The following is a 72,089-nucleotide window of genomic DNA, read 5'->3' on the forward strand; positions in this document are numbered from 1 at the left end:
AGTATTACTAGAGGTCAGGGTAATGCCATCCAGAGTAAGGATCTGGTTAGACACCATGTTTCTAAGATTTGTGGGGCCAAGTACAATAACTTCAGTTTTATCTGAGTTTAAAAGCAGGAAATTAGAGGTCATCCATGTCTTTATGTCTGTAAGACAATCCTGCAGTTTAGCTAATTGGTGTGTGTCCTCTGGCTTCATGGATAGATAAAGCTGGGTATCATCTGCGTAACAATGAAAATTTAAGCAATACTGTCTAATAATACTGCCTAAGGGAAGCATGTATAAAGTGAATAAAATTGGTCCTAGCACAGAACCTTGTGGAACTCCATAATTAACTTTAGTCTGTGAAGAAGATTCCCCATTTACATGAACAAATTGTAATCTATTAGACAAATATGATTCAAACCACTGCAGCGCAGTGCCTTTAATACCTATGGCATGCTCTAATCTCTGTAATAAAATTTTATGGTCAACAGTATCAAAAGCAGCACTGAGGTCTAACAGAACAAGCACAGAGATGAGTCCACTGTCCGAGGCCATAAGAAGATCATTTGTAACCTTCACTAATGCTGTTTCTGTACTATGATGAATTCTAAAACCTGACTGAAACTCTTCAAATAGACCATTCCTCTGCAGATGATCAGTTAGCTGTTTTACAACTAACCTTTCAAGAATTTGAAAGGTTAGTTTCTTCTTAAAACTGATTTCAGAATGATTTAAGAGGTTTTTACATTGTCATCTGATGGTTAAAAATCACATTATTCCCTTTGGGTGAAGAGAGTCAGACTCAGATGAGCTGCTGTGGTCCCAAATGACCCATGTGCAGTGAAGGCAGGCAGACTGATTTTTTGGGAGGGGCTGTTTGGTCTGCGACACCGGTACGTTGGAGGGGTTTTTAATGAAAATACATTGCAATCGGACAGGACGTTTTGATCAATGTGACCGAAAATCCGTGATACAAAATCTAGTATCTATTACATGGAAAACCATGCAAAAGCATTGGGACTTTTGTTTTTGTCTAGTGAGTGCGAATATCCAGTTTATACGATGATAGTTTAGGCGAGTTTTACTGTATATACAATTTTCATATTGTAGCAACCATTTTCCCTCATAAATTAATGGCCCTTAAGTACAAATCAGGGCGACTCACAGCGGAACAGCTTGTATGAGCAAACCACGCAAACATCGAGCCATCGGGCAGGCGTGAACGATCCCGGTGCGACATTGTTGTGCATGCGGGAACACAGTGTGAGCAGCTGCGCGATGTGGTTACACATCGCACAGCTGCTGTGGAAAAAAAAAAATAATACATGCCACCCACTTTCCAAAAGCTCTGGTTGCCAGCCAGAAACTTTACCACTGAGCTACCATTGCTGTCCTGTAAAAGGTGCGGGAAAATGCCTGATATCAAGAAGGACATTGATGTATTTAAAAAAAATAAATAAATAAAACCACAACACCATATTAAAAAAAATGCTTTTATTGAATCCCTCTTATTAAGCGGACAATACAAGTACAATCCCTCTGTTCCTCTGTAGATGACCCATGGTCACAGACTTAGAGTCATGAAATGACATGAATGAGAAGCAGGGTACTCTTATGTCCACATCTGCTGGCGGCGTGTCCAGCTGGCCTCTCGCGTGAGTCTTGTGGATGGCGCACAGCAGGACTGACACCACGTCATGTGGAACAGAGCTCACATGGGTGATGTGACATTCACATCGCCGCAACGTGTTATGATCTGATGGTCCGTTTCACCTGGGGTACCCTGTCAATGTGCGCGGTGTGCGCACGCTCGCTGCAGCCCATTGCAACAGCGATATATGTTTTTATGTATGTAAACATGAAGACAGCAAGCAGACACATGCGCGCATCAGTGGACAGTTGTTAGTCCATGTCTGTCCAAACACAGTACGTGTTCCCCAGCCATGACATCCAGAACCACAGATCTCCACAGCCATTCCTGTCGATGGACACACCCCAACGTGTCACTGTGTCTGTTTGCAAAGCCACACTCATGGGGGCACTTAGACAAATTTCACATCCAGCTTGACAGTGATCGTCTGACTGTTGTTGTGTTAACAGCACGAATGGCCACACATTTTTTAAGTGCCAAACGAGCAATGTTAGATGTCAGCTGGAATTTGGCCAACACCTGCCGCGAGAGGGTTCGATGGGCTCTCACAGCACACACTCTGTCTCTTCAGCTGCTGGTGTGCGCAAATATTTATAGCAACAGGTGTATGAGGCGTTGGAAGCAGCTACGATTTTACACGTATTGCATACGATTCCTGCTTCATGTGCAATTCGACCAAATTCGCACTATGTGTGAAGGGGCCCTAAAGTTTTAAACACACAAACCATTAGACAAGCATGTTTATATGGACAACAATAATCACATTATAGACCTTATTCTAAATAAGTTGTTTCAAGACTCTTCCATTCATATTCCTGTTTATGTTAGAGTATTGTCTGATTGACCCAAATTTCATCCCTCATGTCTCAAGTGTTGTTTTTAATGTCATTAATTTATGTCTAAAGTGCATCTCAATCAGAAGAAGAATAGAATAATCAACAACGTTTAATTTGATGATTGCCTACTCTGATTATGACCTTCTTCTGGTTAAAGTATTCAGAAAGTGCTGGTTACCTGTCAGTGTCTTAAATCAGAATAAAGCCTTAATCAGGTTCAGACCTTATTGTTAATGTAAACACAGCTGGTGATGATAATGACAAATAGAACTGCAAACAACAACGCTGATGTCAACAAAGACAGCTGGAAAATAATTTTGGGATTACTGGGAGTGCCCATGCATGGCTGACGTCATACTTGACCAGTCGTTCTCACTGAGTTTTGTACAGTAACACTACCTCTAACCTTAGTGACATTAAATTTGGGGTTCCACAGGGGTCTGTCTTAGGCCCCCTGCTTTTCTCCCTTTATATAGCACCCCTTGGGCACATATTGCGGTGTTTTGGGATTACCTTTCACTGCTATGCAGATGATACTCAGTTATACATGCCGATAACTGCTGGTAATCTCGTTCGCAAAAATCCTCAGAAGATTGCCTTGCAGCAGTGAGAAGTTGGATGTCTAGAAACTTCCTACTTTTAAACACTGATAAGACTAAAATGATGGTTCTTGGTCCAGTGAGACATTGGCATCAATTTGACCAGTTAACGCTCAGCCTTGGCTTTTGTGTCATACATCACACTGACAAAGTGAGGAACCTTGGGGTAATTTTTGATCCTTCGTTGTCCTTTGGCCTCCACATTAGAAATATTACTAGGACTGCTTTCTTCCACCTGCAAAATATAGCAAAGATTCGTCCCATCTTGTCTATGGCTGATGCTGAGACACTGATCCATGCATTTATCTCTTCTAGATTGGACTACTGCAATGTTCTATTTTCTGGTTTACCGCAGTCTAGCAATACGGGTCTCCAATTGGTTCAAAATGCTGCAGCCAGACTTTTGACACGAAGCAGAAAGTACAACCACATTACACCCATTTTGGCATCCCTTCACTGGCTTCCTGTCCCAGTGAGATCAGATTTTAAGGTTCTGCTACTAACCTATAAAATTATTCATGGACTGGCACCTCCCTACTTAGCTGACCTAATTAAACCTTACGTACCGGCCCGGGCTTTACGTTCTCAGGGTGCAGGACTACTTTGTGTCTCTAAGGTGAATAAGAAGTCTGTGGGTCACAGAGCTTTCTCTTATCGTGCCCCTGTTCTGTGGAATGATCTCCCTGCATCAATAAAACAGTCAGATTCTGTGGAGACTTTCAAGTCCAGACTTAAGACGCACTTATTTTCCCTTTCATATGGCTAGCATACTGGTACAGTTTTGTTTTACGCTTTTTACTTTTTAATTCATTTATTAGTAATTGGAGCATACCTGCAGCCTCAACTTTACCTAAATTCTGGGTCTTTTAGTGAAGTTTAGGGCTAGTGGCTGGCAATCACCTTAGTATTTCTCTGTTTTTCTTGTTTAATGCTGGCAAATTATACAGTATTTTTTGTCTTTTTGATGCCTGATTCTGTTTTTCTTGTTATGTGTCGACGCGGGTTGAGGAGCGGACCTGCGTCTGACTGAACCCAGTGCTAAATAACTAGAAAGCGGTTCCAAAAACAAAACATTTATTCCCCTTTCGTGCAATAATTGTGTACAACATAAAAGTGCGTTTATCTGATGGAGTGAAGGACGGCACGCTCTCCAGCGCCTAAAGGGATCGAAGCCCGGCCCTTCTGGACTCACGTTCACCGCCAAACACCCCCCAGGTGGACACGACAAACCGACTCTGCGAAGGATAGAAAAGGTGAGGTAAGTCAGCAGCTACAACCAATATCCTTCAAAGGCACACACTATCAGCAACACATTCAGGTCTGAATTTAAGCTTTATGTAAATGAGCAGCTTCTCACAACAGGTGGAGGATCATCAGTCCGCACGCCACGGCCGTGAGAAGAAGAACTCTTATCAATATTCACATATACTGCGTAACAAAATACCAAATTACTGTTAACACTTATTCAGACAATTAATCACCTCTGATGTGTGCTGACAGCATGTGTCCCTCACCCGTCCTCCTTCACAGGCACGATGTGTCAAACCCAGGCGCGGTCCTCAGCGTCTCACAAACGAACGTCACAAGGTCGAGTTCCCGGCAATTCTGCTTGAATCACACATGGCTGAAATGCAGAATGCCATCTCATTATCTGCTTCAGCTGGAAGTCTTTAAGGTTGCACGTGAGCACCATCCACAGGTGCTGCACATTACGTTGATGAGGGTGAAGGACTCTTCTGCGAGCACCTCCTCCACAGACAATAAATCAGTTTGCATACCACCTGGAGAGCAAAGAAAAGAAAAGAACACCCAAATGTCCAGCCAAACCCCCCAACACACAACATTTCTCTCTGTTTAAGGTGCAGCGCCATCCAGAGATGAGAGTTGTATTCGTGTTGGTGATCCTCCTGTCCTGTGCGCCAATAGCATTTCTTGTATATTTGTCTGTGAATTGTTCTGTAATTTATGTTTGTAGCATGGCCCAAGCAGAGGGTCACCCCTTTGAGTCTGTTCTACTTGAGGTTTCTTCCTCAGAGGGAGTTTTTCCTTACCATTGCTCTAGGGGTTGGTAAGGTTAGAGCTTGCCTGTGTGAAGGGCTTTGAGGCAACTCTGTTGTGATTTGGCGCTATATAAATGAAAATAAATTGAAAAATTTAATTGAGCAAACACAAACAGGAAAAAGTAAAAAACATGTTTGCTAGAAGGGGCACTCACAATGAAAGTGGCGGTCATAAAAATATGCAGAATTTTACAAGTGATGTTGAGTGAATGTGAGATATATGAATGTACAAGCTTGGGGGGAAGTTATGAATGTTTGTGCACAATGTGGTACATGCAGGTGTGTGATATCACGAGTCATGAAGGATTGTGGGGAGTTACATCAGTGCCATACAGCCCCAACCCCACAGGCACAAAGAGAGCCTGAAGCCAGTAGGTCCCAGTAGGTGTGGACATGCAAAGCAAGAGTGTCTACTATCTCCTTAAAAGGTGTTTGTTTGATATTTGAGAGGATAATGTAAAAATAATGTGATTTTCTACAAACATGTTACATGGGTGAGTCTCACCTGGAACAGATACAGTACCAGGAAATTGTCAGATGGATTCATGTATTTATGATGAAAGATAAGGTATCTTGATGCACGGTAGAGATTTAGTTCTATGCTGCATTTGGCAACTTAATAGTTGCTGTTGGGGACTAGAATTTCAGCTTTGCAAAAGAAGCAGCCATTGTGCTGATTACATGATAAAATGGCTTACTAAGAAGAAGAAGGGAGGAAATAATCAATATTTGCTGCCTGCAGTGACTGACACAAAGAGAAGCAGAGGGAAGGATTTTTCTTCACTCGCATTACTGAGACTGTTTATTCCACACAGGCAGCTCTTAAATGCAACATAATGTCAATTAAAGTCATTTAACTAACAGCATTAGTGTTCTTATTTGTATCACTTGTATATCTCATCTGGGTTTGATTGCTATCAAAAAGTAATTAACCAATTTTAATGAAAGTTGTGGGTGAGATGGGATGTGAGCCAAGAAAAAAAAACTCACTAAGTTTTGGTTCTGATTCAGATTCAGTGATGGAAAATAGCTCAGCAAACAGGATATATTATATATATAAATCAGGGTATAAATTCAGGAACATGATCAACTAGAAGGATTGCTTAGAGAATGCAACACCTGTGCCTTACATACATCTAACGTGGAGATTCAGTGTTACATTCAACCATATCTATCCAAAATTGAACCACTTCACCCAAACAAACACACAGCACTTCAATCAATCAATCAATCAATTATTTTATATAGCGCCAAATCACAACAAACAGTTGCCCCAAGGCGCTTTATATTGTAAGGCAAGACCATACAATAATTACGGAAAAACCCCAACGGTCAAAACGACCCCCTGTGAGCAAGCACTTGGCAACAGTGGGAAGGAAAAACTCCTTTTTAACAGGAAGAAACCTCCAGCAGAACCAGGCTCAGGGAGGGGCAGTCTTCTGCTGGGACTGGTTGGGGCTGAGGGAGAGAACCAGGAAAAAGACATGCTGTGGAGGGGAGCAGAGATCGATCACTAATGATTAAATGCAGAGTGGTGCATACAGAGCAAAAAGAGAAAGAAACAGTGCATCATGGGAACCCCCCAGCAGTCTACGTCTATAGCAGCATAACTAAGGGATGGTTCAGGGTCACCTGATCCAGCCCTAACTATAAGCTTTAGCAAAAAGGAAAGTTTTAAGCCTAATCTTAAAAGTAGAGAGGGTGTCTGTCTCCCTGATCTGAATTGGGAGCTGGATCCACAGGAGAGGAGCCTGAAAGCTGAAGGCTCTGCCTCCCATTCTACTCTTACAAACCCTAGGAACTACAAGTAAGCCTGCAGTCTGAGAGCGAAGCGCTCTATTGGGGTGATATGGTACTATGAGGTCCCTAAGATAAGATGGGACCTGATTATTCAAAACCTTATAAGTAAGAAGAAGAATTTTAAATTCTATTCTAGAATTAACAGGAAGCCAATGAAGAGAGGCCAATATGGGTGAGATATGCTCTCTCCTTCTAGTCCCCGTCAGTACTCTAGCTGCAGCATTTTGAATTAACTGAAGGCTTTTAGGGAACTTTTAGGACAACCTGATAATAATGAATTACAATAGTCCAGCCTAGAGGAAATAAATGCATGAATTAGTTTTTCAGCATCACTCTGAGACACGACCTTTCTGATTTTAGAGATATTGCGTAAATGCAAAAAAGCAGTCCTACATATTTGTTTAATATGCGCTTTGAATGACATATCCTGATCAAAAATGACTCCAAGATTTCTCACAGTATTACTAGAGGTCAGGGTAATGCCATCCAGAGTAAGGATCTGGTTAGACACCATGTTTCTAAGATTTGTGGGGCCAAGTACAATAACTTCAGTTTTATCTGAGTTTAAAAGCAGGAAATTAGAGGTCATCCATGTCTTTATGTCTGTAAGACAATCCTGCAGTTTAGCTAATTGGTGTGTGTCCTCTGGCTTCATGGATAGATAAAGCTGGGTATCATCTGCGTAACAATGAAAATTTAAGCAATACCGTCTAATAATACTGCCTAAGGGAAGCATGTATAAAGTGAATAAAATTGGTCCTAGCACAGAACCTTGTGGAACTCCATAATTAACTTTAGTCTGTGAAGAAGATTCCCCATTTACATGAACAAATTGTAATCTATTAGACAAATATGATTCAAACCACCGCAGCGCAGTGCCTTTAATACCTATGGCATGCTCTAATCTCTGTAATAAAATTTTATGGTCAACAGTATCAAAAGCAGCACTGAGGTCTAACAGAACAAGCACAGAGATGAGTCCACTGTCCGAGGCCATAAGAAGATCATTTGTAACCTTCACTAATGCTGTTTCTGTACTATGATAAATTCTAAAACCTGACTGAAACTCTTCAAATAGACCATTCCTCTGCAGATGATCAGTTAGCTGTTTTACAACTACCCTTTCAAGAATTTTTGAGAGAAAAGGAAGGTTGGAGATTGGCCTATAATTAGCTAAGATAGCTGGGTCAAGTGATGGCTTTTTAAGTAATGGTTTAATTACTGCCACCTTAAAAGCCTGTGGTACATAGCCAACTAACAAAGATAGATTGATCATATTTAAGATCGAAGCATTAAATAATGGTAGGGCTTCCTTGAGCAGCCTGGTAGGAATGGGGTCTAATAAACATGTTGATGGTTTGGATGAAGTAACTAATGAAAATAACTCAGACAGAACAATCAAAGAGAAAGAGTCTAACCAAATACCGGCATCACTGAAAGCAGCCAAAGATAACGATACGTCTTTGGGATGGTTATGAGTAATTTTTTCTCTAATAGTTAAAATTTTGTTAGCAAAGAAAGTCATGAAGTCATTACTAGTTAAAGTTAATGGAATACTCAGCTCAATAGAGCTCTGACTCTTTGTCAGCCTGGCTACAGTGCTGAAAAGAAACCTGGGGTTGTTCTTATTTTCTTCAATTAGTGATGAGTAGAAAGATGTCCTAGCTTTACGGAGGGCTTTTTTATAGAGCAACAGACTCTTTTTCCAGGCTAAGTGAAGATCTTCTAAATTAGTGAGACGCCATTTCCTCTCCAACTTACGGGTTATCTGCTTTAAGCTACGAGTTTGTGAGTTATACCACGGAGTCAGGCACTTCTGATTTAAAGCTCTCTTTTTTAGAGGAGCTACAGCATCCAAAGTTGTCTTCAATGAGGATGTAAAACTATTGACGAGATACTCTATCTTACTTACAGAGTTTAGGTAGCTACTCTGCACTGTGTTGGTATATGGCATTAGAGAACATAAAGAAGGAATCATATCCTTAAACCTAGTTACAGCGCTTTCTGAAAGACTTCTAGTGTAATGAAACTTATTCCCCACTGCTGGGTAGTCCATCAGAGTAAATGTAAATGTTATTAAGAAATGATCAGACAGAAGGGAGTTTTCAGGGAATACTGTTAAGTCTTCTATTTCCATACCATAAGTCAGAACAAGATCTAAGATATGATTAAAGTGGTGGGTGGACTCATTTACTTTTTGAGCAAAGCCAATAGAGTCTAATAATAGATTAAATGCAGTGTTGAGGCTGTCATTCTCAGCATCTGTGTGGATGTTAAAATCGCCCACTATAATTATCTTATCTGAGCTAAGCACTAAGTCAGACAAAAGGTCTGAAAATTCACAGAGAAACTCACAGTAACGACCAGGTGGACAATAGATAATAACAAATAAAACTGGTTTTTGGGACTTCCAATTTGGATGGACAAGACTAAGAGTCAAGCTTTCAAATGAATTAAAGCTCTGTCTGGGTTTTTGATTAATTAATAAGCTGGAATGGAAGATTGCTGCTAATCCTCCGCCCCGGCCCATGCTACGAGCATTCTGACAGTTAGTGTGACTCGGGGGTGTTGAGTCATTTAAACTAACATATTCATCCTGCTGTAACCAGGTTTCTGTAAGGCAGAATAAATCAATATGTTGATCAATTATTATATCATTTACCAACAGGGACTTAGAAGAGAGAGACCTAATGTTTAATAGACCACATTTAACTGTTTTAGTCTGTGGTGCAGTTGAAGGTGCTATATTATTTTTTCTTTTTGAATTTTTATGCTTAAATAGATTTTTGCTGGTTATTGGTAGTCTGGGAGCAGGCACCGTCTCTACGGGGATGGGGTAATGAGGGGATGGCAGGGGGAGAGAAGCTGCAGAGAGGTGTGTAAGACTACAACTCTGCTTCCTGGTCCCAACCCTGGATAGTCACGGTTTGGAGGATTTAAGAAAATTGGCCAGATTTCTAGAAATGAGAGCTGCTCCATCCAAAGTGGGATGGATGCCGTCTCTCCTAACAAGACCAGGTTTTCCCCAGAAGCTTTGCCAATTATCTATGAAGCCCACCTCATTTTTTGGACACCACTCAGACAGCCAGCAATTCAAGGAGAACATGCGGCTAAACATGTCACTCCCGGTCCGATTGGGGAGGGGCCCAGAGAAAACTACAGAGTCCGACATTGTTTTTGCAAAGTTACACACCGATTTAATGTTAATTTTAGTGACCTCCGATTGGCGTAACCGGGTGTCATTACTGCCGACGTGAATTACAATCTTACCAAATTTACGCTTAGCCTTAGCCAGCAGTTTCAAATTTCCTTCAATGTCGCCTGCTCTGGCCCCCGGAAGACAATTGACTATGGTTGCTGGTGTCGCTAACTTCACATTTCGCAAAACAGAGTCGCCAATAACCAGAGTTTGATCCTCGGCGGGTGTGTCGCCGAGTGGGGAAAAACGGTTAGAAATGTGAACGGGTTGGCGGTGTACACGGGGCTTCTGTTTAGGGCTACGCTTCCTCCTCACAGTCACCCAGTCGGCCTGCTTTCCCGGCTGCTCGGGATCTGCCAGAGGGGAACTAACGGCGGCTAAGCTACCTTGGTCCGCACCGACTACAGGGGCCTGGCTAGCTGTAGAATTTTCCACGGTGCGGCGCCGAGTCTCCAATTCGCCCAGCCTGGCCTCCAAAGCTACGAATAAGCTACACTTATTACAAGTACCATTACTGCTAAAGGAGGCCGAGGAATAACTAAACATTTCACACCCAGAGCAGAAAAGTGCGGGAGAGACAGGAGAAGCCGCCATGCTAAATCGGCTAAGAGCTAGTAGCTACGCTAAGCTAGCGGATTCCTAAAAACACGCAAAGTGAATAATGTGTAAATAATTTAGAGGTGATTCAGCAGAAGGAGTGCTTTAGTTAAGGCACGTGAAGATTACACTGGGAAACAAATCGTAATATAGATAACTAGATCAATCTAACTGCGCAGATTAAACAGCTAACAGATACAGAAAAACACCGCTGTGCTCCGGAACAGGAAGTGATACAATACCGCAGTGAGAGCCAACCACCAGTAGAGGCAAGCAATAGCCAAGCCACCATACTTAATCTATATTATAGCTCCAAACTGTTTGAGGTAAACAGATGAGACTTAGCTTGACCTTTTAGTGCCACCCAAGGTCAAATATGATGTGACCAATAGAAAGGTGACATATGACAAAAGTAGTGTTCAATAGTAACTACTGGAGTATCTTGAATCAGTTCATTCTCCCATATACACTCAAAAATATAAACGCAACACTTTTGGTTTTGCTCCCATTTTGTATGAGATGAACTCAAAGATCTAAAACCTTTTCCACATACACAATATCACCATTTCCCTCAAATATTGTTCACAAACCAGTCTAAATCTGTGATAGTGAGCACTTCTCCTTTGCTGAGATAATCCATCCCACCTCACAGGTGTGCCATATCAAGATGCTGATTAGACACCATGATTAGTGCACAGGTGTGCCTTAGACTGCCCACAATAAAAGGCCACTCTGAAAGGTGCAGTTTTGTTTTATTGGGGGGGATACCAGTCAGTATCTGGTGTGACCACCATTTGCCTCATGCAGTGCAACACATCTCCTTCGCATAGAGTTGATCAGGTTGTCAATTGTGGCCTGTGGAATGTTGGTCCACTCCTCTTCAATGGCTGTGCGAAGTTGCTGGATAGTGGCAGGAACTGGTACACGCTGTCGTATACGCCGGTCCAGAGCATCCCAAACTTGCTCAATGGGTGACATGTCCGGTGAGTATGTCGGCCATGCAAGAACTGGGACATTTTCAGCTTCCAAAAATTGTGTACAGATCCTTGCAACATGGGGCCGTGCATTATCCTGCTGCAACATGAGGTGATGTTCTTGGATGTATGGCACAACAATGGGCCTCAGGATCTCGTCACGGTATCTCTGTGCATTCAAAATGCCATCAATAAAATGCACCTGTGTTCTTCGTCCATAACAGATGCCTGCCCATACCATAACTCCACCGCCACCATGGGCCACTCGATCCACAACATTGACATCAGAAAACCGCTCACCCACACAACGCCACACACGCTGTCTGCCATCTGCCCTGGACAGTGTGAACCGGGATTCATCCGTGAAGAGAACACCTCTCCAACGTGCCAAACGCCAGCGAATGTGAGCATTTGCCCACTCAAGTTGGTTACGACGACGAACTGGAGTCAGGTCGAGACCCCGATGAGGACGACGAGCATGCAGATGAGCTTCCCTGAGACGGTTTCTGACAGTTTGTGCAGAAATTCTTTAGTTATGCAAACCGATTGTTTCAGCAGCTGTCTGAGTGGCTGGTCTCAGACGATCTTGGAGGTGAACATGCTGGATGTGGAGGTCCTGGGCTGGTGTGGTTACACGTGGTCTGCGGTTGTGAGGCTGGTTGGATGTACTGCCAAATTCTCTGAAACGCCTTTGGAGACGGCTTATGGTAGAGAAATGAACATTCAATACACGAGCAACAGCTCTGGTTGACATTCCTGCTGTCAGCATGCCAATTGCACGCTCCCTCAAATCTTGCGACATCTGTGGCATTGTGCTGTGTGATAAAACTGCACCTTTCAGAGTGGCCTTTTATTGTGGACAGTCTAAGGCACACCTGTGCACTAATCATGGTGTCTAATCAGCATCTTGATATGGCACACCTGTGAGGTCGGATGGATTATCTCAGCAAAGGAGAAGTGCTCACTATTACAGATTTCGACTGGTTTGTGAACAATATTTGAGAGAAATGGTGATATTGTGTATGTGGAAAAAGTTTTAGATCTTTGAGTTCATCTCATACAAAATGGGAGCAAAACCAAAAGTGTTGGGTTTATATTTTTGTTGAGTGTATATATATATATCCATCTATCCATCCATCCATTTTCTTCTGCTTTATCCGGAGTCGGGTCGCAGGGGCAGCAGCTCAAGCAAAGCCGCCCAGACCTCCCGATCCACACACACCTCCTCCAGCTCCTCCGGGGGAACCCCAAGGCGTTCCCAAGCCAGCCGAGAGATGTAGTCCCTCCAGCGTGTCCTGGGTCTTCCCCGGGGCCTCCTCCCAGTGGGACGTGCCCGGAACACCTCTCCAGCGAGGTGTCCAGGGGGCATCCGGAAAAGATGCCCGAGCCACCTCAACTGACTCCTTTCGGCATGGAGGAGCAGCGGCTCCACTCCGAGCTCCTCCCGAGTGACCGAGCTCCTCACCCTATCTCTAAGGGAGCGCCCAGCCACCCTGCGGAGGAAACTCATCTCGGCCACTTGTACTCGCGATCTCGTTCTTTCGGTCATGAGCCAAATCTCATGACCATAGGTGAGGATCGGAACGTAGATCAATCAGTAAATCGAGAGCTTTGCCCCCCTACTCAGCTCTCTCTTCACCGCGACGGTCCGATACAGCGACCGCATCACTGCAGATGCTGCACCGATCCGTCTATCGATCTCACGCTCCATCCGTCCCTCACTCGTGAACAAGACCCCGAGATAGTTAAACTCCTCCACTTGAGGCAAGGACACTCCACTGACCCAAAGAGGGCAAAGCACCTTTTTCCGGTCGAGAATATATATATATATATATATATATATATATATATATATATATATATATATATATATATATATATAGTTTTGACCTTCCTTGGCCTGTGACTTTGATTGTTAACCAGAGTTTATTCTTTAATCAGCCATCACTCGTTTCATCATCATCACCAGATCAAAACGCTTTGAGTTACTTTGTGCGCACAGACATACACAGCACCCTTGCATGCAGTCTGCTGCATGTGGATGTAAAGATGAGTGATCAGGATCAAAGAGCACAGTCTCAGGTGAGCAATCAGAAACAATCCCAGAAATCGGGCCCCCTGGTTGTCTCTCTGAAGGTGTACCCTGGACAAGATCCAGATAATAACTCTGGTTTGGTTTGTGCTCCATCGAGTGCCCTTTTAGTTTTCTGTATGTTCATAACATGTCATCTAACTGGCAGATGGACAAAATAGAAATACAAAAGAGGAGAGGAGAAAGGTCTGAGCAAATGTCATCTCTTCGAACAGCAACACTGAAGGATGTAGGTTTGTTCTTTTTTCTTTGTGAAAGATCACCGAAGTTCAAGTCACCTAAAATTTGTAATTTTTAGGTGATGAGAGATCAGAATGTTCTAAATGAAGCCTGGAAGTGAAGTGGAAGAGGAGGAGCTGTGTACAGGGGGAGGAGCAACCAGCTGCTCGGATGTCACATGAGATGACTGTAAAATAATTTGGACACTTGGCTGCTGGGTGGCGTCAACAATTGTGTGTGCATGTACGCGAGTACGAGTGTTTTCAGTGATGACATATCCCCACCCTCTGACAGCGTGTTGCCCTTGAGGTGGCCATTTGCATGAATCTCAGAGCAGAGCAGGTAAACTTATGTGCACTCAAACATGCACAAAACTGACACATTTGCAAGTCATCAAAAATCACATGAATGTTTTCAAAATTAATTTTAATTTCTCGACCTGTAATTGGAATACTCAGCAGTTATTAATTAACTGCAGTAGCTGGGGTTCCATCACAGATTTGCACAAAAGTGTCACGATATTTTCAGAATGTTGCTTAATAAAAATAACAGAGGTGAAATATTCCAGTGTTTCCACTGAGTGATTGAAAAGCTCTTGTGATGACTGTTATTCCAGTAAGGCTCTCTGAAACTAATTTGAAGGGTCGTGGCAACAGATCATTAAGTCCTGCTAAATACTGCCATTCTGTTTTTTGTTTTTTAAATCCAGTATTGCCATAATGTCATCTCTTATAACATTTAAGAAGTTCATCCACACGTATAGAAAGAGTAACATAACATTCTAAAATACAAGACACACTTCAGGTCAAATTTGAATGAATGGATGAGAATAGCGCCACCTATAGGAGAGCAGCATGTACTCGTTGTTTGTGTAGTTTCTCTGTTTGGCATGTACATTTTCCCAAACTTTCCAAATCTACATTTGCACCATGTAAGAAAGGTAACCGTTTGTGAACAACTGCTATTGTAATATGTGTATTGTAGGTTAATAAGATTTTGTGCGCATTAGATTCACTCACTCATCTTCAACTGCTTACTCCAATTAAGGGTCAGGTGAGCAGGAGCCTATCCCAGCAGTCATAGGGCAAGAGGTGGGGTACACCCTGGACAGGACACCAGTCCATTGCAGGGCCACATATAGACAAACAAACACAGTCAGACCTACGGGCAATTTAAAGTTTCCAGTCCACCTAACCTGCATGTCTTTTAGATGTGGGAGGACGTCAAAGCACCCAGAGGGAACCCACTCAAAACACTGGGAGAACATGCAAACTCCACACAGAAAGGCCACAGGTGAGAATCAATCCTACGACCTTCTTGCCGTGAAGTAACAGTGCTAACCACTAAGTCACCGTGCTGCCCGGGCATTAGATTCTTATCTTAAAATCTACATTTGCACATGTAGTATAAATTCAGGCCCTCGTGCTATTAAACAGTCACGCTCCTACTCCACCCCACCATCAAAACAACAGTTGGTGCAGCCACTGTAGCTGAAGTTTGGATGTTGATAAAAATGGAAACACAAATCCACACAGAATCAGATATAACAACACCAGCAGTGGGATTCTTGGTTCAAACATGATTATTTTCTCACCCAAAATCATTGTGAAACAACATTTTATGCTGGTGGTGGAGAGGGTTCTTATGAAAGACTACATGAAGTGCAGGAGCAGCAGCTGGTAACAGCAAGTGCTCACAGCAAGGTGTGTAACTAGAGGGTAACACAGAGCAGCATCACAAGGAAAAACAGTTTAAAAACACACAACCAAAAACATGGTTGTAACACATGCAGAATGTGGCTTGGCACTGTCTTGCTGAAATAAGCAGGGACGTCCCTGAAAAAGACGTTGCGTGGATGGCAGCATGTGTTGCTCCAAAACGTGGATGTACCTTTCAGCATTGATGGTGCCATCCCAGATGTGTAAGTTGCCCATGCCATGGGCACTAACACACCCCCATACCATCACAGATGCTGGCTTTTGAACTTTGCGCTGGTAACAATCTGGATGGTCTTTTTCCTCTTTTGTCCGGAGGACACGATGTCCATGATTTTAAAAAAGAATTTGAAATGTAGACTCTTCAGACCACAACACACTTTTCCACTTTGCTTCTGGTCATTTCAAATGAGCTCTGGCCCAGAGAAGGTGGCGGCATTTGTGGATGTTGTTGATGTATGGCTTTCACTTTGCATGGTAGAGTTTTAAATTGCACTTGTAGATGTAGCGACGAACTGTGCTAACTAACTAACTAACTGACAATGGTTTCCTGAAGTGTTCCTGAACCCACGCGGGAAGATCCTTTACAAAATGATGTTGGTTTTTAATGCAGTGCCGCCTGAGGGATCGAAGGTCACGGGCATTCAATGTTGGTTTTCAGCCTTGTCACTTATGTGTAGAAAGTTCTCCAGATTCGGAAACTTTTGATTATATTATGGACTGTAGATGATGGAATCCCTAAATTCCTTGCAATTTAACATTGAGAAACATTGTTCTTAAATTGTTGGACTATTTTGTTTACGCAGTTGTTCACAAAGTGGTGATCCTCTCCCCATCTTTGCTTGTGAATGGCTGAGTCTTTTGGGGATGCTCCTTTTATACCCAATCATGACACTCACCTGTTTCCAGTTAGGTGTTCTTTGAGCATTCATCAACTTTTCCAGTCTTTTGTTGCCCCGTCCCAACTTTTTTGAAATGTGTTACAGGCATCCATTTCAAAATGAGCAAATATTTGCACAAAAACAATCAATCAATCAATCAACTTTTTTCTTGTATAGCGCCAAATCACAACAAACAGTTGCCCCAAGGCGCTCCACATTGCAAGGCAAGGCCATACAATAATTATGAAACACAGTCTACGTCTAAAGCAACATAACCAAGGGATGGTCCAGGGTCACCCGATCCAGCCCTAACTATAAGCCTTAGCGAAAAGGAAAGTTTTAAGCCTAATCTTAAAAGTAGAGAGGGTATCTGTCTCCCTGATCTGAATTGGGAGCTGGTTCCACAGGAGAGGAGCCTGAAAGCTGAAGGCTCTGCCTCCTATTCTACTCTTACAAACCCTAGGAACTACAAGTAAGCCCGCAGTCTGAGAGCGAAGCGCTCTAATGGGGTAATATGGTACTACGAGGTCCCTAAGATAAGATGGGACCTGATTATTCAAAACCTTATAAGTAAGAAGAAGAATTTTAAATTCTATTCTAGCATTAACAGGAAGCCAATGAAGGGAGGCCAACACAGGTGAGATATGCTCTCTCCTGCTAGTCCCCGTCAGTACTCTAGCTGCAGCATTCTGAACCAACTGAAGGCTTTTTAGGGAACTTTTAGGACAACCTGATAATAATGAATTACAATAGTCCAGCCTAGAGGAAATAAATGCATGAATTAGTTTTTCAGCATCACTCTGAGACAAGACCTTTCTGATTTTAGAGATATTGCGTAAATGCAATAAAGTCTATCAGTTTGAATATTAAATATCTTGTCTTTGTGGTGCATTCAATTGAATATAGGTCGAAGAGATTTGCAAATCGCATTCTGTTTTTATTTACAGTTTACACAACGTCCCAACTTCATTGGAATTGGGGTTTTATATACATACATACATACATACATGCATACATATATCTGCAAGTGGGGTAAGAAAAATTTACTTGGTTAGAATTCTCAAAACTAGCAAAATGTGTAGGCACTGAATAATCAAAATGTGTCTTAAAACTAGACAGAATTCTTATTTTAAGATCAGCATCTGTCTTAAAATAAGGAAAAGAATCTTGTTCCTTTGCTTGGATGATTTGAAATCCATTGCCTTTCCTTGTTACTGGTTAAATACAACTTGATATTAGCTGGAAAAACTTATTAAGAAAAAGTGAGATACATTTTCCCAAAATACTTCAAAATACTTAATACTACTAATTTTTCTTATAGGTAAAAAATTCTTGACAAGATTATTTTCCTATTTAAACAAAAATTAAGTCAAATTTTCTTTAAGCAAGTCTTTTTAACTTTCTTAGATATCAGTTTATGCAGTACAATGCGTAATGTCTAGCAGCAACTTTGATGATGATTCATGTAGACCATGTGGAGTTCTCACAAATGCTAAGTTTGAGACACTCCATAACATCAGGCTTTACCTGCTCTCAAAAATGTCAGAATGCATTGTCTGAAGCATACACACATGATATGGCACACACGTTGATAAAACTGTTGGTAACCCTATATTTTGAGATATGGTACGAAATAAAAGCAAACCAAAAAATGTTATTTAATCAAAATATTTTGAAAAAATGTCAAACGTTATTTGGCAACAAGAACGAAACAAAATGCTTTTGTAAAGTGGAAAAAAATTCAATCAAATTTATCGCGAAGTTCTCACATACAAGGAATTTGATCTTGTGTCATTGGTGGATAAACCACAATAAAAACAGCAACAGTTCACTGTCAAATAAGTATGACACAATGGAATGGGGCTGTGCAAGGCATGCAGATGTACAGTACCTTTTGCTGCAGGGATGACAAATCAGTACTTTGTGGGATGGGGGGCAGGGTAAATGGGGCTCTCTAACATATATGTAATACTAATATAAAATGCATGCAATACTAATATAAAATGTATGCTGAACACAATTATTGGCACACTTTGATGAATTTACAGTAAATCATCACTTTTACAACCGGTGTTCTTTAAACAAGTCAGGGGATGGATACATAAACATTTCCAAATCACTGAATATGCCTTGGATGCAATTTCCATCACTCTTTAAGGAATACAAACAGTATGGTACTGTATGGTAAATCTGTTTTGAGGAGGCAGTGTTATGTGTCGGACGCAGCTCGGAGAACCGACCAGCGTTTGAAGGACTCAGTATGAAATAAGCAGAGCACGGTTCAAAGGCTAACTGAATTTAATACATAACAGTGATAATATAACAAAAAGGTGCGGCCTGGCGTGGTGCGCTCCCAGCAGCGCTAACGGTCCGGAGCCAGAAGCTGTTTCGGACCCAAGGACCCTGCCGACACCCCCCAGGTGGCCGCAACAACCGAGTCTGTGAAAGAAGGAACCATTATGTGAGTCCACACTCTACACACAGAACACTTAAAGGTGTACAAACAGCAAACACTTCCTGGCTTGATTACTGATCAGCTTCCCAACCTGCAGGCATGGAACATCCAGTTCACAAAACTCCACTGCAGTGGAAGCTGATACATGACTAACAAACAGCTCAATACAATAAGGTGTGAGGGACACCACATTTACTGACTGTATAACTGTTAGTCACAAAATCTAACGTACCTCAGGAAGTGTGCTGACGAGCGTGAGACCTCACCCCCTCCTCTTTCACAGACTGTGCATCAAACCTGGACGTTCTCAGCATCCGCTGCTGATGAGATGGCTCCCGAGACGACGATCTCACCCGTCTGGTCACAAGGTCGAGTCTCTGGCAAATACACACTGTGCACTCCAGTCTTAAATGCCAACATGTTCCAATCCATCCAGATGCACCACAGCTGTGAGTCCTGACGAGTCGCAGGTGATCAGGGTGAGGTCCTGACAGCCTCAGCAACACAGCCACTCAGTCCCAAACGCACGCCACCTGGGAGGAAAACCAAAAGACAGAAACAAACCGGCAGCCAGGCCCCCCCAGCCATATAACAGTACCCCACCCTCACGGGAAGCCTCCCGGCGACCACACACACCTGGCCCAGGAGAAACACCCCCCTCCAGGGACCATGGCTGGAAACCGTGTCTGCGTTCATCCTCCAACAGACTGGTTGAACTGGCTGCATCTTTGCCCTTGTTTCTGACAGTCTCTTAGCACAGGTGTGGCCAGGAGTTCCTACACCTGTGCGGTCAGCCTTTATCCAAACATGTGTAATTAGTCATAAAACAAAACACAAACAACCAAAACACCCCCCCCTCCCCAGGGGACTGTCCCATCAAACCCCAGGGAAGGGGAGAAAAGAAAAACAACCCAAACTTGAGCTTACAAATAAAAATACTAAAACACCCCCCCCCCCCCCCCTCCCCAGAGGACCGTTCCATCAAACCCCAGGGAAGGGGAGAAAAGAAAAACCCAAACTTGAGTTTACAAACAAAAATGCTAAAATACCCCCCCTCCTCCCCCCCAAACGACATGTAGGGACCAACACCCCCCAGAGGGCCTCCCGCCAGCTCCAGGAGTAATAACCATGACCGAGGTCCCTCTGGGATCCAACGTCACCCACGGGGACTACCAGCGCCTCCCAGAGGACCACTCGTCAACCCCAGGAGACGCCTCCCCTCATGACCAATGGACCCAGCCCCGGCCGTCCATGGCTAGATGGGCCTACAGCCCTTTCCCCCCCAGAGGACACCACAGTCAAACCCTGAGGGCGGAAACAGGGGGGGGGGAACAAAAAGATCCCCCAAACCCCCCCTCCCCTCCCGGGTGCAGAGGCTACCTGGGAAACGCCCAGCACAACCCAACTGCACCCCTCCAGCAATGCCGACACCACGGCACACCCGGCTGGAGTCAGAGGAGAAGAGAGGGCATAACAAAAAACAAAGAAAAAACAACCCAAGTACCACCCCATCACCCCCCAGGGGACCGTTCCATCTAACCCTGGGGATGTGAAACAAAAAGAAATAAAAGAAAAAACAAACAGACCAACACACAGTTGTTTGGGTCCCTTTTTTGTTTTTTTTTTGTTCTTTTTCAGACAGGCTGCAGGGTCACAACCCCAGACAAATAGTGGGCAACAAAAATAAAATCCCACACAAAAACCAACTCAAAAAACACCCACACAAAATTAACTAACACAAAACAAATCAGTGAGTTATACCGTCAAGCTCAACCAAATGGAACACACCTGTTCCTACTCAAGAGCTTGACGGTAACGTGATTCAGTCACCACAAGGGGGAGCCAGAGTGCTAAAAATGAAAAAACCCCTTTGGCGACAGAAAAAACAAACGAGCTGCTTTTATGTGCGCAGCTGAGTGCAACACACAACCAAAATGTGCTCAACTAAATAACGCCGGAGCTGATACAACAGACACAGTAGTTACCTCTATCCGGGGAAACGGGGCTACGACTGTAACACAGGAAGCCCAGCGACCCGTGCTAACAGAGCTCCGCCGTGCGCGTGAACCCATTACAAACGCACTCTTGCAGCTCCCGTTTACACCTCTTATCCGGTCAGAGCGTGACGCGAAGCCGTCGCCAGTCACACTCCACCACGACCCACGGATAAGGCACAACACAGGAACACGGCTGCAAGAGAGCACAAATCAGTAGCCAGTAATGGGTTCTCAAACACGCACCTTCCGGGCGGAGAGCCCCGCAACTGATCCGGATAACCACTGAACGTCTGCTGCCGCCTTCCCGGCGCGTTACCGTCTCTGCTACCGCTGGGTCCGTGATGTTTGGCCAGAGACTACTGTTATGTGTCGGACGCAGCTCGGAGAACCGACCAGCGTTTGAAGGACCCAGTATGAAATAAGCAGAGCACGGTTCAAAGGCTAACTGAATTTAATACATAACAGTGATAATATAATAACAAAAAGGTGCGGCCTGGCGTGGTGCGCTCCCAGCAGCGCTAACGGTCCGGAGCCAGAAGCTGTTTCGGACCCAAGGACCCCGCCGACACCCCCCAGGTGGCCGCAACAACCGAGTCTGTGAAAGAAGGAACCATTATGTGAGTCCACACTCTACACACAGAACACTTAAAGGTGTACAAACAGCAAACACTTCCTGGCTTGATTACTGATCAGCTTCCCAACCTGCAGGCATGGAACATCCAGTTCACAAAACTCCACTGCAGTGGAAGCTGATACATGACTAACAAACAGCTCAATACAATAAGGTGTGAGGGACACCACATTTACTGACTGTATAACTGTTAGTCACAAAATCTAACGTACCTCAGGAAGTGTGCTGACGAGCGTGAGACCTCACCCCCTCCTCTTTCACAGACTGTGCATCAAACCTGGACGTTCTCAGCATCCGCTGCTGATGAGATGGCTCCCGAGACGACGATCTCACCCGTCTGGTCACAAGGTCGAGTCTCTGGCAAATACACACTGTGCACTCCAGTCTTAAATGCCAACATGTTCCAATCCATCCAGATGCACCACAGCTGTGAGTCCTGACGAGTCGCAGGTGATCAGGGTGAGGTCCTGACAGCCTCAGCAACACAGCCACTCAGTCCCAAACGCACGCCACCTGGGAGGAAAACCAAAAGACAGAAACAAACCGGCAGCCAGGCCCCCCCAGCCATATAACAGGCAGTTCTCAAAAGTGACAGGTTTCTGTGTCTGTGATGGTCGTGGCCCTAACCAAGGTGAATGAAAAAACAATTTGTCCTATTTCTTGCACTAAATAAATATATTTTTATACATCTACAATATAATAAAGTTATATAAAGCACTGCTAAAAGTTTTATGGAACATTGGGCTTGTGCATAACAGTGGTGCCCTTTCTTTAGTACCTTGAAAATATGCTGCAAATGAGTGCAAAAATGGGGAAAATGACAGCATTGAGCACTTAACACAGATAGACCTCTGCGTGAATAGTATAGACGTACAGAGAAGATCTGTCAATCCCACTCATAGATTGTAACAATGGGTCCTATGAGACCCGTTCTCCACACCGCCAAATATCACATAATAGACCCGGCTCTTATTGTGACCAGCAGTCGTTTATTATGGCGGCCTTCCTAATGTTCCAGTGGGGGTCATGATATGAGCTGTAACAAAGACGGAGCACTGCCCTTGTGCAGTATATCAGAAAATAAATGGGGCCCACTGTAAATGTGTGGAAAAGACCAAAAATTGGGGGGTAAAGGCAGAGAGAGAAAGAGAGAATGAAGATAAACTGCAAATTCTGGGGGAGGGAAAATGTGCAGATTGTAGAGTCCTAATTAGTCGACCTTGAGCAGCTCGATGAAGGACAAAGCATTGACAGATGCAGTGAGATGCCTGCAGGCAGAGAGAGAGGAGAGCACACAAAATACATACAGCCCCCCCCCCTCCACTGTCATTAAATTTACAGACGTCAAAGCTTTGATCATGAAAGCAAATCCCCCGACCTCACCCCTGTCATTCATCTATTCACCTCTCATCCCTCTTTTCCATCCATCCCAGACCACGAGGAGAGCAGTGAGCGGCGGGACCGTTGATGTCATTCAAATTGAAAGAGATACAAACCGACACACGCGATCACACACACACACACACACACACACACACACACACACACACACACACACACACACACACACACACACACACACACACACACACACACACACACACACACACACACACACACACACACACACTCTCAGAGAAAGTGATTCCAGACAGTTATTGATCTGTTATGTAGCTGATAGAATGGTAACAAGTTTACTCGTAAACAAAAAGGGAGCAAAGTACAGAGAGAAGGTCGGGTCAGATGTGTTCTGTATGTCAAAGCATTTTGAGTTCTGGTTTTTCTGTTTTATAATTTGTACTAATACGCTTGTTTTCTTTGTCAAACCATCTTTATATCAACACTTGTGACACAGTGACATTTTACTGATGGCTGAATGCATTTAAGAAGAGTTCCTTTTGAAATAATCATTAACCACACACACACATTCAAGGTCTTAGACCTGGTCTTACGCTCCCTCGACAATGATGAGGTCCACCAATCAGCTGCTTCTCAACATTCCAAGAACACGTTTGAAAACCAAAGAAGATAGGGCCTTCTCTGTAGCTGCTCCTAAGCTGTGGAACAGCCTTCCTTTTAATGTTAGATCTGTGTCTTCTTTAAATGTTTTTAAGTCATTATTGAAGACCCATCTCTTTGCACAGGCCTTCAATACAAAGTGGAGTTGTACTTTTGTATTTTTTTTTAATTGCATTTATTAGTGCTTGGTTTTTCTATTCTTTTATTTTTATACCCTTTTATTCTGTATCTGTGAAGCACTTTGGACAGCTTTGGTTGTTGTAAATGTGCTACACAAATAAATGTGACTTTGGTTTACCTTCAGCATTTGTCCTCATGATTTCTATCAAATGTGAACAGATTGATAGTGAATTTCTTTGTCACAAAAACTCAAGTGTGAATTCTGTTCCAAATTACAGATATCATTATTGGATGGCTGTCTTTCATAACTTCATGTGTGAAAGGGGCTCATGGTCCACCTTTAATTGGTGGAAGTAATGCAAACAGCAGTCACCTGGAAGATTTAAGATTCATTTCACTTTAGCACATTCATTAGCACATTGATCAAGCAGAAACACCTCTGTGCTTGAATTAACGCACACACACACGTTTTCTGCAGTTTTCTTCTGGCCTGTTTTGCATTTTACAGACCTATAAGGGTGATTCTTTAACTACGGGCACTATTGGTGTTGGGAAGGTGTAGTGACATGGACCCACAACAGGGGGCGTTAATGAATGGACAATGGATGAGCCAAAAAGTAACAATTTAATGTTGTGGATCGCACAACGGAATACAGACAATAACAACAGAGGAGTACAGTCAATCGTATACAAGGTGACGTGTGGGCAGGCTCGAGGATAGGAGACGTCTGTCCACACGGCTTCCACCGCCAGCGGATCTGAAGAACACCGGAGCCGCCAAGTCCCGAGTCCCAGGTGGCCACCGTCTCCAGCTGTCAGACCAGGTACTGCTGGCAGAAACAGAAACAGTTAATGGTGGGTGTGTGAAGACACACCCAGTAATCGGCCCTTGATTAGTTCCTCCGGGAGGGAGAACCTGCACCTCCAGAAACAGTTTCACCCATGCAGCTCCTGTCATTCTCTTCCCTGGATGGAGTGAGAGGCGAAGAACGTCGCACTCCCACTATCCGCCAATCCAGCTTCAGACTTAGTCCACAGGAATACGGCTGCACACAGAACAATGTTTAGTTACAATAATCACCGCAGAGAAGGTTACCTTGATTGGTAGCTGATTTCTCGGTGAGGAGGTGGAGTTGCAGTCCGGCTTTTATGGTGATGAGTTGAACAAGTGACAGCTGGTGCTGATAAGTGACAGCTGTCATTCCCAGCGGCTCCGACGCCCTCTCGTGCTTGAAGCCCGCACTCCAAGCAGGGCGCCATCTGGTGGTGGTGGGCCAGCAGTACCTCCTCTTCAGCGGCCCACACAACAATTGGCCTTATAAATGTAATTTTCACCACACCATTGCCTTACAATATAAAGCTGTTTGTTGTGATTCTTTTATTTTTCAACAACTGCCTAAGATCTGGGACTGTTCCAGCTGTTTTCAAACAGGCTGTGGTCAGACCGCTGCTTAAAAAAACCAAACCTTGATCCAGGAGTACTGTCAAACTTCAGACCAGTGTCCCACTTGGCTTTTCTCTCTAAAATTCTAGAGAAGCTTGTTTTTAATCAGTTGCTGTCTTTTCTGGACCAGAATCAGATTTTTGATAAATTTCAGTCAGGTTTTCGTACACGCCACAGTACTGAGTCCGCACTGTTGAGAGCCCAAAATGACATCCTGTTGTCCCTGGACTCAAAGAGACCTGTACTGTTGGTAATGTTTGATCTCACTGCAGCATTCGATACAGTGGACCACTCCATCCTCCTGAACGTCTAGCCCAGCAGGTGGGCTTTCAGGGTCCCGTGCTGCAGTGGTTCAAGTCCTATTTAACGGACAGGCACTTCTCTGTTTTCATCAATGGCCACTCCTCTTCTACCGCCTGACTGTCTTCTGGTGTCCCGCAAGGCTCCATTTTGGGCCCAGTTCTGTTCTCTCTTTACATGCTGCCTCTCTTCTGGTGTCCCGCAAGGCTCCATTTTGGGCCCAGTTCTGTTCTCTCTTTACATGCTGCCTCTGGGTTCAATCATCTCTAGCCATAATGTGTCTTTTCATATGTATGCCGATGATCATCAAATCTATCTACCAGTCTCACCAGATTCTCCAGATGCATTTCAGACCATCAACACCTGTATGGATGACATCAAGCACTGGCTCACACAGAATTTCCTGAGTCTAAATGAATCCAAAACGGAATTCTGTCTATTTGGCACCACAAGCCCACTTGCCGCTGTCTCAAACGGTCACTCACTTCCTCACCATAACACCGTAATCAGAAACGTGGGAGTTCACTTGGACACTGGCCTAAATCTCCATAAACAAATTGACTCTGTTGTTAAGACAAGCTTCTTTCAGCTCTGCATTCTCACAAGAGTGAAATCCTTCCTCAGTTGTTGTGACCTGGAGAAAGCAATCCACGCATTCATCAGCTCACGCTTGGACTACTGCAATGCTTTGTACATTGGACTCAGTCAAACATCTTTACACAGATTACAACTGGTACAGAATGCTGCTGCCCGGCTCCTCACAAATTCTCGTAAACATCACCATATCACACCTATTCTGCGCTCTCTCTCCACTGGCTGCCAGTGCAATACAGGATCCAATACAAACTTCTCCTGTTTGTTTTCTGCTCCATCCACAGCTTCACACCTGCGTATCTATGTGAGATTCTGACTCTTCACCAGCCCAGCAGATTTCTACGATCTGCACAGCTCTACTTGTTGGAGCAGCCCAGGTCTCGAAGCAAACAGTGGGGTGATCGTGCTTTCGCATTAGCAGGTCCTAAACTTTGGAACTCGCTGCCCCTTGACTTGCATGCCATCTCGGATCTGCCCCTTTTTAAAACAAAACTCAAAACGTATTTGTTTAGATGTGCTTTTGATACTTAGTCTTTTTAGACTTGGGAATAAAATGAATCCGTGTTCCTCTGTTTAACTATATTTTAAATGCAATTTTTATATGTACAGCGCTTTGGTCAACTTAGGTTGTTGTAAGGCGCTTAACAAATAAAATTTGATTGATTGATTGATTGGCGCTATATACATGTGCTCTGATGTCACTGTTTATCTCCATAGAAACTACCCAAACAATCTTTCATACAAACTGTTTAAAGGGACATTAGTGTTGTGGTGAAAATTACGGCAATAGTGTGGGACAACTACATTTTGTTTAAAAAAATCACAACAGTTGTATGACATTGAATACCCCAATTATGTTTTGATTATTTTACTGATATTTTATTCAAAGATATTTTAAAACATTAGAAAAAAAATGTTTCTTTACCATTCATTTTTATCATTGAAGATAAAAAGTCTGGGTGTGGGACAAGCACAAAACGGCAATATTTGCATATAATGATGCTGAAAAAAGGTGAAAAAGTCATCATAGACTACTAGAACAAATTTCTTAACACACTTTCATTGTAAAGATCAAATCAAATCAATTTTATTTATATAGCGCCAAATTACAACAAACAGTTGCCCCAAGGCGCCTTATATTGTAAGGCAAGACCATACAATAATTACGGAAAAACCCCAACGGTCAAAACGACCCCCTGTGAGCAAGCACTTGGCAACAGTGGGAAGGAAAAACTCCTTTTTAACAGGAAGAAACCTCCAGCAGAACCAGGCTCAGGGAGGGGCAGTCTTCTGCTGGGACTGGTTGGGGCTGAGGGAGAGAACCAGGAAAAAGACATGCTGTGGAGGGGAGCAGAGATCGATCACTAATGATTAAATGCAGAGTGGTGCATACAGAGCAAAAAGAGAAAGAAACACTCAGTGCATCATGGGAACCCCCCAGCAGTCTAAGTCTATAGCAGCATAACTAAGGGATGGTTCAGCCCTAACTATAAGCTTTAGCAAAAAGGAAAGTTTTAAGCCTAATCTTCAAAGTAGAGAGGGTGTCTGTCTCCCTGATCTGAATTGGGAGCTGGTTCCACAGGAGAGGAGCCTGAAAGCTGAAGGCTCTGCCTCCCATTCTACTCTTACAAACCCTAGGAACTACAAGTAAGCCTGCAGTCTGAGAGCGAAGCGCTCTATTGGGGTGACATGGTACTATGAGGTCCCTAAGATAAGATGGGACCTGATTATTCAAAACCTTATAAGTAAGAAGAAGAATTTTAAATTCTATTCTAGAATTAACAGGAAGCCAATGAAGAGAGGCCAATATGGGTGAGATATGCTCTCTCCTTCTAGTCCCTGTTAGCACTCTAGCTGCAGCATTTTGAATTAACTGAAGGCTTTTCAGGGAACTTTTAGGACAACCTGATAATAATGAATTAAAATAGTCCAGCCTAGAGGAAATAAATGCATGAATTAGTTTTTCAGCATCACTCTGACACAAGACCTTTCTAATTTTAGAGATATTGCGCAAATGCAAAAAATCAGTCCTACATATTTGTTTAATATGCGCATTGAATGACATATCCTGATCAAAAATGACTCTAAGATTTCTCACAGTATTACTAGAGGTCAGGGTAATGCCATCCAGAGTAAGGATCTGGTTAGACACCATGTTTCTAAGATTTGTGGGGCCAAGTACAATAACTTCAGTTTTATCTGAGTTTAAAAGCAGGAAATTAGAGGTCATCCATGTCTTTATGTCTGTAAGACAATCTTGCAGTTTAGCTAATTGGTGCGTGTCCTCTGGCTTCATGGATAGATAAAGCTGGGTATCATCTGCGTAACAATGAAAATTTAAGCAATGCCGTCTAATAATACTGCCTAAGGGAAGCATTTATAAAGTGAATAAAATTGGTCCTAGCACAGAACCTTGTGGAACTCCATAATTAACCTTAGTCTGTGAAGAAGATTCCCCATTTACATGAACAAATTGTAATCTATTAGATAAATATGATTCAAACCACCACAGCGCAGTGCCTTTAATACCTATGGCATGCTCTAATCTCTGTAATAAAATTTTATGGTCAACAGTATCAAAAGCAGCACTGAGGTCTAACAAAACAAGCACAGAGATGATTCCACTGTCTGAGGCCATAAGAAGATCATTTGTAACCTTCACTAATGCTGTTTCTGTTGTGTGTTGGGGGGTTTGGCTGGACATTTTGGTGTTGTTTTCTTTTCTTTGCTCTCCAGGTGGTATGCAAACTGGCTTTTTGTCTGTGGAGAAGGTGCTGGCAGAAGAGTCCTTCACCCTCATCAGCATTATTGGCTGCACCTGTGTATGATGCTCACGTGCAGACTTAAAGACTTTCAGCTGAAGCAGATAATGAGATGGCGTTCTGCATTTAAGCCATGAGTGGTTCAAGCAGAATGGCTGGGAACTCGATCTTGTGACGTTCGTTTGTGAGATGCTGAGGACCGCGCTTGGGTTTGACACATCGTGCCTGTGAAGGAGGAGGGGTGAGGGAGACATGCTGTCAGCACACATCAGAGGTGATGATTGTCTGAATAAGTGTTAATAGTAATTTGATATTTTGTTACACAGTATATTGGAACATTGATGAGAATTGTGCAGCTCGCTTCTCACTGCCGTGGCGTACGGAATGATGAGCGTCCACCTGTTGTGAGAAGCTGCTCATTTACATAAAGCTTAAATTCAGACCTGAATGTGTTGCTGATAGTGTGTGCCTTTGAAGGATATTTGTTGTAGCTGTTGACTTACCTCACCTTTTCCATCCTTCACAGAGTCAGTTTGTCGTGTCCACCTGGGGGGTGTTCGGCGGTGAGTCTGGGTCCAGAAGCGTCGGGCTTCGATCCATTTGGGCGCTGGAGAGCGCGCCGTCCTTCACCTCACCAGACAAACGCACATTTATGTTGTACACAATTATTGCACAAAAGGGAAATAAATTTGTTTTGTTTTTGGAACTGCTTTCTGGTTATTTTAGCGCTGGGTTCAGTCAGACGCTGGTCGCGCTCCTCAACTCGTGTCTGCACATAACAGTTTCTGTACTATGATGAATTCTAAAACCTGACTGAAACTCTTCAAATAGACCATTCCTCTGCAGATGATCAGTTAGCTGTTTTACAACTACCCTTTCAAGAATTTCTGGGAGAAAAGGAAGGTTGGAGATTGGCCTATAATTAGCTAAGATAGCTGGGTCAAGTGATGGCTTTTAAAGTAATCGTTTAATTACTGCCACCTTAAAAGCCTGTGGTACATAGCCAACTAATAAAGATAGATTGATCATATTTAAGATCGAAGCATTAATTAATGGTAGGGCTTCCTTGAGCAGCCTGGTAGGAATGGGGTCTAATAGACATGTTGATGGTTTGGAGGAAGTAACTAATGAAAATAACTCAGAACAATCAGAGAGAAAGAGTCTAACTAAATACCGGCATCACTGAAAGCAGCCAAAGATAACGATATGTCTTTGGGATGGTTATGAGTAATTTTTTCTCTAATAGTTAAAATTTTATTAGCAAAGAAAGTCATGAAGTCATTACTAGTTAAAGTTAAAGGAATACTCGGCTCAATAGAGCTCTGACTCTTTGTCAGCCTGGCTACAGTGCTGAAAAGAAACCTGGGGTTGTTCTTATTTTCTTCAATTAGTGGTGAGTAGTAAGATGTCCTAGCTTTACGGAGGGCTTTTTTATAGAGCAACAGACTCTTTTTCCAGGCTAAGTGAAGATCTTCTAAATTAGTGAGACGCCATTTCCTCTCCAACGTACGGGTTATCTGCTTTAAGCTGCGAGTTTGTGAGTTATACCATGGAGTCAGGCACTTCTGATTTAAGGCTCTCTTTTTCAGAGGAGCTACAGCATCCAAAGTTGTCTTCAATGAGGATGTAAAACTATTGACGAGATACTCTATCTCACTCACAGAGTTTAGGTAGCTACTCTGCACTGTGTTGGTATATGGCATTAGAGAACATAAAGAAGGAATCATATCCTTAAACCTAGTTACAGCGCTTTCTGAAAGACTTCTAGTGTAATGAAACTTATTCCCCACTGCTGGGTAGTCCATCAGAGTAAATGTAAATGTTATTAAGAAATGATCAGACAGAAGGGAGTTTTCAGGGAATACTGTTAAGTCTTCAATTTCCATACCATAAGTCAGAACAAGATCTAAGATATGATTAAAGTGGTGGGTGGACTCATTTACATTTTGAGCAAAGCTAACTGAGTCTAATAATAGATTAAATGCAGTGTTGAGGCTGTCATTCTCAGCATCTGTGTGGATGTTAAAATCGCCCACTATAATTATCTTATCTGAGCTAAGCACTAAGTCAGACAAAAGGTCTGAAAATTCACAGAGAAACTCACAGTAACGACCAGGTGGACGATAGATAATAACAAATAAAACTGGTTTTTGGGACTTCCAATTTGGATGGACAAGACTAAGAGTCAAGCTTTTAAATGAATTAAAGCTCTGTCTGGGTTTTGGATTAATTAATAAGCTGGAATGGAAGATTGCTGCTAATCCTCTGCCTCAGCCCGTGCTACGAGCGTTCTGGCAGTTAGTGTGACTCGGGGGTGTTGACTCATTTAAACTAACATATTCATCCTGCTGTAACCAGGTTTCTGTTAGGCAGAATAAATCAATATGTTGATCAATTATTATATCATTTACTAACAAGGACTTAGAAGAGAGAGACCTAATGTTTAATAGACCACATTTAACTGTTTTAGTCTGTGGTGCAGTTGAAGGTGCTATATTATTTTTTCTTTTTGAATTTTTATGCTTAAATACATTTTTGCTGGTTATTGGTGGTCTGGGAGCAGGCACCGTCTCTATGGGAATGGGGTAATGAGGGGATGGCAGGGGGAGAGAAGCTGCAGAGAGGTGTGTAAGACTACAACTCTGCTTCCTGGTCCCAACCCTGGATAGTCACGGTTTGGAGGATTTAAGAAAATTCGCCAGATTTCTAGAAATGAGAGCTGCTCCATCCAAAGTGGGATGGATGCCGTCTCTCCTAACAAGAGAGGTTTTCCCCAGAAGCTTTGCCAATTATCTATGAAGCCCACCTCATTTTTTGGACACCACTCAGACAGCCAGCAATTCAAGGAGAACATGCGGCTAAACATGTCACTCCCGGTCCGATTGGGGAGGGGCCCAGAGAAAACTACAGAGTCCGACATTGTTTTTGCAAAGTTACACACCGATTCAATGTTAATTTTAGTGACCTTCGATTGGCGTAACCGGGTGTCATTACTGCCGACGTGAATTACAATCTTACCAAATTTATGCTTAGCCTTAGCCAGCAGTTTCAAATTTCCTTCAATGTCACCTGCTCTGGCCCCCGGAAGACATTTGACTATGGTTGCTGGTGTCGCTAACTTCACATTTCTCAAAACAGAGTCGCCAATAACCAGAGCCAAACACAAAATGGATCAGATTGAGACTTTATAACCTCTTAAAATACATCAAAGTTAGCCATCATTGGACTTGTCCAAGGTCTGTGTCGCAAGAATGTTCCCTATGAATTTCAAGAGTCTGGCAGTAATAGGACTGGAGTTATGCTGAGCACAGACAAACTGATGAAAACCCTTCGCAACACCCGATGGCCATATTTGATGCCCTCGGGTAGCAATTATTGTCTGATAACAGAAACAGTCTTGTGCATGTGTTGCTTTCACTTTTATCCCCTCAGGGTTTACAGAGTTAAAACATTTAGACATTCAGATTATCTTATCTCAGCTCAAGTAAAACTAACAATGGAAACTAATAGCGCAATAAGTAGTTGGGCTACCAATAACTAGACCTGGGTTTGATTCCAGGTCACTCCACCTGTCTGTGTTCTTGGATAAGACACTTTGTTTGTATTCTCTCAATTCACACAGATGTAAATGGGTACTTGCCTCGGCTTGGAAAGTTACCTGCATTAGACTGGTCCAGTCTGTACTTGCATGTGCTTCATATTGCAGAACCAGTGGTGGGCACAGATAACCAAAAAATTAACTTCGATAACAGATAATCAGATAACTGAAAAGTTATCTTTGATAAAGATAAAATGATAAACCACCCAAAAATGTATCAGACGTTACAGATAACCGATAACTTCCAGTATTGCCTCCGGTATACTTGCAACTACTAACAAGCTGATTTTGAGTTTTAACACCGCAAATCACTTTTGGAAGCATCAAAAGCGACAGACCCAAACAATGAATCAGCACTTTTGTCTTAAGGCATCCTGCCTCCTGCTGGAAGCTCCAGTTTACTACATGGCTTCCAGCACAGACGCAACTGGGAGAAGCCAGAAAGCTTAACTCTCTATCCAATTACAGCGCTGCCGTCAGGCTGAGGTCTTGGAAAATAAAGCAATGCTGAGTTATGGTTTGGTGTATAAATAAAATGAATACTGAATAAAAAATGAAAAAAAAAATGAATAACTCCATTAATGTCAATTTTGTCATTTGTGCAAAGTTAAGATATCAATCAATCAATCAAACTTTATTTATAGAGCACTTTTCATACAATTAAATGCAACACAGAGTGCTTCACAAAGTAAAAACAGTACCGTTGATCTACCATCGACCCACGTAAAAACCTCAACCCTCAAAACAAAAAATCCACTTCATACACACCACCGCTCACCACACACACGCACATTAAAAGAATGAGAATAAAAGGCAATAACAATTAAATCAAGATAATAATGATAAATAAACATTAATTAATAGCTAAACTAAAAAGATTAGTCTTGAGCCTATTTTTAAATACCTGAACATTCTCTGCAGCCCTGAGCCCCTCCGGCAGACTATTCCAGAGACATAACATATATCTTTTAATGTTGAATAATGCACTAATTCTGAAGTTTTGTAACAGAGACAGATGGCATTCTGGGTAAAATGTGCCTCCGCTACACTGATTGGTTGATTCATCATATGTAAGCCAACACGTTAATGTGAGGTGTGTTGTGTGTTGGTGTTTACAGATAAATGTGATTTTGTAAAATATGCTATTTTTATTTGTAAAAAAACCCGGCATTTTCAAAAAAAAAAAAAAAAGCCAAGTTGTAATTAGATAACCGCCTGATATAACTGGTGTCAAAATAAATAGAACACTGCCATGATCTACTGGTGCCAGTGTGAGTTTTGGCCCTTTTTCAGCTGATTTTTCATTCGTGCGAGAATTTTTTTGGCTCGCACAGAGTTTCAGGTTAATTGCGCATCCTGCATCGTTTAGTATACATGGAGTAATGAGCTGCGTTTAACATCTCACGACCACCTCTTGATCACCAATCATATGGGTCAGATGAAAATCAAACGTGTTGATATTCTTTTCGGCTGTCGTGAGGGTGCCCCACTGCTGAAGCGCTACAAGCATCCAACCTCTTGCACTGTGCCTGTGCAAACACCGCAGAACTGTCGTAATGTTTTTTTGTTGGTTTTTTGTTTTGTTTTTTTTTAACTTTGATGTTTCCCATCAAGAGTTTTTCTAAATTAAGTTTGAGAAAAAAAGCTTCTGTTTACGTTTTGCTTCTGGAAACACAAGTCCGACATGTGGTTTTTGAACATATGTGTGTGAGAACATAAAATCGGGTGCTGTTATCAGTGGAGCCTGATCAGAGTGTTTCTCCTGTCGTGAACATACTGAGATTACCCTATCCTACCCATAATGCACTGCTGGGCACAGCATGCCCACACTAAAACCTTAAAAATTAGCGCATTACTTAAAAACTAAAACACATATCTGATATTTTCACATTATAAAACTTCAGAAGTGATGTTAATTTAAATAACTTGTCCGAAATAAGTTTGGTTAAAATTTGAACCATAAGTTAAAAAATGTATGCCTCTGGATGACTTGGGTAATATTGCCAACGTATCAGTATGGGGTTCAAAGAAATTAGTTTTTTGTGACCAGTTCTCCTTTGCCTGCAGAGGTTTCTTCTAGAAGCAGTTCTCCTCTGTTTGCAGAGGGTAGAATTACACATCTGTTCACCTTTGTTTACCATGTTAATGGTCTAAAAATTATCAGACAAAAATTTATCGGAAGATAACTTTGAAAACCATTATTGGACTAATTAACTGAAAAGATAATCCGATAATTAAACTTTATCTTCGATAATTATCGATTATCGGAAGTGTGCCCACCACTGTACACAACCCGGGGATGAGAAGCAGGATCTTCAGTATCAACATAGGACTTGTGCTTGATGCTTTCAGAGCCCCTCTGTCTTATCACCATTGCATCTATCTATCTACATATAGAATCTAGACAATACACCCATTTCCAGTTAGGGGTCGGCTGATTATTGTTGCTTATATTCAACTAATTTTGGCCATTTTTAAAGACGATTTACCGATTTTTAAAACGCTTTCCTCGTACTTTGGTTCTAGTACAGCTGCAATTACTACTTCCCAGTGATTCATTATTAAAGAGGAATTACACTTACAAAACCATCAAACCTCAGCTTCAAGTGGAATAAAACTGGTTCCACCTTGGACGCGGAATGGTGGAACAGCTCTTTACCCTTGCAAGGATATTAGAAGGGTCTTGGGAGTATGACCAACCAGCCATGTGTTTTGTTTATTTTCTCTTGAGGTTGTTGTGTGGGCCGCTGAAGAGGAGGTACTGCTGGCCCACCACCACCAGAGGGCGCCCTGCCTGGAGTGCGGGCTCCAGGCACCAGAGGGCGCTGCCGCATCATGGGAGTAGCCTGGGTGACAGCTGTCACCCATCACCAGACACAGCTGTTCCACTCAGCACAGAGGTATATCAGGAGGACGGCGTCTCCACCTCAGTGCCGAGATATCGCCTAAGACTAAGGTAGTATTCTCTGCGTTTATATATTGCATAACCAGCTAAACCTGTTAAACCTTTTCAGGACTGGTGACTACAGATAGCTTCATTGTTTGGATAAGTACTCACCTTCTTGCTGTTCTTTGACAAGAGGTGGAGGCAGCTTCTCCCCTCTCCGTTACTGGGTGCGGTCATCCATGCCTGTGTGTTGTTGCTCTCTCCTGCCAGCAGTACCGGATCCGACGAGCGGAGGCAGTGGCCACCTGGGAATTCGGGACTTGGCGGTTCCGGTATTTCCAGGGTTTGGTGGCGGAGGAGATCTGGGTGGTTCCGGTTCGACTGAGACGGACGTCTCCTACCTTCGAGCCTGCCCACACGACACCAGCGGATTCGACCCCAAATTGTGTTTGTTATATTAATTGTGCTTGTTTCACAGAAGTAAATCTTGTTATTTACCTTCTCCATTGTCCGTTCATTGCGCCCCCTGTTGTGGGTCCGTGTTCCTACACTTTCACAACAGAGGTGTCCTGTTGGGGTGCTGTAGGAATATGGAGTACTGGAACTGAGGCAACATATGATTCAGTCTCCATATAACTGTAGGAAAGAAAGCCACAGGATGAATATAATAATGTGTTTGGAATATTGAAAATTATCACATGTGGATAATTTTACCTCAAAAAGGGCACCACCTAGTTCTAAGTATAGGTACTTTTAATTTAAACATTCATCAATTGATTACTCTCAATTTAATTACTCAGCCTCAATTTCTAAAGGGGTAAGCTCCGCAGGTCAGATCCGACACCCTCTGTAAAACCATACAAAAAAAAATCACAGACAACTTCACACGTTTAAGATATTTATTTAACTCTGGCAGGAGTTAAATAACAGGACCTATCACAATGATGACGACATTCAATGAGCAACGATTATATGATGTTCATATAATTTGGTTTCATAGCGGGAGTTTTAGGGGTAAGATTCGTCCTAATTTAACAGGTAATTTACTTTGGTATTTATTAACTTGAGAGAAGATTTGTTGTGTGGGCCGCTGAAGAGGAGGTACTGCTGGCCCACCACCACCAGATGGCGCCCTGCTTGGAGTGCGGGCTTCAAGCACGAGAGGGCACCGAAACCAGTGGAGTGGCAGCTGTCACATCATCACCACCAGCTGTCACTCATCTATGTCAACCTCCATAAAAGCCGGACTGCAACTCCACCTCCCCGCCGAGAAATCAGCTACCATACAGGTAACTTCTCTGCTGAATCTAAAACCGAACAAAAGTCTGATCTCTTTTGCAGCCATTTTCCTGTGACGGAGTCCTTGTCTGCTGTGTTGGCGTTTGGTGTGGACTGTGACGGCTTCACCTCCCACCCCACCGAGATAAGTGGTTGTCTCAGCTGTCCGAGTGTGTTATCGGAGGTGAAGGTTCTCCCTCCTAATTGAACACAGACTGTGGGATTACTGAGTGTGCAAACTCACACTCATCAAAAACTGTTTCTGTTCTCTGCCAGCAGTACCGGGTCTGACTGCTGAAGACAGTGGCCACCTGGGGCGCAGGGCTTGGCGGCTCCGGTGTTCTTCAGATCCGTTGGTGGTGGAAGCTGTGTGGGATCCAGCTCTTCTCGCACCAGACGTCTTCTATCTTCGAGCCTGCCACACGTCACCTGGTGTATAATTGACATTCTGCAATATTTGTATTGTCTGTACTTCGTTGTGCGCTTCACAACATTAAATTGTTACTTTTTGGCTATTCCATTGTCTGTTCATTAACGCCCCCTGTTGTGGGTCCGTGTCACGACACTTCCCAACAAGATTAACGATTTGAGTAGAGTTAAATAAAGTCACTCTGTTTATCTGACACATAGCCCGGTCTTACTTTGCGCAGTGCAACGGGTCTCAGTGAGGTTGATGCTGGACGCCGTCTGTTCAGTCGACGCTCCGTCCGCCACACAGCTTCGTCAGGGACCTTGACAAAGAGGCTCTGCCTGTCCGACCCGCTCAGTTTCATCAGTTGCGGGGATGATTTCTGTTATTGTGCTGTGATTTCGCGGTAGCAGTTCAAGTCGCTGTTGAACGTCTCTCAGCTGAGCTGGATGTTTTCTCTGCAGCGCTCTGGAGTCTGGCTCGTCAGAATAAAAGTTTGAGCATCTTATTCTCTATCAAAAATCAAAAATTCTTGTTTCGTCGTCGTCTTTTGGAAGCTTGGTCAAATCAAAACTCAGTGCAAAAATAGCTGACTTTAGAAGAAAAGTGTTCGTGAAAGGAATTGGAGTTTGAAGAAGAAAAAGGTTTAATTTGAAAATTCGGAAAAAGGAAGTTAAATGCGCCGCGCCAGGGAGGGGAGCTGATACATCTGGTTTGGGGTACTGATAGGATTCACAACTCCGTGAGGAATGCACTTTGGGGGGTCTTAAATCCTGATTAGTGGTGGTGGATTGACACAGATCCAAGCTGTGCCTGGCTTTGGAGCGTCTCCTCTTTGGACACCTGGAGATATACCAGGCCTTGCAGTATGGAGTTTATCTTTCTTTGAAGAAACTCAATGGCCTCTGCTTAATGGAAACTTAAGATGTGGCTGTTGATAACAGCTTTCCGCTACATAACCAAAGTAAGAGCTGTGTCTGCATTCTCAGCATTACATTGGACATGTATCCAGTAGGTTTTGGACTCCGCCAGGGCTGCCCCTCTTCACTCAACCTGTTCATGAAGGTTCATGGACGGGATTATAAAGGCGCAGGCCAGGACTGGAGGGTATCCAGCTTGGTGACCTCAGACTTGCATTTCTGTTTTTTGCAAATGATGTGATACTGCTGGCTTCATCAGGCATTGACCTCCAATGCACACAGCAAGTTTGAGGCCAATTGGGAAGGGATGGGAGGAGAATCAGCACCTCTAAACCCTGAGAACGAGGTCCTCTGTTCATCATATCTCATCAGACCAGACAGAGCCATAATTTTGCCGATGGTGTGGCATTTTTTAGGTCGTTATTAGCAATGGTGGCTAATTAGCAAAGATAATGTTTTCATTAGCAGGTTAGCTTTTAAGCTAACTTTCAAAACTGTCAGTGGACCAATTAGCTTCCACTAAATGTAGTTCTGCCAACTTTTTTTCTGGTAAAGTGAGTAAATTTAATGGTCAAAAACATTTGTAAACCCTAAAATCATACATGTTAGTTCCTTAGAATGCAGAGAGGTAGCTAACACTTCTAGTTCACTAGGTCAAAACACAAAAGCGCTGGTTAAAAAAAAAAGACAAAAATTACACTGTGGACAAAAACTGTATGTAAGCAGTTCAAAAGTCAGTATTTTTATTTATTTATTTTTCGTGCATTTGGTTTGTGTTTGTGAAAGAAAAGAGCTTTAAAAAGTGATTAGTAACAGTGGGTTTTAGAGATCATCTAATCCATTGTTTATTAAGTTAGGGTAATTAAATTCATGATGTTAGTTGATTTGAAAAATATTACAAACGATGTACCAAGTTAATAAAAATACTTTACCAACAAACATTCAAAATATGTTTGAAAAAAGAGTAAGTAGTTATAATTGAAAGGATATAGAGTCTTTAAAAAACCAGATTTAGAACCAAAGTAAAGGAAAGGAGTATTGCAGTAAATGGTGTAAAATTATGGAACAATCTTAATAAAGGAAATTAAAGAATTAAGGTCGCTTAAATTATTTAAAAAACATATTAAATTAGATGTATTAAGTAAGTATGAAACTATGAAGTAAGTCCAGTGGGCTGCAAGAAAGTCAAAAAAAAAAAAAAGTAAACTGTTAATAATGTTGGAGTGTCTTAAGTTTAAATGTAACCTGTCCAGTGATGTAATCTATTAATTAATGGTCATAATTATGAAATGGGTCAGTGGTATGTGAACAAGTTAAAGAAATGCAATCTGTAAATAATGTTGACTATGATGCTGTATATTGAAAGATTGTATTGTTAAAAGGGGCAGAAATCATAAGACTTGTTCTTCTTCTGCTCCTTTTCATTCTGGTATTGTGGTGGTTTTGTTTTTGCTTTTCTGTTTTCTTTTAAATGAATGAATAAATATTAAAGAAAAAAGAAAAAAAAAAAAGCAATGTGGGTGAGCAGTAGCTCCATTATCGGTTCATAAATATATCATATAGAGAACAACTGTGACTTCTAATGCTGCAATTTACTGCTTTTGATGAAGATGATGACAGTGTTTGGGGTTTTATTTATTTATTTCATGTGTTCATTTTGTGTTTGTGATCACCTTTGAATTTACCCAACAGCCCCTGCGGCACTTAAACTCAAAACTGGCTTATCAGTACTCAACAATGTACAGAATCAATACTAAATGTTAGTAGTAGCTTCCACTAATTTTTATTTCAGTTTATCATTATAAGACAGCTATATCGTTATAAGATAAACTTCATTGATCTCAGAGAAATTCACATGTTACGTCAGCTCTTAAAAAACACACAAGGTGGGTGCAAGTAGAGGAAAATGTTCATCAAACAGCGTGTGCAAGGATAAGCAATAATAATAATAATAATAATAGTAGTAGTACTTGTAACAATACAAGACATAAGAAATGAGGTAGAAATAGAATATGTATGTATACACACACACTTTATATATATATATATATATATAAACACTCGACAAAAATATAAACACAACACTTTTGGTTTTGCTCCCATTTTGTATGAGATGAACTCAAAGATCTAAAACTTTTTCCACATACACAATATCACCATTTCCCTCAAATATTGTTCACGAACCAGTCTAAATCTGTGATAGTGAGCACTTCTCCTTTGCTGAGATAATCCATCCCACCTCACAGGTGTGCCATATCAAGATGCTGATTAGACACCATGATTAGTGCACAGGTGTGCCTTAGACTGCCCACAATAAAAGGCCACTCTGAAAGGTGCAGTTTTATCACACAGCACAATGCCACAGATGTCGCAAGATTTGAGGGAGCGTGCAATTGGCATGCTGACAGCAGAAATGTCAACCAGAGCTGTTGCTCGTGTACTGAATGTTCATTTCTCTACCATAAGCCGTCTCCAAAGGCGTTTCAGAGAATTTGGCAGTACATCCAACCAGCCTCACAACCGCAGACCACGTGTAACCACACCAGCCCAGGACCTCCACATCCAGCATGTTCACCTCCAAGATCGTCTGAGACCAGCCACTCGGACAACTGCTGAAACAATCGGTTTGCATAACCAAAGAATTTCTGCACAAACTGTCAGAAACCATCTCAGGGAAGCTCATCTGCATGCTCGTCGTCCTCATCGGGATCTCGACCTGACTCCAGTTCGTCGTCATAACCGACTTGAGTGGGCAAATGCTCACATTCGCTGGTGTTTGGCATGTTGGAGAGGTGTTCTCTTCACGGATGAATCCCGGTTCACACTGTCCAGGGCAGATGGCAGACAGCGTGTGTGGCGTCATGTGGGTGAGCGGTTTTCTGATGTCAATGTTGTGGATCGAGTGGCCCATGGTGGCGGTGGGGTTATGGTATGGGCAGGCGTCTGTTATGGATGAAGAACACAGGTGCATTTTATTGATGGCATTTTGAATGCACAGAGATAACGTGACGAGATCCTGAGGCCCATTGTTGTGCCATACATCCAAGAACATCACCTCATGTTGCAGCAGGATAATGCACGGCCCCATGTTGCAAGGATCTGTACACAATTCTTGGAAGCTGAAAATGTCCCAGTTCTTGCATGGCCGGCATACTCACCGGACATGTCACCCATTGAGCATGTTTGGGATGCTCTGGACCGATTGGCAGGAACTGGTACACGCTGTCGTATACCAGTTCCTGCCAATATCCAGCAACTTCGCACAGCCATTGAAGAGGAGTGGACCAACATTCCACAGGCCACAATTGACAACCTGATCAACTCTATGCGAAGGAGATGTGTTGCACTGCATGAGGCAAATGGTGGTCACACCAGATACTGACTGGTATGCCCCCCCAATAAAACAAAACTGCACCTTTCAGAGTGGCCTTTTATTGTGGGCAGTCTAAGGCACACCTGTGCACTAATCATGGTGTCTAATCAGCATCTTGATATGGCACACCTGTGGTTTAATGGTTATCAAAGCTAATTTTTTCAGTTAGCTGTGCCCACCACTGGTTATCAGGGACACATATGCTTAGGGGGGCAGTGTTCTTTTATGTGGACCAGGTCTTGTTGGGGTTCTCCACAACTGCAGCTACTATCTATTTGTCACAAGCCCCCATAGCATTCTCTAAAAGAGACCAAATGATCAGGAAAAACAATAACAGACTGTGATTCTCCTGCTCTCTTACCGGACCCGGCGCCACGAGGGGGCGTTTTTTGGGCGACGCCCCCTCACATTATCAACCTCGCCCCCTCGAATGTTAGAGTTAGCAAAAAATAAAAATAAAAAAGAAAGAAAAAGAAATACTGGAAAATATAGCAAAATATTAGTTACTCAATAATATCACATATTTAACAAATAAACCAAATTAATTAACTAAAGTAATTAATTTTAAAACAAACGGATATGGCATGTATCTGTGTTCAAGCGATTTGATAGGTTGAGGGTTGCGCTTGTCAGTGCGGCAGAGGGCAAGCTCAATTTATTCAAGCAGTGTCAAGGGCCTTTCACACTGCAAGCTTCAGCGCGATGCTTTAACGCTTCGTAACGCCAGGCCGGTCATGACACGTTGGAAACGTCACACTCTGGCTGTTTCCACAACCTGAAAAAAAGTTCAGCGATCGCCATCTTGAATTTGGGTCGCCTGAACCACAAAAAAACCTTTAAAAAACAGCAGTAGAACGATTCTCCCATTACCCTGCTGAGAGAAGCTTTTTTTCAGCTACTTTTTGGAGTGACGCCGACTGAGGGAGGACTGACGACTTGGTGGGATATCGATCGGGCCGACCCACACAGAGAAGCTGGCCTTCAGGCATCATTCCTGGGAAGACCGAGGCAGGCAGCCAGGGGGATGGAGCAAACCCACTCAGTCTGAAATCTCCCACTTTTTGGATATATGCGAAGTCCCAGTTTGCCCAACGGAGGTTAGTTCTGCAGCTTTATCGAGGTGAGGATAAAATAAAAGTAAAACGTGACGTTTCTGCACTGCTGTAAAGGTTTAATGATCGGCTAACGTTAGCTTAGCTTTTTAGCACAGTTGATCTCAGTGAACGGTTTAATTTGTAAATGGTTCAGTCTTTTTTATTTTTACCAAATAAAGCTACAGTTTTTTTTCCAGACACCACAAAAGCTCAACTTTAAATAACTAGTTTTTCAGGCTTTTTTTTTTTGCCGTTTTTTTTTCCCCCCTTTTTTTTTATATATAAACTGTTTAGTGTTTCTTTATATTTAAATTTTATTTGTCCCAATCAGGAACATTTGCTGTGCAGACAACAAAACTTCCATTGATGAGCTGAACACCGCGAAGTCCAGTCAAAAGAAAACATCTCTGCTCTTCAAAATAGAACAAAAGTGTCTTCAGCAACACCACCAGAATTCAAAGCTGCAGAAGAGACCTTCATCTGGTCCCGAGAATCCAGCATAACATCACCTGCTTCTAAATAAAAGGCTCTTTGAACAGTAACTATTTATTCATTTTATATTTTAACAATAAATGAACGGATCATTAAAAATGTCCACGAATCAAAGTCAAAAGACATTTGCACAGGTAGAAGCTCTCCACTTATTGTGCTCAAATTCATATTTTAGAAATGACTGTCCTGATAACATTAAAGGCAATTACATATTTTGACAAAATTACAAGTTTAAATGACTATAAAAAAAAAACATCATGAGGTTTATGTCACAGAAATCCTACTTTACAATCAGACTGCAGTCATTGTTAAATTATTTCCTGTTGCATTTATAATAAACATTTGTATTTTTTTAGTGTTTGTTTTTCTGGTTGAAATGAGATATAAATAATCTACCTGACTTAAAAAATGTATAAGTTTCCATGTTATTTTTATTTGTCTAAAAATAAATGTCCAAGGTTCCTTATGTTAAACAAGAAATTATCTAATCTGAAATAACAGGTGGTTTTAATTTACAGATGAAAGGTTTCTAAAGAACCATTTATTGATTTATTTAGCTATTTTAATTACAAGTGTTCTAAACTTTTTTTAAACAGCAATCAGAAATTTTGAGTTAACAAACAACAACAATAAAAAAAAAAAAACATTTCCAATGATTTTTCTTCAGAAAACTGCTCTATAAATGAGCAGTCCTGTCACACGTTAATGTTTTGTACAGATCAGTGGTTTCTGCACCGATCCATTTTGTAGAGATCAGTGGTTTCTGCCACGAGTCTTCCGTGTTTTGGCCCAACGCGTCGTTCCTATTGGACAACGCGAAGGTACGTCACAGCTCAGAGTGTCGAAAGTTGGCACACCTCATCTTGACAGAACACCGGCTCTCTGTGGTATGTAGGAGGGTCTATACATTCAAATAATAATTAAAAAACATACTGTCATCACTCTTTACTCTTACTCAGTCAGTCTCTTACAACGGTGTAGCCTAAATACACAAACTTTCCAGGAGCGCACCCAATTCATTACGCATGCTCAGAGGCACGTCCCACCTGTGCACACTTTTTGGGGGGGCGGGGGGCGGCCCCGCCCCCTGTGATAAACTCATCGTCCCCTTAATATTTTTTTTCTGGCGCCGGGTCTGTCTCTTACAGTCACTCTTAAACATTCTCTGTCTGCATATATTCGTCACTCTTTGGAGCTGTATCTTCATTAAGTTAATGAAGGTGCTACTGCAAACATGATGTGGGAGACAGACAGAGAAATGATGCTGTAATGTAATGCTGTAAATGCCCTGGCACCTCCTTGGAAGTCACAAAGAACCTCATCAATCTCATGTCCAGTAGGAATGAGGCTCATATGGTATCTGTGAGTGTTTATGTGCAGTCGCTATAAAAAGGAAAGAAAATATGGCCTGATGAAGATGAGACTCTCTCTGTCTCAATCTCTCTCTCTCTCTCCAATCTCACCTTCCTCTCCATCTCTGTCTCTTCCCACTGATAAACCTGCAAAGCTTTACTCTTTGATTGTGATTGACAGACAAGTTATGCAGTTAACGTTTCCTCACCGAGGGCAACAACTGAGCGAACACATTTGAAACTCCTGCAGGGAAACGCAAAGAGAGCTGGAGACATTCATTTCCACTCTGTGGGAAAGCTGCATTCAGGCACAATGTTAAAATATATTCATGTTACCTGCCTGTTTGCTGTTCCTTCACGATAACAAGCTTTTAACCTTCTTATGGGTATTTTGTTTTTGTTAAGAAGCCCACCAGTAGTTTTCAAATTGTCGGAGATTATTCAATCCACTCACTGCGAAATGCATAGTGTACAAATAAGAGTATGCTGATTGTTTAATATCTCCCTCTGGTGTCAAAAATAAACTCCAGTAAAAAGCATAACTCAGATATTACACAGTTCACAGCAAACAAACACCCACAAACATAAGTGTTCTAATTCACGTGTGTGCAGGTGTAATGCCACTAAATACAGTTCTACCAAAAGACTCATCTGTGTTAAAGAAAAAATGAGTTTATGCCAATAAGTTACTATATTCAGTGGTTTCACATCAGCCCTGTCATGGTAGTAGAATGAGCAGAGTGTCTCTCAAATCCCACCAAAAAAAAAGGGGGAGGTGGAGGTCGGAGCCCAGACCTGGCGGCGGACAGGGACCAACTGGTGGCAGCGGGAACTTCAGATGGCAAGCTGCAAACAAAAAGAAATGAGTAGACAATGAGCTTTTAAACAGTGGAGACTGTATTGTATTAGTTCAGGTGATAATAATAATATAATAATGTGTGTTACATTTTCTTCTACAAAGCTCTTAAGGCCAGTTAGAGCTTTGTGCAGGACTAATTCTCTGTGCACTCCCACTGAATTTCAGATCATTACCTGTGCCTGTCCAGTCCCGCCTGCACCCTCCAAACGCTGACAATTTATGCGCATACAGTGATAGCGATGCATTCATTTGTGTCTCCTCCCTACTCGTGGGAGGAAAACACGTAATTTAGGCTATTATTGAAAAGATTCATGTGGTTGATTGTTAAGAATCCCTGGCCTATATGTCTTTTGATGCACTGATCAGGAATAGTGTTACTATTGGTTGTTCAGTTTAAAGACAGTTTAGTTACTGCATCCCCTTATATGGGCATGCAGTAACCTCGCTGTGCAGTGACACAGATTCCCTGCACCTCTCTGTTTGGTCCTGCAATGTCTGCTTCTCATGATAATATTTAAAATGAAAGTAGCATGTGGAATGCATACTTTACACTATTTCCTTGTTGACTGTGGAAACACAGAGATTTAACATTGTCATTTTTAATAAGAGCCCTACAAGGAAGATGAAAATATACCTCTATCTGCACATTCAGCTCACATCTCAAGGCTTCAGCTGGTTTCCTGCTCATCATGCATCATGTTGTAATGATGAAATCTGACGCTGGAGGAACTGATGCAACAAGCATTTTACCAAACGACCCCCTTGCTCATAATTTTTTAGGCAAAACCTCAAATGCAAAAATAAATTGCAAAAGTGAAACTGAAAACCCAAATACAGATCCACAGATGGAACAAAGTGGATTTTAACAGCAATGGTGCCTTACAAGACTGACAGTTTTCCTCCAAATTAGGTGTTCAACCACATTTTAAAAAAAGGCCAAATCTTAACTTCGCAATAAATCTGTGAAATCGTAAAAGTGATTTTAATTTGTGATCAAATTAAGTACCATGTAAATAGAAAAGTGGATTTAGACACAACCAAGATGCACTTGCACTATGCACTTGAGAATGTGCGTGATAGACTGTCAAGCAAAGGCACTAAAAGATTCTTTGAGTACAGTGCACCAGAAACCTGTGTGATGCAGCCAAGGTAAGGCATGGACAAGAACAAATAATGTCTTTTGAGCACTTCTCAAAAGCCATTAGACACATCATCCATTAATATTGGGGTGAAATCACCTGCTGAGATGATTGGTAGCAAGGAAAACATGCACCTTCTTGCCCTTTCATGCCTCCCTCTGATTTATAAGATCTGTGGGTGGACGCAAGTTAAGAGGACACCCAGTTTGTCCTTGGTGCAATAGTACAAAATAGTACAAATAGTACAAAAAAAGGGGGAATATCATAATGAAAATAGTTACCTTTCAAAAGCAAAATTCTGTAAACACACATATGCCTTATCATTAGCTAGCCTGGCTTAAAGCTTTGTAGTCCCAGTTGCTAAAGACAAACATTGTTTTCTGTGCTGTTCTAAACTTTTGATAAACATCATTTTCTGTGTTTTTTTTTTTTTTTTTGTGCTGCTGTGTGACAAGTGATAGAAACTGTTTGTGGAAAAACACTGCCAGAGGCTCTGATGTTTCCAACCCATTTGCTGAATACTTAGAGTGAGGCATGTTGTACAGAAAAAGGAAGGCTATATTGAATTGACAATCAGCAGAGGCAAAAACCAATAAAATAACAAAAACAGGGAGTGTTAAAATGTCTTAAAGCACAGCAAATGGGTAAAAACCAAAAACAACAGAATTAACAGTTGCTATACCTTAGTGGGTAAATGTGAGTGCAAACTCAAAGGTGATTGCTAAACTATGATTGAATGAATGGATAATTGAAATTATGTGTTAATACACAGCATTGGACAGACTGAATCCAGTAAATTGGTGATTTCTTGAACTGGAGTTCAAGTCCAAAGCAACATCCCACTAACAGGCCACATAAATGAGGAAAATGTAAAGAGTTCATCATGGCTGATCTTGTGCAGGTGGGAAGGATTGTGTAAAGGGATGAGTTCAGGGAAGCTGGAACATGTGAATACTGAAGCAGAATCCTAACAAATAAACTTTAAGACTCATGTAAGATAAACATTACATCATTTGGATATGGAAGGAGCCTTCCGTGTTCACTCTGTGTAGATTCAATTTGTATTTGTGTCAGTTTTCTGAAAGCTTACAGATACGCACATAACAGAACAATGCTACCAATAATCGTGGGGGGCAGTGTAGCCAAAGTTCAAATCAAAATACACAAAGAAAACCATTAACAGCTGGTGAATTAATGGTCAAACAGACTACCACCATCTAAAATCAGTGTCTATGCTTTTGTGGTCTACAGTGCCCTCAACTGAAGGATTTTTTTCTTTATTTATTCATTTTTCTGTAGATCAGGTAGCTCAGTGGTCATTAATGTTCCATTAATGTAGCAATATTCAGATGCCTGTTAAGACTACGCCAGATGAGACCAAAAATTAAATAAAAATCTTCCAGTCAAATCACTGTACATATTTACACTTTGAGCATGGCAGAAATGTCACAAAAAACATGTGTGAAGCAAGAGCCGATTGAGAATCATGCATGAGTTGTAAGTGAAGATTTGCATTACCTACAACTCTCAATATACATTTGCAATTGCTATTAATGATTATAGCCACATAAGATGGAAAAGTGTCCTGAGTTTGGATCCCACTCATGCTACCTTTCTGTGTCCTTACACAAGATTGATTCTGCTTTGTCTCAGTCCACACATCTCTGCATGGGTACTGGCCTTGACTGGGGAAGTGACATTCAGCAAACTGGTGTCCAACCAGGGGGAGTCATCAACTCCATATGACTGAATCTAGAAATAAGCACCTGCACCAATAGGCCCCAGGGCCTACAATGTATCTGGAAAGTATTCACAGTGCTTCACTTACACATGTTGTATTACAGTCTTATTCCAAAATGGAGTAAATTCATTTTTTCCCCTTAAAATTAATTGTACTCACAACACCCCATAAATATAGCATGAAAAAGTGGTTTGTTTTGGTTGAAACTTTTGTAAAATAAAAAACTAAATAAATCACATATACATAAGTATTTACACCCTTTGCTCAGTACTTTGTTGATGCACCTTTGGCAGCAATTACAGCCTCAGGTCTTCTTGAATATGATACCACAAGCTTGGCACACCGACCTTTGGGCAGTTTTGCCCATTCCTCTTTGCAGCTCCTTTCAAGCTACATCAGGTTGGATGGGGATCGTCGGTGCACAGCCATTTTCAGATCTCTCCAGAGATGTTCAATCAGATTCAGGGCTGGGCCACTAAAGGACATTCACAGAGTTGTCCTGAAGCCACTCCTTAGTTTCCCAGTTCCTGGCACTGAAAAACATTCCCACAGCATGATGCTGCCACTACCATGCTTCACTGTAGGGATAGCGCCTGGTTTTCTCCAAACATGACATCTGGCAGTCACACCAAAGAGTTTAATCTTTGTATCATCAGACCAGAGAATTTTGTTTCTCATGGTCTGAGAGTCCTTCAGATGCCTTTTGGCAAACTCCAGGCAGCTGCCATGTGCCTTTTACTATGGAGTGGCTTCTGTCTGGCCACTCTATACCATACAGGCCTGATTGATGGATTGCTGCAGAGATGATTGTCCTTCTGAAAGGTTCTCTCTCCACAGAGCTGGAGCTCTGGCAGAGTGACCATCAGGTTCTTGGTCACCTCCCTGATTAAGGTCCTTCTCCCCCAATCGCTCAGTTTAGATGGGTGGCCAACTCTCGGAAGTTCAGATCCTGGTGGATCTGAACTTCTGATCTTCTATTAATGTATGCTGTGCTCACTGGGACCTTCAAAGCAGCAAAAATGTTTCTGTACCCTTCCCCAGATTTGTGCCTTGAGACAATCCTCTCTCGAAGGTCTACAAACAATTCCTTTGACTTCATGCTTGGTTTGTGCTCTGACATGCACTGTCAACTGTGGGACCTTATGTGTAGACAGGTGTGTGTCTTTCCAAATCATGTCCAATCAACTGAAGTTACCCCAGGGGGACTCCAATTAAGCTGTAGAAACATCAAGGATGATCAGTAGAAACAGGATGCACCTGAGCTCAATTTTGAGCTTCATGGCAAAGGCTGTGAATACTTATGTACATGTGATTCCTTGGTTTTTAATAAATTTGCAAAAACCTAAAACTTTTCACGTGTCATTGTGGGGTATTGTGTGTGGAATTTTGATTTAAAAAAAATAAAGCGCTGTGAATACTTTCTGGATGCATTGTATATAGGGCTTACTTCCTTTGAACATCTGTAGCAGCGTAATGGACGTTTGCAGGTACGTGACAGTATTTGAACATGGAAATACATATTTCTGAACATAACTGGATCATAAATGTTTCATCATACGCAACAAGGGGCGATTTTGAGCCTGATCCAGAAAAAGTAGGGCACTGTTCTCCATCTTTGGCATTCTGAGAAACCAACATTTCTTGAGTGTGAAATGTTGACTTATTAGGTGCAATGTTGGTTTCTCAGAATGCAGAATATGGAGAACCACAGCCTACTTTTTCTGGGTCAGGCTCAATTTATCAGTTGCCCCCTCATAAAATAAACTGGAGTAAGTCATATCCAAAAAGGTGAAGGTGCTGTTTTTGAGCAGATACAACTGCACACTCAGCAAAACCTTTTTAATCTTTTTTTTTGTGTGTGTGTGTGTGTGTGATAATTTGATTCATGACTTTGCAGTAATCCTGCTAACAACCTAACAAAAACAGGAGGGTGAAAATGCCTCTTTGGTGGAGCTAATAAAGTGTCACAAAAGAAGTGACAGCGCCTGTGTGTCTGTATTTATGTGGATCCTGAAGGGACATATTGATCTACTGTGAAGCAGGCAGTGGAAATGTAACATGTCCATGTCGATTTGGAGTCACAGAGTAAAAATACACGTCTCCAAGTCTTGCGGTGTCATAGCCGCCAGGGCTTTTCTGTCACCTCTGATTTCCCACAGGCTGACATTTCACATGTGTGTGCAATGAATATTGAACATTTGATTAAAATTTTCATTTCAAATTACTGTAACACAGTTACAGGAAAAGATGGGGGGAAAAGTGTCAAATCTCACAAATAGGAACTGGTCTGTCTATCTATCGACCCTATTAAACTGGTTTTGATTAGGATGAATGAGAATCTCAATTGAAATGTGTCATGAATTCTATAATCAGAAGGAAATAGGTGGATCTGATCACAAACCCAAAGGGATCACCGAGGATGGTCCAGTCCTTTTGCATACCATTAGTTCAGACAATAGCCATATTAACACCCACCGAGGATTTTCCCATAAAGGAATGGAGGGACATGAGTGTGGATTTTTTATTTTTTAAAATCAGTGAAGTAAGGTGTTCCATAATGTGCAAAACCACTGGCCCCCGTTACCGAGTTTTATCCGATGGTAAGTGAGAGTTGGAAACAAAAAGCGCACAACAGCGCGGTGTGATTCTGCTGCTACCCCCCCCCCAATCTGGCAACATCACTTTCATGAGACTCACAGTTGGCTGATGATGGTGGATGTAGCAGAGTCTCAAAAATCTCTGAAACTCCGTAGAAGTCTCGCTATAGGCATCAAAGTTTCCTGTCTTACATTTATTTAAAGTTGAGCTTTTGCCAACGGAGGGTGGGCACTTTGGTTGAGCACTCTGCTGAGTGTAGCTTAGCTTATCGTCGACTCAACATTTGAGGCGTCATGTGACGTAGCCTATTTAAACTTGACGTAACTCTGCAACTGCATTGCTTGCTACTAGTGCATCTTCAGAACAGGTTCAGCACATCCCTTCCCATTTCTTTATGTCCAAGGGATGAGTGGTGCATCCAGTCAAGCCTCTGATGTTGGCCAGTGGAGGCAAACTGAGCAGTAAGGGCGTACTAGCGAAGGTGGCGTACTGGTAGTGGAAATCAACTCTTGCCAGCATTTTAGCATGAATATTGAAGCTTATTTAAAATCAACTCTCTGTTGGCAAACCCCGGGCTAATCATCGGTGCGAATGGGCCATTACATCTCATCAATGTGAGTGATACCTGTGGATCCACTGATCAGAATGGTTCCTGTCTTAGTAGATTCCATTCAGTTGCATGGACTGTATCCAAGAAAACCTCTCCACAGTGAGAATGACATTAAAGGCCAAAAGAAAAAATCACTGCACCTTTCTGCATCTTGCGGTTGTTTGAAAGTAACACCACAAACTGTGCAAAAACTCCAAGGTGGGTCAAACAGTTTTCAATATGCTGTAAATCCAAATCCAGTAATAAAAGTAGTAAAATAATGAGAAAGCTCACAGCAGTACATCTTCATACTCTCACACATTCCAGCCCACTCAAAACAATATGGCAGAATAAAGAGAGCTAATTTTGGAGATATTTCAGCCTCTTTGGTGGCAGTTTCATTGCCATTATTAATGTTGGTATAGTGCAGCATCGTTTGTGGTGATGGGTTATTCCCGTCTCTCTCGCTCTGATTCACTTACAGACACCATGCACCAGTAAACAGGCTGCAGAATGTTAATTTTTTTTATACGATATATATGTCACAACAAAATGGTTGTTTCTGTAACCGTTAATGCTGTGTGACTTGAACCATGCAAGTACAGCAACAGGCAGAGGCCATGCTGGGTAAATTCGGTATTCAGGGTGTCGTCTGTATCACTTACAGCCCCAAATATCGATTGTTCAGCCACCTGTTTAGTAAGGAAGCTCGGTCTGGCCTTTCACTCAAACCTGTTCAGCACGCCCACTTTCTCATTCTTGGCATTTTGGCTCACTCATCAGTTCATCTAATCAGCTGCTAGCTGTCAGGCCAACAGAGACAACACATCTTCAACACGAGCCTTTAAAATACTGTGTCCCACAAATTCTAAAAGGTAACCATCTACAATCTTTCCCATTAGACAGACACGTCTAAGTCTCTTGAGTCTCCTGATGCGGTTTCCAATCCTGGTGAGATTTCCTAATTTCACAATTTTGATCATGACCACCAGGATTACCCAATCTGGGGCCCATGGGCCACACTTTTTTGTTGTTGTTCTGAGATTGCAATTAACAAGACCTCTAGAAATTAATCAGATAATGTGAAACAGATTCAAAAGCAGTGATTTTATTGCCAGGAAATTTAAATTTAGAGCATTAATTTCTGCAAAATGTGACATATGCATTGGCAAGACAGTGACATATTGGTTATCTGAACTCCCAAATTGCTCCGTCCTGGCTATGGTATTAAATCTGCCTCCAGGTCTTCATGTTTACTCTAGCCTGCATGAATTTTTTAATCCAGCCATGTGCGCACTTGTCAGTCACACTTTCTTGTGGAGGTGATAATTTGAATAAAAAGTACCATATGTTCACTTTATTTGACCTAAAATCCTAAATGAGTGCATTTCAGACATGTTTAAATTTGAGCATCATCAGGTTTCACCGCCCATTTTACTGAGTACTGAACTTAGCATTGATGCCACAGAGGAGAATGGCTGAAGATCCCAACACAGAATAAAGATGATCTGGTGTAAAATACAGTTTTTACACAACATTCCAGCAAGACACAAACCGAACACAGGGGTATAAATACACAGGGAGGTGATCATACAAACTGACTACAGGTGAGGTAATCACTGAAGGGGGAACAGCTGAGGAGGGACACAGGAAGAAAGCTAATAAAACACACAAGGAAACTGTCACCAAAATAAAACAAAGTGCAGAAGAAAAGCACAACAGTGATAACAGAGAGAAAAAACCAGGAACGGTCACAAGAGGCACAGTCATGGACAGAAATCGTACAATTAATGACTTAATGAATGCTTCATCAATTAATTGCCTTTACGTGCCCCAGTGTTTCTATCATTTTACTTTTTCTCAGTGAACAGGGGAAGAATAGGTGTGTCTATTTCCATCATCTCTGTAATGAACGACTCACACCAGATTATTTGACACATGCAGCACAATGCAGGAAAAAAAAAACTGTGGATGTGTCGACATATTTCCCATATTAAATAGCAGGGTGACATTTAGATTCAAATTGTCTGTCACACACAGCAGCAGGGATTTCTAGGCCACAGTCTGACATCAAATTTATGCTCATCTTAGTCTAGATCTTACATATCACCCAAATCATGGAGGAAGCCTGTACACATCCCAGCTGTTCTAGATTGCAGAGTGGCAATCTAAAAATGACTAACTCGCTGGATAACAGCAGATGGATGTTTGTACAAAATGGTCTAAAAATATAAACTGGTACAATGCAATCAGAGGGCTTTAGGCCATAAAATAAAATTCTATCACATTGCAAAAATGCAAAATCTGAACACCTATATTTGTCAAATTTTTAGTCAAAGTATCCACCCAGAAAAGCAGACACAGTCCGTTCAGTAAGAAAAAATTAAGTTTTTAGATAACATCTGCTGTATAGCCTCTGTGTCATAATTGGGCCTATGGGGGATGTTTTGCTTATTATGTTCTTTTTTTCTTTTTATGGTGCTTGGGGTTTTGGCAGAGGGACTTTTCTTGTCCAGTGTCTTGTGCTTGGTGCTGGGTGTCTCCCTCCTGTCTCTTTCCCTGCTTGCCACGCCTCATTCCAGAATCTTCCTCGCACACCTGTCCCTGCATTTCATCCAATCATTCCCTCCATTTAAATTACACCCTTTCCCTCACTAGTTTATGGGATCGTTGTGCCCTGTGCCTCTTTCAAGCCTTATTACAGCCACCAAGGATGTAATAAAATCATCAGCGTTTATCTATCTATCTATCTATCTATCTATCTATCTATCTATCTATCTATCTATCTATCTATCTATCTGCTTGTTAGTATGATTATGTCTAAACTACTGCATGGATTTTGTTGAACTTTTTAACAACAGATATACAACCCCTGGCAAAAATTATGGAATCACCGGCCTCGGAGGCTGTTCATCAGTTGTTTTAATTTTGTAGAAAAAAAGCAGATCACAGACATGACACAAAACTAAAGTCATTTCAAATGGCAACTTTCTGGCTTTAAGAAACACTATTGTTGTGGTGGGCCGCCCGAAGAGGAGGTACTGCTGGCCCACCACCAGAGGGCGCCCTGCCTGAATGGCGGGCTTCAGGCACCAGAGGGCGCAAGTCGCCGCATGACAACCCCAGGAGCCCGGAGCTGACAGCTGTCACCACTCATCTCATCATTCATCACACCATAAAAGCCTGGCAGAGATGTCACATCCCTGCCGAGAAATCAGCTTACCCGACAGGTAAACCTCTCAGCCAGTAATTGTGCCGTTCGCACATTTCCTGTTTCTAAGTCTGGCAGTCGTAACCTTGTGTACTCACAGCTTGGAGCTGGGTGGTGGAAGTTGGAAGGACTTAGCATTCCCCGCTCCTCACTTATTTCTTAAGTATATTATTGGTACATGTATATTATGCACGTAGTAGCATTCCTGTTTTCCTGGAAGTGGTGGATTAATTCCCTTAGGAGGGGACTGTGACTTTGCTGAACTGTTTGCTGGGTGTGCACGCACCCACTTGATCTGTTTGTTCTTCCTGCCAGCAGTACCCGATCTGACAGCTGGAGGCGGTGGGCCACCTGGGGACTCAGGACTTTGCGGCTTCGGTGCTGGTCTCCGCTGGCAGTGGAAATCGTGTGGGGGCCGACTCTTCTCTGGACAGGCGTCTCCTATCCTCGAGCCTGCCCAACGTCACCTATTGTTTAACTGACTGTTACCTAAAGTCGTATCTGTATTCCGTTGTGCACATTTCACAACATTAAATTGTTATCTTTGGCATTTTCATTGTCCGTTCATTTACGCCCCCTGTTGTGGGTCCGTGTCACTAACCTTTTCCCATAGGAGTTCTCGGCCAATCGTCATGGATCCCGAGGGGCGCCAACCATCGAGTGAACCACCAATGGAAACGCAAGGTGCACAGGCGCCACAGGAGGCGTATTAGGTGAGCTGCAGCAAATCTTAACCGCCTTCACTGCTCGGTTGGATTGGTAACCAAGCAGAATGTTATACTCAATCGGAGGATGGAGGCTCTCACCGCTCAGGTGGAAGCGCACGCGCAGGGCGCTGCTGCAGCACCTCCTCCTGCTGACCGAGTACCGAATACAGACATTCCAGTGGTCGTTCAACGAACGAACCCCCCCCCCCCCCCTCCCCTGAAGCATACATAAGCCCTCCGGAGCCGTACAGAGTTGTGTTGAGACGGGCGCAGACTTCCTGATGCAGTGTTCGCTCGCTTTTGCACAGCGTCCCGTCATGTACGCATCTGAGGCGAGCCGGGTGGCTTATGTTATAAACTTGCTTCGAGGAGAGGCACGCGCCTGGGCTACGGCACTCTGGGAGCAGAAGTTCACGGCTCCTACAACATATCTGGGTTTGTGCGGGAGTTCAAACAAGTGTTTGATCACCCCAATAGAGGAGAGAACTGTTTTCGAACGTGTTGCTGTCAATGAGACAGGGCGTCGAGAGTGCAGCTGAGTATGCAGTCGACTTCCGCATACGCGGCAGCGAGGTCCGGCTGGAATACTGTTGCACTCCGTGCCGCCTTCATATCGGACTGTCTCCGGCCCTGTAGGAGCATCTGCTGGCTAAGGATGAGCCGCGGGATTTTGACAGGCTTATCGACCTGGTTATACAGTTAGACAACCGACTAGAAGGCATTGTCGGGAGCGGGACGAAGGGTGTGGCTGGACATGAGCTGTCCCTCTTCCTTCCGGTCCGAAAGGGTGCCGCCGTCCCCACGCTCCACAGCCAGAGAGCGCCGTGTGGCAACAGCTCCCCCTGCTGACAAAGCTATGGACACGAGCAGGGCCAAAGTGAAATCAAATAACAGACAATGGAGGCTGGCCCGCGGGGAGTGTTTTTTCTGTGGCTCGAGTGAGCACATACAGAAGAACTGCCCCAAGCAGTTAAACTACAACGCCCGCCCTTAGAGACTGGGCTAAGGGTGGGCCATAATACTCACGCGGGGAAACCCCGTAAATCTGCACGCATCCCAGTCACGATCCTGAGTGGGGATCTAACCCTTCACGCCCCAGCACTGGTGGACATGGGGTCAGAAGGGAATCTGCTGGACAGCAGATGGGCAAAGGAAGTCAGGCTCCCTCTAGTGGCCCTACCTTCACCATTGACGGTACGGGCACTAGATGGCACCCTTCTCCCATTAATTACACACCAGACACAGCCAGTGACATTGGTTGTATCTGGGAATCACAGGGAGGAGATTGTGTTTTATGTAACACCTTGTACCTCCCGAGTGATTTTGGGTTTTCCAAATAAAGTACAATCCCCGGATTGATTGGCCATCTGGGGTTGTGACGCAGTGGAGCAAAACCTGCCACCGGGAGTGCTTAGGATCCTCGGTTCCACCCGATGTGACAGCTAAAGAGGAGGTTCTAGTCCCCCCCAATCTGGCAGCGGTGCCAGCAGAGTACCACGACCTTGCTGACGTCTTCAGCAAGGATCTGGCACTCATGCTGCGTACGATTGCGCCATTGATTTGATCCCGGGCATCGATTACCCATCCAGCAGGCTGTACAACCTCTCACGTCCGGAGCGCGAATCAATGGAGACCTACATCCGGGACTCTTTAGCTGCCGGGTTGATCCGGAAATCCACCTCCCCGATGGGTGCTGGTTTCTTTTTTGTGGGCAAGAAAGACGGCGGACTCCGTCCATGCATTGATTACAGAGGGCTGAACGAGATCACGGTTCACAACCAATACCTGTTACCTCTGTTGGATTCAGTGTTCCCGCCCTTGCATGGAGCCCAAATTTTCACAAAACTGGATCTTAGGAATGCATATCACCTGGTTTGGATCCGGGAGGGAGACGAGTGGAAGACAGCATTTAACACCCCGCTAGGTCACTCTGAGTACCTGGTCATGCCGTTCAGCCTCACCAATGCGCCAGCGACGTTCCAAGCTTTGGTTAATGACGTCTTGCGGGACTTCCTGCATCGGTTCGTCTTTGTATACCTTGATGATATTCTCATCTTCTCCCCGGATCCTGAGACTCATGTGCAGCATGTACGTCAGGTCCTGCAGCGGTTGTTGGAGAACCGGTTGTTTGTGAAGGGTGAGAAGTGCAAGTTCCACCGCACTTCTTTGTCTTTCTTGGGGTATATAATCTCCTCCAACTCCGTCGCCCCTGATCCGGCCAAGGTTGCGGCGGTGAGAGATTGGCCCCAACCGACAAGCCGTAGGAAACTGCAGCAGTTCCTCGGCTTTGTAAATTTCTACTGGAGGTTCATCAAGGGCTACAGCCAGGTAGTTAGCCCCCTGATGGCCCTAACCTCCAATAAAGTCCCCTTCACCTGGTCGGATCGGTGCGAAGCCGTTTAGGGAGTTGAAACGCCGGTTCTCGACTGCACCAGTTCTGGTGCAGCCCATCCCAATCGCCAGTTTGTAGTTGAAGTGGATGTCCTCTGACTCAGGGATAGGAGCCGTGCTGTCCCAGAGTGGGGAGTCCGACAAGGTTCTCCATCCTTGTGCCTATTTTTTCCCGCAGGTTGACCCCAGCTGAAAGGAAATATGACGTCGCAATCGGGAACTTTGGCGGTGAAAGAGGCCCTTGAGGAGTGGAGACACCTGTTGGAGGAAGCTGCGGTGCCATTTAACGGTTTTCACGGACCATCAGAACCTGGAATACATCCGGACCGCCAAGTGTCTGAGCCCAGGCAACCCGCTGGTCACTGTTCTTCGGGCGTTTTGACTTCCAGATCACATACCACCCCGGGACCAAGAATCAATGATCCGACGCCCTGTCCCGGGTACACAAGGAGGAAGTCAAGACCGAGCTGTCGGATCCTCTGGAAACCATCATCCCCGAGTCCACTGTCGTGGCCACCATCACCTGGGATGTGGAGAAGACCGTCCGGGGAGGCCCTGGCACGGAACCCAGACCCGGGGGACTGGCCCGAACGACAAACTGTACGTCCCACCAGAGGCCAGAGCTGCAGTCCTGGACTTCTGTCATGGTTCTAAGCTCTCCTGCCACCCAGGGGTGTGAAGAACCGTGGCAGTGGTCCGGCAGCGCTTCTGGTGGCATCTATGGAAGCCGACGTCCGGGATTATGTCCAGGCCTGTACCACCTGCGCCACGGGCAAGGCAGACCACCACAGAGCACAAGGACTCCTCCAGCCATTACCTGTGCCTCATCGCCCCTGGTCCCACATCGGCTTGGACTTCGTCATGGCCTCCCCGCCGTCCCAGGGCATGACAACCATCCTTATGATAGTGGACCGGTTCTCCAAGGCGGCCCACTTCGTGGCCCTTCCGAAGCTCCCGACGGCCCAGGAGACAGCAGATCTCCTGGTCAACCATGTCGTGCATCTGCATGGGATTTCATCCGACGTTGTCTCTGACCGTGGTCCCCAGTTCTCCTCGCAAGTCGGAGGAGTTTCTGTAGGGAACTGGGGGCCACCGTAAGCCTCTCGTCCGGTACCATCCCCAGACGAACGGACAGGCAAAGTGGGCGAACCAGAATTTGGAGCAGGCCCTCCGCTGCGTGACCTCTGCGCACCCGATGGCCTGGAGCAACCATCTAGCCTGGATCGAGTACGCTCACAACAGCCAAATCTCATCTGTTCACCGGCCTCTCCTCGTTTGAGGTATGTTTGGGGTACCAGCCCTCATTGTTTCAGCTCATTGAGGGAGAGGTCGGGGTGCCCTCGTTCCAGGCCCACCTAAGGAGGTGCCGTCGGGTGTGGCGTAGTGCCCACTCTGCTCTACTTAAAGCCCGGATGAGGGCCAAGGCCCATGCAGACCGCCGGCATTCCCCGGCCCCTGCATACCAGCCCGGGCAGGAGGTTTGGTTATCCACCAAGGACATCCCCCTTCAAGTGGAATCCCAGAAACTGAAAGACCGATTCATTGGACCATACACCATATTCAAAGTCCTCAGTCCGGCCGCAGTGAAGCTCAAGCTGCCAGCTTCACTGCGGATTCATCCTGTTTTCCATGTCTCCCGTATCAAACCTTACCACACCTCGGAACTCTGCACCCCCGGACCGGTGCCGCCTCCTGCCCGGATCATCGACGGAGAGCCTGCTTGGACCGTGCGCAGGCTCCTGGACGTCCGTCGGAAGGGCCGGGGGTTCCAGTATCTGGTGGACTGGGAGGGTTACGGACCCAAAGAGCGCTCCTGGGTGAAGAGGAGCTTCATCCTGGCCCTCCTGGCCGATTTCTACCACCGTCACCCCGACAGCCTGGGCGCCCGTTGAGGGGGGGGTCAACACACAATAAGAAATCAGGGGAAAAAAATTGTGGCAGTCAGTAACGGTTACTTTTTTAGACCAAGCAGAGGGAAAAAAATATGGAATCACTCAATTCTGAGGAAAAAATTATGGAATCATGAAAAACAAAAGAACGCTCCAACACATCACTAGTATTTTGTTGCACCACCTCTGGCTTTTATAACAGCTTGCAGTCTCTGAGGTATGGACTAATGAGTGACAAACAGTACTCTTCATCAATCTGGCTCCAACTTTCTCTGATTGCTGTTGCCAGATCAGCTTTGCAGGTTGGAGTCTTGTCATGGACCATTTTCTTCAACTTCCACCAAAGATTTTCAATTGGATTAAGATCCGGACTATTTGCAGGCCATGACATTGACCCTATGTGTCTTTTTGCAAGGAATGTTTTCACAGTTTTGCTCTATGGCAAGATGCATTATCATCTTGAAAAATGATTTCATCATCCCTAAACATCCTTTCAATTGATGGAAAAGTGTCCAAAATATCAACGTAAACTTGTGCATTTATTGATGATGTAATGACAGCCACCTCCCCAGTGCCTTTACCTGACATGCAGCCCTATATCATCAATGACTGTGGAAATTTACATGTTCTCTTCAGGCAGTCATCTTTATAAATCTCATTGGAACGGCACCAAACAAAAGTTCCAGCATCATCACCTTGCCCAATGCAGATTCGAGATTCATCACTGAATATGACTTTCATCCAGTCATCCACAGTCCACGACTGCTTTTCCTTAGCCCATTGTAACCTTGTTTTTCTGTTTAGGTGTTAATGATGGCTTTCATTAAGCTTTTCTGTATGTAAATCCCATTTCCTTTAGGCAGTTTCTTACAGTTCGGTCACAGATGTTGACTCCAGTTTCCTCCCATATGTTCCTCATTTGTTTTGTTGTGCATTTTCGATTTTTGAGACACATTGCTTTAAGTTTTCTGTCTTGACGCTTTGATGTCTTCCTTAGTCTACCAGTATGTTTGCCTTTAACAACCTTCCCATGTTGTTTGTATTTGGTCCACAGCTTAGACACAGCTGACTGTGAACAACCAACATCTTTTGTAACATTGCGTGATGATTTACCCTCTTTTAAGAGTTTGATAATCCTCTCCTGTGTTTCAATTGACATCTCTCGTGTTGGAGCCATGATTCATGTCAGTCCACTTGGTGCAACAGCTCTCCAAGGTGTGATCACTCCTTTTTAGATGCAGACTAATGAGCAGATCTGATTTGATGCAGGTGTTAGTTTTGGGGATGAAAATTTACAGGGTGATTCCATAATTTATTCCTCAGAATTGAGTGATTCCATATTTTTTCCCTCTGCTTGGTCTAAAAAAGTAACCGTTACTGACTGCCACAATTATTTTTCCTGATTTCTTATAGTGTTTCTTAAAGCCAGAAAGTTGCCATTTGAAATGACTTTAGTTTTGTGTCATGCCTGTGATCTGCTTTTTTCTACAAAATTAAACAACTGAGTGAACATCCTCCGAGGCCGGTGATTCCATAATTATTGCCAGGGGTTGTATATTAGGCTATGGAAGAATTCATTAAATTTTGAACATGATCTGGATCTGGGTTCGGGATCAAATTTCAATTTATATAGGCTTTGAAGGATTACTGTTAGCAGGATTACGTCAAAACTACTACATGGATTTTGATGAAAGTTTCAACAGAGATAGATATTAGGCTATGGAAGACTCCACTGAATTTTGGACGCGATCCGGATCCAGATTCTGGATCAAGATTTCACTTTATATAGGCTATGAAGGATTACTTAAAAACTGCATCACGGATTCTCACCGAATTTGCACCACAGATACATGTTAGGCCATTGAAGACTCCACTGAATTTTGGAAGTGATCGGATCCGGATTCTGGATCAAGATTTCACTTTATATAGGCTATGAAGGATTATTTCAAAACTACGTCAAGGATTCTGAACAAATTTGCACCACAGATAGATGTTAGGCCATGGAGGTCTCCACTGAATTTTGGAGGTGATCCGGATTCTGGATCAAGATTTCACTTTATATATTATTTGAAGGATTACTTCAAAACTATGTCACGGATTCTCACCAAATTTGCACCACAGATAGATATTAGGTCATGGAAGACTCCACTGAATTTTGGAGGTGATCTGGATCAAGATTTCACTTTATATATGATTTGAAGGATTACTTCAAAACTATGTCACGGATTCTCACCAAATTTGCACCACAGATAGATATTAGGCCATGGAAGACCACTGAATTTTGGAGGTGATCCGGATTCAAAATTAAGATTTCACTTTATATCAGCTTTGAAGGTTTACTTCAAAACTACTTCATGGATTCTCACCCAATTTGCATCACAGGTACATATTTGACCAAGGAACACTGCTCTGAATTTTGGAGGTGATCCGGATCCGACTTGGTGGATGTCAGAAATCTCTGATTGCTCTTGTGTTGTCCTGTTTTGTTGCTTACCCGTGTACTGACCATTCTGCCTGCTTTTTGGATTTTGCCTCTGATGTTTTGGACACTGTTGCCCATAATGGCCTGCCTTTCTGTGCACTGAACCCTACCTGACTCAAGATTAAACTCTGAAGCTTTAACATCTGAATCCTGCATTTGTGTCCTACCACCGAGTCCCATTGTGCCCGACATGCTGGGGTTTTAAGATTGAATTAATAAAATTAATTTTTTTGGCACCACTATGATTTATTCCTTATCATTTACATACGGGATTCATCATGCGAGATTGCCAATATGATCAAAATTTGCACTCTCCAGAACCAATTTAGAATTTCTGCCCCTGAAGGGGAGAATTTCAATCAGATGTCATGTCCTGTGTCTGAGCATGCAGGTGATGATGGGACCCTGAAAGACTCTAAGTTATAAAAAAAAGTTTGTTCCATCTCAGATATGACTTAAAACAGATGTTTCCAAAGCTCCTTGTATTCAGATTATTAAGAAATATTATCAACAAAAAACTACTTATACTCAACTGAAACTTTATTTGTCAAGTGATTTTTTTTTTCTTTTTTCTTTTCTAGTTGTTGTTTCGCAGTTGTGAATCTTGCACTGTCTCACGGTCCGTGACTCACGCGAAAGGTTGGTTTCTGCAGAGTTCCGGTTTAGGGCACAATGTAAACACACTTTGTGAAGTACAGACAACATCGGGGCACAGCAAAAGTTCATCACAGGTGCTACACCACCTCTGAATAACACTCTCAACTTGAGAGAACGTGTCATCATCATAATCACTCATGAACTTGCTGAATCGGCGCCATCCACATCCTTGCTAGCCATTCTTTACATGGCTTTAATACGCTGGAACTCTGCTAGCTCAGTGGTGCATTCTGGGAAGCACAGGGGGATTATGGGAAACGTTAACATACCGAATTACCATGAGTGGATCAAGCTCTCAAGAGATGCCAATAGTGCGAACACATTAGCATACAACCTTAAATCAGACAACAATTTCAGTTAGGTTGAACAGCGCAACAGCGATGTCTGAGGTGATCCGTTAGGACATTGAAGCCCAGAACAGGCCATATTATTTCAGGCATTTGTAATAAAATGTTCAAAATGACAGACACAGCCTCCACAACAGCTAGCAGCTGTAGCGACCGGCCTGGCTCAACAACCGTCACTCAAAGCGACCACACCCCAATTATGCATAATGTTATGACTTACAATGTTTTAAACTAAGAAGTTAGAAAAAAAAAAACAACCTTTTTGATGACATTAAATGGTTTTAAACCAAACAGGAGTCCTAAATTCAGTGTGCACTGAATATTAAAACCCAGAAAGCAGACAACAGAACAGTAGAACCATCCAAAGGTCAAGTGCATTTCAATAAACACGTAATGCTGTCTGGGAAATTGGTGAAGCAGAAAATGTCATGTGGCCCAGGTGGATTCTGACTGTCTAACATATGACATTTGGTGGACATTTGAGTTCCCGTGTGTGGAGCCGATTGTCAAATCTGATTTCTTAAACAAATACAGAACCAGAAAGTAAGCGTGTTTCTGGGCGCTTATAGATACACGCTATACTTTCCTTTCTTCATGTTTTAACATTTCTTTATCCATGTCTTCTTACAGCATAAATAAACTTGGACATCCCATCCCAATGAGTCTGTTTTTGAACAACCTCTGAACTAAATTAATTCCCCAACCCAAATATTAAAGTAAAAAAATGCATAGTGTACAGCACTAGGGTCCTCAAACACTGAGGATCCCAGGGGATGAAGAAGCCAAGGGATGATATTGCCAAAATGGTTGCTTTGACAGGTGGGGATGGGCTACTTGTCTGTCTTGAGACTTACCAGTCAGGCAGACAAGAAGTTCATCTATACCTCTCCAAAATAATATCTATGTGCCGGTGGTTGTCCCCAAATCTATAAATCCAGTCATTTTCTGGAAAACTTTCATCACTGCTAATAAATTAATCACTATTGCCATCAATCTTTTTGTGGTGGCTTGACAGCCCGGACACGACATAACACGTACGTCCATGAATGGAAAAAATGGGGACGTGTTAAAGTGAAGAAAACAGGAGGAGTCTGTCAATCTAGGAAGTGAAGTCTTGGAAGTCAATCTAGTGCTTCCAGTGGATTGTTTGCTGTTGTGACGCTCTTTCAAACTTTTCAACGGTTGTATACATTTCTTTTATTTCTGTTGAGCACTCTTCTGGTCGTTAAGTGTATCTACTCTGAATCTATTTAACTACAGTCCTGTTGTGAATCACTAGCGGTTAGCTTTCGCTAGCTCGGTCAACCCCCACCCCACCCCGCCTCCCCCGCCATTACTTTCCAGCTGGTTCTTTTTTACTTGTTTAATACTTTGGTTAGTTTTTCAATCTAACTGCTGTGTATTTAGATCATTATTTTACTCCTGTGTAAATCTTAGGAGTGGCTAGCATAGCTAGTTCGACCCCCGCCCCCCATTTCTTTATATTTCTGTTAGTTTTTTTAGTGTAATTGTTGTGAATTTTAGCTTAGTACATTACTCTTGTGTTAATCTTAGGAGTGGTTTACTCATAGGAGTTTTTTTTAACTGTTCCTCAAGTCTAATACTTCTGCTACTTTTTCAGTGTAACTGCTGTGAATTTTAATTCATTATTTACATCTGTGTGAATCCTGTGTGAGCCTTAGGAGTAGTTATGCTTATTCATTATTGGTTAGCTCATGCTTGCTTGGCTATACTCTTGAATTTCCTAGTGCACAAAGAAACACTGCCTTACACCTCTGTAAATCCTGCGTGATGTTGAAGATTTGGTGGCTCTCTTAGAGAGCCATGTCCGTAATTTAGAACACCTCTTAGCTTAGAGAGCCATGTCCGTAATTTAGAACAGCTTCTTAGCTCAGTGGAGTTATATGTTACTGGCACTCCAGATGAGGTTAGTGTTGGGCCGGCTAGCATGCCCATTAGCATCAGCCTAGAAACGCCGGCTGTGGAGGACGACTTTCGGACTGTGGCTAGGCGGAGGAAGCCCCGTAGGGCTTGGTGCCACGGTTGTGGTACCCCGATCACACTCACCACTGTGAACTGTGAATCGGTTCTCCTCCTTGGATCTGCCTGATGTGAATTCTCTGAGCCCATGAGTGACTTCCGATCCTGTCTCCAGGCCGAAACGCCGGACTTTAGTGATAGGGAATTCTATCACCTGCAAAGTCAGGTTACAGATGCTGGCTGATGTTAAATGTATTCCTTAGGCCAGAGCTTCCAAATCAGAATCAGAATCAGAATCAGTATCAGACGAAGTTTATTACCATTGCCAGTGAACAGGATTCACAGACTAGGAATTTGCTTCGGTACAATGGTGCAACATTAAGAAGAGATAAATGCTAAGATAAAATATAACATATGTGTCAAAATAAGATAAAATATAAGATAAAAAAAAAGAAATATGAATATGAAAGGCTGTGTGCAACAGAAAAACAGAGAAACAGAAAAAACAGTGCAGTGGGAGGCGTGCAATTAAAAACCAAAGTACATTGTCTAAAGTGACCCGTGATAAAATGATAAAGTGACAGAGTTAAGCTTAAGGTGACTGAGTTATGAGGTGTTCATGAGTCTAACGGCAGAGGGGAAGAAACTGTTCTTATGGCGGGAGGTTCTGGTCCGGATGGACCGTAGCCTCCTGCCCGAGGGACTGGTTTGAACAGACCGTGTGCAGGGTGAGAAGGGTCAGCTGTGATCCGACCTGCTCGGCCCAGAGTCCTGGAGATGTGCAGGTCGTGGAGAGATGGAAGGCTGCAGCCGATCACCTTCTCAGCAGAGGCCACAATGCGCTGCAGTCTGTGTCTGTCCCTGGCTGTCCCTCCCTTCCGACATTGCATCCCATCTTAGGGTGCTGACGCTGCAGAAGGGAAAACAGACTAAGGAACATGACATGAGATATAGTCACATAGTTATTCACGTTGGCACCAATGATGTTAGGATGAAGCACTCAGAGGTCACAAAATTGGACATAGAGAGGATTTGTGACCTTGCCAGAAAGATGTGTCGGCATCGATTAATAGTCTCTGGTCCCCTCCCCTCCCAGGGTACTGATGAGGCGTTTAGTAGGCTGACATCATTAATAGGTGGCTGGCGCAATTTTGTAGACAGCAAGGCTTTAGCTTTATGGATATCGTTCTGGGGCCGCCGTGGCTTGCTGATTCTGAACGACCTCCACCCTACTGGGAAAGGCGCCGCCATCTTGTCTGCGAACATAGATAGCGCTCTACAGGGAGGGTAACATTAGGAATTACAGCAGGCCATGAAGCAGGTGATTAGAGACCCTGTAAGGCTTATGGACAAATGTGGGTGTTTGAATCCATTTACTTTGCAGGGAAATTACTGCAGAAAATCCATGACGGTGATAGTGCAGTTATCTGCCAGGGAGGGAAATTCAGCAAGTTGAGACTGTGGGCCTGCTTCCGTAGACGTGTCCATAAAAATCACAGAGGGATATGCTTTGCAAACTATTACCCATTACTACATTGGATGATGTTGAAATTGAGGATGGCCCATGGTTTGTTCCAGCAATAACCCAAGATTTCGTGTCTGCTACCTTCAACGTGTGTGGAATGTCTCAAACCTAACCTACTTCTAGGCATCTTATATATGCTACTCTGGAATCACCCTAAACCCAAACAGTTCAACTGTCAACCCCACTGAGATCGTTAGTCTAGGTCTCCATAGTAGAGAAGATTGAATCTTCGACTAGACTGGGTTGCTTGACGCAAAGGACGTTTCGCTTCAAATCGCAGAAGCTTCCTCCAGCTAAAATTCTTGCTCTGGGTGATCTGACTTCTGTCTTGACTCTGGTTGAGAAAAATGATCCGAAGTCACAAAAGCTGGAGTTTTAAACCTAACCAGACCCCTCTTACCGAGAGGCAGACTGCTAAGGCTAGTGACTAAACAATAGCTCTAATTAGAACCTATTGTGCTCTAGTTAGCACCCTCCTAATGACAGGGCAGCTGTGGCTCCCTTGACGACTCTGCTGATGACGTGAATGACTCATTACCATGAACAAAAGACTGAAACTGCTTTGACCTGAGTACCCCATTGTAAACAGGGGATAAAGCGTGTCTCAGACCCCCTCCCCGGTTAAGGCTGGGTTTCAAACGTTTCACAAAGAATGCCTCCTTGACCCCTCTCTCAAACCATTTCTTCTCTCTGGCTAATATTTTAACTTCCTTGTCCTCAAACGTGTGGTTAGTGTCTTTAAGGTGGAGATGAACTGCAGACTGAGGTCCACTGGCGCCCTCTCTGTGGTGCTGGTATAGCCTTTTGTGTAAAGGTTGCTTCGTCTCACCTATGTAGTGTTTGTTACAGTTTTCCTGACATCTGATAGAATACACTACATTTCTCTGTTTGTAACTAAGGATCATGTCCTTAGGGTGAACTAATTTCTGTCTCAAGGTGTTAACCGGTTTAAAGTAAACTGGGATTTTGTGCTGTCTGAAGATCCTCTGTAGTTTTTCCCCTACTCCTGCTAAATAAGGGAGAGACACTCCTCTTCTTCTTGTCTCCGTCTCCTGTCTAGGTCTCATTAAAATAAGATCACTATCCTCAAAATCATTGTTGATTAATTATCTAATTATTAATCATCACTTAGATATGACTGGGTTATGTCCCAAACCAGTCCCAGCAGAAGACTGCCCCCCCTGAGCCTGGTTCTGCTGGAGTTTTCTTCCTGTTAAAAGGGAGTTTTTCCTTCCCACTGTTGCCAAGTGCTTGCTCACAGGGGGTTGTTTTGACCTTTGGGGTTTTCTGTAATTATTGTATGGCTTTTGCGTTACAATATAAAGCACCTTGGGGCAACTGTTTGTTGTGATTTGGCGCTATATAAATAAAATTGATTTGATTTGATTTATGTGAAACCTGGCTTAAACCTACAGCTGTCCTCCCCTTAAATGAGGCCTGCCCACCAGCATATACATTTAGTCACGTCCCTTGTGATGTGAAGCAAGGCAGGGGTGTTGCTCTTATTTATAAATCTAAAGTTTAGCTTATTAGCTGTTGGGGGTCACAAATATAACTCGTTTGAGCATCTGATTCTCTGCTCTGCTCAGGATATTACGCATTGCCAAGGTTAGAAGAATAAAAATCAGCTATATTACTTTGTCACTGTATATAGGCCTCCTGGCCCATATTCTGAATTCTTAGATGAATTTGGTGTGTTCATCTCTAACTTGTCAACTAGTGCAGATAACATTCTGATCACTGGTGACTTTAACATTCATATAAATAAGCCTTCTGATCCCTTCTGCAAATCATTTATGGAAATTGTGGATGCATTAGGATTTCGACAATGCATTCGGGACTCAACGCACATTAGTGGAAATACCCTGGATTTGGTTCTGACATGTGATATTGCTGTCATGAATATTGACATCATGCCTCTTACGTCAGTGGTCTCTGATCACTCACTTATTAAGTTTACAGTTTCGTTGCCATGTTTAGTGGAACAACAACCTTATATATCACTACAGCAATGCATCAACTAATCAACTAAGTAGACAGTCTTGTGGATAGTTTAAACTCAGTGCTCAAAACGACACTCGATATGATTGCGCCACCTGTGTTAAAACCGCCCCCCGGCCCCCCCCCAAAACACAGTCACCTTGATTCAATGATTACCTGTGTGACCTCAAGCATAAGGCTAGAGGTCTAGAACAGAAATGGTGTAGTTCAAAATTAGAAGTATTCCACCTTGCGTGGCGAGATGCTATCTTAGACTATAAGCATGCATTACTGGCTACAAAGCGGACCTATTACTCTGATTTGATCAACAAAAACAAGCATAACTCAAAGTTCTTGTTCGACACAGTGGCAACACTTAATGGACAACCACCTGCAGTTCGCTCTCCTTTCACAGCACAAGATTTCCTGGATTACTTTGAGAAGAAAATAGAAGACATTAGGTTAAACATATCCCAGCATGCCTCAACCCAGCCACTACACCCTGCTATGAGGTGGGCACCATTACTGAGGTATTACCTAGATTTACAGAATTTGAGAATATCTCACTAGGCATGCTGATGAAACTCATAACGTCAACAAAAAGCATAACCTGTTTTTTTAATCCTATACCAACAAAACTGTTAAAGGACCTGTGGCCCACTCTTGGGCTGACTGTGCTGGAAATTATTAATCTTTCATTAACTTCTGGATCTGTTCCTAAATGTTTCAAATCTGCAGTGATTAAACCATTACTTAAGAAACCTAATCTTGTCCCTAGTATATTGAGAAACTATCAGCCGATATCAAGTCTATCATTTTGCTCTAAAATTCTGGAAAAAGTGGTGTCACAGCAGCTCGTGGACGATCTTACTGAGAATAATCTCTTTGCAGTCTGATTTTAGAAAATATCATTCCACAGAGACGGCTCTCACTAAAGTGGTGAATGATCTTCTGCTTGCAATGGATTCGGACATTCCCAAAGATTAATCTGTTAGATAATTCTGCATTCAACCAACAACAAATGATTACTGTATTCCCATATCAAATGAAATATGGAAAAGATCAGATACAAACGTTATAAAGACAATAACAATGAAAATAGAGAGCTCACTCCTAGTGTTCATCATAAAATTATCCACACATCCATAATAAAACACAAATATTCCGGATATCAACATTGATGGAGTGGTCATCTGTTGCTCTTAACATCTTCCTTTGTCAGTTACAACATGTTATTATAGCAAAAAAATTAATAAAAGTGTATGATGTCAAAGTCTCTCCATGTACGGGCAAATCAAATTATAGGCACCCTAGTACCTATATCAATAACACAAATCATGTATACAGTGTTGTGTGGGCCGCCAGAAGAGGATGTACTGCTGGCCCACCACCAAAGGGCCCCTGCCTGAAGTGCGGGCTTCAGGCACGAGAGGGCGCTGCCGCCACAGACACACCCGGGAGTGACAGCTGTCACTCATTAATTCCTGACAGCTGTCACACATTCTTCATCATCGCACTCCATAAAGACCAGACGTCATCTCCACCTCGTTGCCGAGATATCGTACTTCCTTGGAGGTAATATCCTCAACCGTTTCTTTTGAAATATATCTGTATATTGTGAGTGTTTGCAGGAGTACCGGTTCCTTTTTCTGTGGAAGGTGAGTGAGTGCAGGACGGCACTCTTTTCCTCTGAGGAATCACTGCGGTACTCTACTGAATATTGAGTGAGAGGTGGAGGTGGCATTCCCACCATTGTTGTTACTGGGTGTACACACACCCACACTTGACTGTCTTTGTTCTCGCCAGCAGTACCAGATCCGACAGTCGGGGACGGTGATCACCTGGGAATTCGGGACTTGGCGGCTCCAGTATTCACCAGGTTCTGTGGCAGCGGAAATCGTGTGGTTCCGGCTCTTCTCAGGACAGACGTCTTCTATCCTCGAGCCTGCCCACACGTCACCTTTGTGATTTGACTGTAATTATATTCTGAGATTGTCTGCATTTCGTTGTGCACGTTTCACAACATTAAATTGTTACTTTTTGGCTCATCTATTGGCCATTCATTTGCGCCCCCTGTTGTGGGTCCGTGTCACTACACTTTCACAACATACAGGACATCATTAACAGATTAGATGCTTCAAAGATTCATCATTGGCCAGTGTATCATACAAAAATCTAGTCACCATAGCAGCAAATCAAAATTAAGAAATTATTTTGTAAAAAGATAAAAACACAGAAGACATCTCCCAAAAAAGCCGTGGCCTATATGTGTTAACACTGAGCAGCACAACATTTTAATTAGGCAGTAAAAACACATTGGTCTTCTTTCTCATCTTCTTCTGGGGTCCTCTTCAGAAGGGGAACTTATGGGGATCGCTTTAAGAGTGCTGTAACATTTGATAGGGGAAAGATACCCCTAATTTTGTTGTGTGGGCCGCTGAAGAGGAGGTACTGCTGGCCCACCACCAGAGGGCGCCCTGCCTGAAGTGCGGGCTTCAGGTACGAGAGGGCGCAACCACCTCGCAGGAGAAACCGGGAGTGACAGCTGTCACTCATCATCATCAACACCAGCTGTCACTCATCTTCACCAAATCACCATCACCATAAAAACCGGGCAGCATCTCCACCTCGCTGCCGAGATATCGTCTACCAAATAGGTAACTTCTCAGCCGTAGTTGTGCCTACGCACATGCTTTGCTTCTCTCGTTTGTGATCTGTTTGCGTTTGTGATTCAGCTCGCTACTTCCAGCTGGAGGCTGGGGTTCGTGGATGGTGGAGTTGTGAACGGATTTCACTCCTCACTCCGAACTACGTTAAGTAGGAGATTGACTCCGCACTAACTGTGAACTGGGTTTAAAGGTGGAGGTGTTTTTCCCACCCGACTACAGAGAGAATGTTTTTGCTGACTGTTTACTGGGTGTGTCACACATACCCACCATTAACTGTTTCTGCTTCCTGCCAGCAGTTCCAGGTCTGACAGCTGGAGACGGTGGCCACCTGGGGACTCAGGACTTGGCGGCTCCAGTGTGCTTCAGACCCGTTGGCAGTGGAAATCGTGTGGGACCCGGCTCTTCTCTGGACAGACGTCTTCTATCCTCGAGCCTGCCCACACGTCACCTTTGTATATTGACTGCATACAAATTCTGTGATTGTCTGTATTTATTGTGCACATTCACAACAGTAAATTGTTGTTTTTGGCTCATCCATTGTTCAATCATTTACGTCCCCTGTTGTGGGTCCGTGTCACTACACTTTCCCAACAAATTTGGTGATGCATTTAAAATCAAATGTAGCATACACAGGACCAGTACAGGTACTGCTAAAGTCAAGTCAATTTGAAAGTAATAATGTAAAGGTACCGGCCCAACCCTCTGCCAAAATATTCTACCAACCCAGTCAGCTACTGGATTGATACCAAATTCATAGCCAATCCCTCAGCATGTCTTTAATCCAGTCAGGGCTCTGGTTACAGGGCCGTCAGATACAATATTGTTTGGAAGTAATTTACAACAGTCTTAACCAAATATACAAAATATTCAATTTTTTCTTACTAAACTATACGAGGTCTATTAGAAAAGTATCCGACCTTATTATTTTTTTCAAAAACTATATGGATTTGAATCACGTGTGATTGCGTCAGACAAGCTTGAACCCTCGTGCG

This window comes from Thalassophryne amazonica, chromosome 12 (genome assembly GCF_902500255.1).
Source record: "Thalassophryne amazonica chromosome 12, fThaAma1.1, whole genome shotgun sequence".
NCBI lineage: Eukaryota > Metazoa > Chordata > Actinopteri > Batrachoidiformes > Batrachoididae > Thalassophryne > Thalassophryne amazonica.